This window comes from Ranitomeya variabilis, chromosome 5, assembly GCF_051348905.1.
Source record: "Ranitomeya variabilis isolate aRanVar5 chromosome 5, aRanVar5.hap1, whole genome shotgun sequence".
Taxonomy (NCBI): domain Eukaryota; kingdom Metazoa; phylum Chordata; class Amphibia; order Anura; family Dendrobatidae; genus Ranitomeya; species Ranitomeya variabilis.
In genome coordinates, this window is record NC_135236.1 from 57,305,398 (window position 1) to 57,377,486 (window position 72,089).

Consider the following 72,089-nt stretch of genomic DNA (forward strand, 5'->3'; position numbering starts at 1 on the left):
TTATAAGAAAGAAAATTTTGAGTTTTTTTTTTTCCCTCTCTCATTTTTTTTTTTTTTTCTTTTCCCCTTTACCTCAGAGTGGCTTAAGCTTGCTGCAGACATGAATGTCCAGACCTTGATTACAAGTGTGGACCAGCTTGCTGCTCGTGTGCAGGGTATACAAGATTATGTTACCAGAAATCCTAGGTCTGAACCCAAGATTCCGATTCCTGAACTGTTTTCAGGAGACCGATTTAAGTTTAGGAATTTCAGGAATAATTGTAAATTATTTTTGTCCCTGAAACCTTGTTCGTCTGGAGACTCTGCTCAACAAGTTAAAATTGTTATTTCATTCTTACGGGGTGACCCTCAAGATTGGGCTTTTTCGTTGGCGCCAGGAGATCCGGCATTGGCTGATATTGATGCGTTTTTTCTGGCGCTCGGTTTACTTTATGAGGAACCCAATCTTGAGATTCAGGCAGAGAAAGCCTTGCTGGCTATGTCTCAGGGCCAGGACGAGGCTGAGGTGTATTGCCAAAAATTTCGGAAATGGTCCGTGCTGACACATTGGAACGAGTGTGCACTGGCCGCTAATTTTAGAAATGGCCTTTCTGAGGCCATTAAGAATGTTATGGTGGGTTTTCCCATTCCCACAGGTCTGAATGATACCATGTCCCTGGCTATTCAAATTGACCGGCGGTTGCGGGAGCGCAAAACCGCAAATTCCCTCATGTTGTTGTCTGAACAGACACCTGATGTGATGCAATGTGATAGAAAAACCGCAAATTCCCTCATGGTGTTGTCTGAACGGACACCTGATTTGATGCAATGTGATAGAATCCTGACTAGAAATGAGAGGAAAATTCATAGACGCCGGAATGGCTTGTGCTACTACTGTGGTGATTCTACACATGTTATCTCAGCATGCTCTAAACGTATATCTAAGGTTGTTAGTCCTGTCACCGTTGGTAATTTGCATCCTAAGTTTATTCTGTCTGTAACTTTGATTTGTTCACTGTCATCTTATCCTGTCATGGCGTTTGTAGATTCAGGTGCTGCCCTGAGTCTTATGGATCTCTCATTTGCTAAGCGCTGTGGTTTTATTCTTGAACCATTAGAAAATCCTATCCCTCTTAGGGGTATTGATGCTACGCCATTAGCAGAAAATAAACCGCAGTATTGGACACAGGTTACCATGTGCATGACTCCTGAACACCGCGAGGTGATACGTTTTCTCGTTCTACATAAAATGCATGATTTGGTTGTTTTGGGGCTGCCATGGTTACAGACCCATAATCCAGTCCTTGACTGGACGGCTATGTCAGTGTCTAGTTGGGGCTGTCGTGGTATTCATGAGGATTCCCTGCCTGTGTCTATTGCTTCTTCTACGCCTTCGGAAGTTCCGGAGTATTTGTCTGATTATCAGGATGTCTTTAGCGAGTCCAGGTCCAGTGCATTGCCTCCTCATAGGGAATGTGACTGTGCAATAGATTTGATTCCAGGCAGTAAATTTCCTAAGGGAAGACTGTTTAATCTGTCGATACCTGAACATACCGCTATGCGTTCATATATCAAGGAGTCTCTGGAGAAAGGACACATCCGTCCGTCTTCTTCCCCTCTTGGTGCGGGATTCTTTTTTGTGGCTAAAAAGGACGGATCTTTGAGGCCTTGTATTGACTATCGGCTTTTAAATAAGATCACTGTCAAATTTCAGTATCCTTTGCCGCTGTTGTCTGACTTGTTTGCCCGGATTAAAGGTGCCAAGTGGTTTACCAAGATAGACCTTCGTGGTGCGTACAACCTTGTGCGCATTAAGCAAGGGGATGAATGGAAAACCGCATTCAATACGCCCGAAGGTCATTTTGAGTACTTGGTGATGCCTTTTGGGCTCTCTAATGCCCCTTCAGTTTTTCAGTCCTTTACGCATGACATTTTCCGGAACTATCTGGATAAATTTCTGATCGTTTATCTGGATGATATTCTGGTTTTTTCTGATAATTGGGACTCGCATGTGGAGCAGGTCAGGATGGTCTTTAAAATTTTGCGTGAAAATTCTTTGTTTGTCAAGGGCTCAAAGTGTCTTTTTGGTGTACAGAAGGTTCCCTTTTTGGGGTTCATTTTTTCCCCTTCTGCTGTGGAGATGGACCCAGTCAAGGTCCGAGCTATTCTTGATTGGACTCAGCCCTCGTCAGTTAAGAGTCTTCAGAAGTTCTTGGGTTTCGCTAACTTCTACCGTCGTTTTATCGCTAACTTTTCTAGCATTGTGAAACCTTTGACGGATATGACCAAGAAGGGCTCCGATGTGGTTAATTGGGCTCCTGCTGCCGTGGAGGCTTTCCAGGAGTTGAAACGTCGGTTTACTTCGGCGCCTGTTTTGTGCCAGCCTGATGTCTCGCTTCCCTTTCAAGTTGAGGTGGATGCTTCAGAGATTGGAGCAGGGGCCGTTTTGTCGCAGAGAGGCCCTGGTTGCTCTGTTATGAGACCTTGCGCCTTTTTCTCTAGGAAGTTTTCGCCTGCGGAGCGAAATTATGATGTGGGCAATCGGGAGTTGTTGGCCATGAAATGGGCATTTGAGGAGTGGCGTCATTGGCTCGAGGGTGCTAAGCATCGTGTGGTGGTCTTGACTGATCACAAAAATCTGATGTATCTCGAGTCTGCTAAACGCCTGAATCCTAGACAGGCCCGCTGGTCATTGTTTTTCTCCCGTTTTGACTTTGTTGTCTCGTATTTACCAGGTTCAAAGAATGTGAAGGCCGATGCTCTTTCCAGGAGCTTTGTGCCTGATGCTCCTGGAGTCACTGAACCTGTTGGTATTCTTAAGGATGGTATTATCTTGTCAGCTATTTCTCCTGATCTGCGACGTGTGTTGCAGAGATTTCAGGCTGATAGGCCTGATTCTTGTCCACCTGACAGACTGTTTGTGCCTGATAAGTGGACCAGCAGAGTCATTTCCGAGGTTCATTCCTCGGTGTTGGCAGGTCACCCAGGAATTTTTGGCACCAGAGATCTGGTGGCCAGATCCTTTTGGTGGCCTTCCTTGTCTAGGGATGTGCGGTCATTTGTACAGTCCTGTGGGACTTGTGCTCGAGCTAAGCCTTGCTGTTCTCGTGCCAGCGGGTTGCTCTTGCCCTTGCCTGTCCCTAAGAGACCTTGGACACATATCTCCATGGATTTCATTTCTGATCTTCCGGTGTCTCAGGGCATGTCTGTTATCTGGGTGATATGTGATCGCTTCTCCAAGATGCTCCATTTGGTTCCTTTGCCTAAACTGCCTTCCTCTTCCGATCTGGTTCCTGTGTTTTTCCAGAACGTGGTTCGTTTGCACGGCATCCCTGAGAATATTGTGTCAGACAGAGGATCCCAGTTCGTTTCCAGATTCTGGCGATCCTTTTGTAGTAGGATGGGCATTGACTTGTCGTTTTCGTCTGCTTTCCATCCTCAGACTAATGGACAGACGGAGCGAACTAATCAGACTTTGGAGGCTTATTTGAGGTGTTTTGTCTCTGCTGATCAGGACGATTGGGTGACCTTCTTGCCGTTAGCTGAGTTTGCCCTTAATAATCGGGCTAGTTCCGCCACCTTGGTTTCGCCGTTTTTCTGCAACTCTGGTTTCCACCCTCGTTTTTCTTCGGGTCATGTGGAACCTTCTGACTGCCCTGGGGTGGATTCTGTGGTGGATAGGTTGCAGCGGATCTGGAATCTTGTGGTGGACAACTTGAAGTTGTCACAGGAGAGGGCTCAGCGCTTTGCCAACCGCCGCCGCGGTGTGGGTCCCCGACTACGTGTTGGGGATTTGGTGTGGCTTTCTTCCCGCTTTGTTCCTATGAAGGTTTCCTCTCCCAAATTTAAACCTCGATTTATTGGTCCTTACAAGATATTGGAAATTCTTAATCCTGTATCCTTTCGCCTGGATCTACCTGTGTCGTTTGCTATCCACAACGTGTTTCATAGGTCCTTGTTGCGGCGGTACGTTGTGCCTGTGGTTCCTTCTGCTGAGCCTCCTGCTCCGGTGTTGGTTGAGGGCGAGTTGGAGTACGTGGTGGAGAAGATCTTGGATTCTCGTCTCTCCAGGCGGAGGCTTCAGTACCTGGTCAAGTGGAAGGGCTATGGTCAGGAAGATAATTCCTGGGTGGTCGCCTCTGATGTTCATGCGGCCGATTTAGTTCGTGCCTTTCATGCCGCTCATCCTGATCGCCCTGGTGGTCGTGGTGAGGGTTCGGTGACCCCTCACTAAGGGGGGGGTACTGTTGTGATTTTGCTTTTTGCTCCCTCTAGTGGTCATTAGTGATTTGACTCTGGAGCGTCTGTCTTTTCCTGTATCCTCACCTGGGCCGTTAGTTCAGGGGCGTTGCTATATAAGCTCCCTGGACCTTCAGTTCAATGCCTGGCATCGTTGAAATCAGAGCTAATCTGCTGTGCTCTTGTCCTCTGATCCTGGTTCCTGTTTTTCAAGCTAAGTCTGCTCCTTTGCTTTTTGCTTTTGTTTTGTTTGGTATTTTTGTCCAGCTTGTTCCTATCTGTATCCTGACCTTTGCTGGAAGCTCTAGGGGGCTGGTGTTCACCCCCCGGACCGTTAGACGGTTCGGGGGTTCTTGAATCTCCAGCGTGGATTTTTATAGGGTTTTTGTTGACCAGATAAGTTATCTTGCTATATTCTGCTATTAGTAAGCTGGCCTCTCTTTGCTGAACCTGGTTCATTTCTGTGTTTGTCATTTCCTCTTACCTCACCGTTATTATTTGTGGGGGGCTTGTATCTTGCTTTGGGGTCCCTTTCTCTGGAGGCAAGAGAGGTCTTTGTTTTCTTCTCCTAGGGGTAGTTAGATTCTCCGGCTGGCGCGTGTCATCTAGCGATCACCGTAGGCATGATCCCCGGCTACTTCTAGTGTTGGCGTTAGGAGTAGCTATTTGGTCAACCCAGTTACCACAGCCCTATGAGCTGGATTTTTGTATCTTGCAGACTTACACGTTCCTCTGAGACCCTGTCCACTGGGGTCATAACAGTAGTCGTAGCAAATGACTGTATGGTTCCCACACCCTGGCACCCCACAGATGAAATGGAATGTCTCTCTTGCTGTCTGTACAGTGTGTGCTGCAAAACACTTACGGTCACTGCCAGGTTCTTTTCAGGTGCTGTCACTCCGGCTTCACAAAATGGTTCAGAGTCACAAGTCTTTTCAAACAACTGAACTTTACTGGACAGCAGTACTTTCATCAGATTGGCAGCACAATTTACACAGAGCCACATATCTTGCACTTTCCCTGCCTTCCGGGCAGACTCTATTCTTTCTGTAATTTCTCTCTCTCTTTTCCTCGCTTTCACTGCCATACCTCTGGTTAAACTCTGTTCTGTCTGTGCCTTCATTTTCCCTGCCATCTGGGCAACATCTTTAGACAGTCAGTGTCCCATCTTTGCTTTCCACGTCACCAGCTCCCTGTCAGCTCCTCGTCTGGCTACAGTGGGGAGAGGTTTCGGGATCACTGTCTCAGCTGCTCCCGCTCTGGTCATAGACCCCAGATCCTGCTTGGGGATGATCTTGTCGAGCTGGTGCCCTTCGGCACTGTTCTCCGCCTGGGGCCCCTTACTGCAATAACAACTTTATCCCCATACTTTATCTCCATACTTTGCTCCACTACTGCTCACACAACCTACTCTTGGGCAGGCTGCCTGGGCTTCTGCCTCAAATCAGGAAGTATCCTGATTATACTTCCCTGCTCTATGCTGTCCCTCCCATTTACTTAACCCCTGTGCTGCCTATCTCCTACTCTATTCTATGCTGTCCTCTATCACTAATGTGCCCCCCCTCTATACTACCCCACTGTTGTCCTATACTACCTAAGATCTTAATCTAGCCCTAATCCTACAAACAGTACATAACGTCACAGTATATAAACATTGCATATCACATCAATGACAATAAGGTGCCGCATGTAACCTTGCGAACAGCGTCCCCGAGTGAGAAGGCACGTGAGGGTCCCCACCTCCTCCTTACAGGTGTTCGAGAGGGAAAATTGCAAATATGCAGCTTAGTGCCCATACATTATGCCCAGTCTGTGTTTCTGGAGACACGCAACCCATAAATTGTTAAATGGGTTCTTCTCGCCACACCATTGACATACAGTTAGGTCCATATATATTTGGACAGAGACAACATTTTTCTAATTTTGGTTATAGACATTACCACAATGAATTTTAAACAAAACAATTCAGATGCAGTTGAAGTTCAGACTTTCAGCTTTCATTTGAGGGTATCCACATTAAAATTGGATGAAGGGTTTAGGAGTTTCAGCTCCTTAACATGTGCCAATCTGTTTATAAAGGGACCAAAAGTAATTGGACAATTGACTCCAAGGCTATTTCATGGACAGGTGTGGACAATCCCTTCATTATGTCATTCTCAATTAAGCAGATAAAAGGCCTGGAGTTGATTTGAGGTGTGGTGCTTGCATTTGGAAGGTTTTGCTGTGAAGTAAACATGTGGTCAAAGGAGCTCTCCATGCAGGTGAAACAAGCCATCCTTAAGCTGCGAAAACAGAAAAAACCAATCCGAGAAATTGCTACAATATTAGGAGTGGCAAAATCTACAGTTTGGTACATCCTGAGAAAGAAAGAAAGCACTGGTGAACTCATCAATGCAAAAAGACCTGGGCGCCCACGGAAGACAACAGTGGTGGATGATCGCAGAATAATCTCCATGGTGAAGAGAAACCCCTTCACAACAGCCAACCAAGTGACCAACACTCTCCAGGAGGTCGGCGTATCAATATCCAAATCTACCATAAAGAGAAGACTGCATGAAAGTAAATACAGAGGGTTCACTGCACGGTGCAAGCCACTCATAAGCATCAAGAATAAAAAGGCTAGACTGGACTTTGCTAAAAAACATCTAAAAAAGCCAGCACAGTTCTGGAAGAACATTCTATGGAGAGATGAAACCAAGATCAACCTCTACCAGAATGATGGAAAGAGAAAAGTATGGCGGAGGCGTGGTACAGCTCATGATCCAAAGCATACCACCTCATCTGTAAAACATGGTGGAGGCAGTGTGATGGCTTGGGCATGCATGGCTGCCAGTGGCACTGGGTCACTAGTGTTTATGGATGATGTGACACAGGACAGAAGCAGCCGAATGAATTCTGAGGTATTCAGAGCCGCCATACTGTGTGCTCAGATCCAGCCAAATGCAGCAAAACTGATTGGTCGTCGTTTCATACTACAGATGGACAATGACCCAAAACATAAAGCCAAAGCAACCCAGGAGTTTATTAAAGCAAAGAAGTGGAATATTCTTGAATGGCCAAGTCAGTCACCTGATCTCAACCCAATTGAGCATGCATTTCACTTGTTAAAGACTAAACTTCAGACAGAAAGGTCCACAAACAAACAGCAACTGAAAACCACCGCAGTGAAGGCCTGGCAGAGCATCAAAAAGGAGGAAACACAGAGTCTGGTGATGTCCATGAGTTCAAGACTTCCGGCAGTCATTGCCAACAAAGGGTTTTCAACCAAGCACTAAAAATAAACATTTTATTTGAAATTATTGAATCTGTCCAATTACTTTTGGTCCCTTTAAAAACAGGGTGGCACATGTTAAGAAGCTGAAACTCCAAAACCCTTCATCCAATTTTAATGTGGATACCCTCAAATGAAAGCTGAAAGTCTGAACTTCAACTGCATCTGAATTGTTTTGTTTAAAATTCATTGTGGTAATGTCTATAACCAAAATTAGAAAAATTATGTCTCTGTCCAAATATATATGGACCTAACTGTATATGTGAATGCTAACTGAGGTTTCAGAAGGTATTAGTTTCTAGTTGCCATGTTGCTTTTCCAGAACATTTGCGCAACCAGCTTCAGTATTTCACGGTCCCTATACGGACCACAATGCTGCCGACCCAAACTTGCAGCCTTATATTTGTCTACGCTTCTGCAAAACACACCTTACGGTTGTAAACACTTTCTGAAGGCTGATAAATGATCCTGCAATTCAACTCTTGATGACATATACCTGTACAATTTGGAAACCATTCCAGGGAAGACCTAATAAAGCTGCTTGAAAGAAAAGTTATCAGAGTGAAAGGGGGATATTTTGAGTAATCTGAGGTTTAATGAATATTCTATTTTTTTCATATTCATTTCATTACTCCTTGTTTCCATGTGTGTCCCCTCATGGTTTTGCTGTCTTCTGTCTGAATCTACAATGTGCATATTCCAATGAGAGCAAGAAAACCATTGCATGAACAGGTGTGTCCAAACTTTTGAGCGGTACTGTATATCACCGGTAAGTTAATTACACCAGGATGAGCTCTATTATTACCGGTAGATTACATCAGGATGAGCACTATATTACCGGTAGGTTACACTAGGATGGACACTATGGTGACACCAGGATGAGGACTATATCATCGAGAAATTACAACAGGGTGAGGACTATATCATCAGGAGGTTATACCAGGAAGAGGACTATATCACGATAGACTACACCAGGATGAGCGCTATATCACTTGTAGGTTACACCAGGATGAACAACACTATATGACTGGTTACACCAGGACGAACACTGTATCATCGGTACATATCACCAGGATGAGGACTATATCATCATGAGGTTATACCAGGAAGAGGACTATATCATGATAGACTACACCAGGATGAGCGCTATATCACTTGTAGGCTACACCAGGATGAACAACACTATATGACTGGTTACACCAGGACGAACACTATATCATCGGTACATATCACCAGGATGAGGACGATATCATAAGGAGGTTACACCAGGATGAGGAATATATCACCGATAGATTACACCAGGATGAGCGCTATATCACCTGTAGGTTAGTTACACCAGGATGAACAACACTATATGACTGGTAGGTTACACCACGACAAAAACACTATATCATCGGTACATATCACAAGGATGAGGACTATATCACTGGAAAGTTACACGAGGATGAGCACTAATTTAACCATTAGGTGACATCACAATGACCACTACATCACGATTAGGTTACACCACAATGACCACTACAGCATTGGTAGGTTAAACGAGGATGAGCACTATATCATCGGTAGATTACAACAGGATGATCACTATATCATTGGTAGATTACAACAGGATGAGGACTATATCACTGGTATGTCACACCTGGATAAGGACTATATCATCGGTAGATTATACCAGGATGAGCGTTATATCACCGGTACATTACTCCAGGATGAGAACTACATCACTGGTAAGTTTCACCTGGATGAGGACTATATCATCGGTAGATTACATGAGGATCAGGTCTATATCACCGATAGATTATACCAGGATGAGCGTTATATCACTGGTACATTACACCAGGATGAGGAATATATCATCGGTAGATTATATATATCACCGGTTATATCACCGGTACATTACCCCAGGATGAGAACTATATCACTGGTATGTCACACCTGGATGAGGACTAAATCATCGGTAGATTATACCAGGATGAGCGTTATATCACCGGTACATTACTCCAGGATGAGAACTATATCACTGGTAGGTTTCACCTAGATGAGGACTATATCACCGGTAGATTACATGAGGGTGAGGACTATATCACCGATAGATTATACCAGGATGAGCGTTATATCACTGGTACATTACACCAGGATGAGGACTATATCATCGGTAGATTATATATATCACCGGTTATATCACCGGTACATTACCCCAGGATGAGAACTATATCACTGGTATGTCACACCTGGATGAGGACTAAATCATCAGTAGATTATACCAGGATGAGCGTTATATCACCGGTACATTACTCCAGGATGAGAACTATATCACTGGTAGGTTTCACCTAGATGAGGACTATATCATCGGTAGATTACATGAGGATGAGGACTATATCACCGATAGATTATACCAGGATGAGCGTTATATCACTGGTACATTACACCAGGATGAGGACTATATCATCGGTAGATTATATATATCACCGGTTATATCACCGGTACATTACACCAGGATGAGGACTATATCAAGTAATTCAGCTTAAGTGAGGGTATATACCGTAGATACAGAGCTAGGACAATAAACAAATTTGTTTGCCCTTGGTAAAAAACAAAACACAAACAAAACATTAGCTACAACTCTGAGTGTACCTGGCAGAGCAAGTTCTCAGGGTATTAACAGGGGCACAAGCAGCCAAAATACTATCTCCTGGGTAACCAAACTAAATTTTGTGCTCAGGGATGGGTAGCACCAGTATACAGTGTCTAAAAAAAGCATAGGAATGATATAAGTAGTGTAATATTTTATGATTTGGAAAAGCTTAAATACCCAGAAAGAGGTGGAAATTGGTGGAGAAAATTGCTATTGAGAGATACGTATTGGATTCGGGTGTGGAAAATAGCTGGAAACGTGTTAGTGTTTGTACCGTGTGTTGCGTTGGAATTTGAATGAATTTGGAGTAAAGATGTCCTCCTGATCGTTCTTCATGAAGGGAGTGGATGTGCCCTGAGCTTTTCGTGGCAGCATCAACTGTACAGAATATCTCGTTGAACCTCTTGTGAGATCTGGTTAGTGTGCACCAGGCGGTGCTCGTGCTGACTGTCACTGGATGGGCCGTCTCACGGTAGGAAATGTTTATGAATTTTTCTGTCGTTACTCAGGAAGGAAGCATGGAAACTACTAAAAAGCCCAGCTGCCCGGCCAGTAACTCCACTAGAAATGGGACCAGCGATGCCGAACCTTTACCTGATAGTGCTGCCGGTCTTTGGGGTCTTTATCACCCCAGGTAAGCAGAGCTCGTAGTAATACATCCTGGGCTTGGTACTAATGGCTGCCCATCATAAAAGACTACTAATACTGAAACACAGCAATAGCGTATCGTGATACATCATAGATACAAGTGGTGAATTCTGAAATCTAGGACCACCACTGAGAGATGAAACCCTTTCGGTAGATAATCCGAGACTAAATTCTGGGAATGGATTTGGGTTTGAATTCTGCAGGGGGAGTGAGGACACTGTGGTTAGGACTAATTTTACACTACTAGTATACAAAACCAATAATACCACCATATAGTGACTCAGTGCCTGCTAAAATAGTGCCACATTCGGTGCCACCAATAGTTCCACCCTCAAAATAAAAGTGCCGCACACATACTGCCCTTAAAATAATAACATCACACTTATTGCATTCTTCTTAAAGTATGTAGTGCTGCATGTAGTGCTGAAAAAAAAATACAAACCCAGGTTGCCCAAGACAGAGTAACAATCCAAAAATTGTATCACGCATAAAGCGCACTACAAAATAAGAGTGCCACACACAATGGTGCAGAACGAGAGCTGCATTCAAGGCCTTCCAAATAAGTGTCCCCACATAATTGCTCCCATAATAATAGCGCCATGCTAAGTGCCTCCAAAATAATAATACTATAATAGAATGCCAAGATATGGCCAAAAACAATTTCCCCAAAATAAAGACACACATAAAGTCCTCTACAAAATAATACTACCACCCATAGTGCAATAAACTAGTCATAGCCATACTAAAGGCCTCCAAAACATTAATGCCGCACTCAGTGCCGGTGAAATAATAGTGCCACTATAAATGTGATTAAAAATTGTACTGCACTCAGGGCTTCCAAAATATTAGTGCTGCGATTATTGCACCAAAATAATAATGCCCCAAAATAGTACCGTACTCAAAGCTCCTGAAATAATAGTGCCACACACATAATCCTTCCCATAATGACACTGCTTCTCTAAATGCCTAGAAAATAATAATGGCGCATTCATTGCCAACCACATATTAGCACCGTAACTTTAAGCTTGTGGGCCACAATGCAAAATCTCCGCCAGGGCCCCCCAACTATTATTTATGTATCTTCTGTATACACTTCTCATATGAGCCAAAAATACTGCCCCTGCTCCCGCCACTGCAACCCATGTACCCACATTCAGTATCATCCCAAGAAATAGTGCCACACTCAGTCTCACCAAAATATTAGGGTTGCATTCAGTGTCATCAAAGAAATAGTGCCGCACTCAGTGCCCCCAATATATTATTGCCACACAATAGAACAACCCCAAATTATAGAGCAACATTCGGTGCCCACAAAATATTCTTGGCAATACGTCCATTTAACTCTGTTACTCTGATTATATGTCCGAGCTGCTCTACCTCTGCAGGCTGGTGCACATTGTTGCAGTCTCAAATGGATCTTTGTGGTCCCCTACATGTCCTAAGGGATCCTTAGTGGCCCCCCCCTAGAGATATGGACCACCACAGGTGGAGTATCATTAGTGAGGGTGAATGTTGATGTTTCCTCGAAGTCAATCCCATCCTTCCACTTCTCGCACTATGCATCAAGTGCGGGGCCATAGGAAGTATGGTGCAACTCTTTTGACTTGTGGGCCATGTGGTCACCTAGGGTTGGAAACGTGCCGTAACATTGATGCCATGTCTATCTCCAAAATTGTTATGGATCTTACTAGTTGATGTCTCTTCTACGACTTCAGGACAAGCTGTGGAGCCGTGTGAGCTGAGAACTCTTAGTTCTGAGATGTTCGTCCCACTAGGAGAATGGATTGTCCTCAACTGCACCTTCACCTGTCCTAATAAACCCAACTGGGAAACCAGGTTACAGAAGAGAAATCATCAGTCGGAGCTAAACTGGACATCGGTTGAAGTTCTTGTTGATGACTGGGAGAAATCGAATCTGGTTTGTTTACAGTCATTAGTTGACGGAAGCGAAAAATATGACGTGACGGTGGTCATGGCTTATGGTAAGAGGCTCCAGTGGTCAAAGTTCATGAAAAGTCCAAATATTATGGCTATTTACATTTTGAAATTCTCCAAACCTATATAAACTGTTGGTTTATGATATGATGGTGGTTTATGATGTGATGGCGGGCTCTAATGTGATGGTGGTTTATGATACGATGGCGGTTTATGATTAAGGATGAGTGAATTTGTTCGGAAAACGATGGCCAAACATAAATTTGGCACGAATATGGCACATTCGGATTCATGATCGGAAACACGAGCAACATTTTATAAAATCGGTAAAAATCTGTAACATTTGGTAAAAGTGCGGGAAAATATTTGCGTTGCCACAAAAGTATTTTCAGCACTTTAGCAACGATAATGGTGGTATATCATGAGCGTTTGGCATGTGTTTGATGAGGGGAGGGGTTTGCAGAGCTCAAAGGCATGGCTTTCTTGTAAACAGTATTTTTTTTTCCTAACTTTATGTGTGCACATTGCGGCTAGCCAATCAGGGCACAGGAAACACCCACAATGTCCTGACACAACAGCTTGTGTCATTGGTAGTGTTGAGCATTCCGATACCGCAAGTATCGGGTATCGGCCGATACTTGCGGGTATCGGAATTCCGATACCGAGATCCGATACTTTTGTGGTATCGGGTATCGGTATCGAAACAACATTAATGTGTAAAATACAACATTAATGTGTAAAATAAAGAATTAAAATAAAAATATTGCTATACTCACCTCTCCGACGCAGCCTGGACCTCACCGAGGGAACCGGCAGCGTTGTTTGCTTAAAATGCGCGCGTTTCCTGCCTCCCGCGACGTCACGGCTTCTGATTGGTCGCGTGCCGCCCATGTGGCCGCGACGCGACCAATCACAGCAAGCCGTGATGTAATTTTGAGGTCGTGGAAGCCTAATTCTAGGCATTCAGGATTTTAAAATTACATTCCGGCTTGTGATTGGTCGCGTCGCGGTCACATGGGCGACGCGACCAATCACAAGCCGTGACGTCACGGGAGGCAGGACACGCGCGCATTTTAAAATTACGTCACGGCTTGTGATTGGTTGCGTGCCGCCCATGTGGCCGCGACGCGACAAATCACAGCAAGCCGTGACGTAATTTCAGGTCCTGAATGCAGAAATAGGCATTCAGGACCTGAAATTACGTCACGGCTTGCTGTGATTGGTCGTGTCGCGGCCACATGGGCGGCACGCGACCAATCAGAAGCCGTGACGTCACGGAAGGAAGGAAACGCGCGCATTTTAAGCACAGAACGCTGCCGGTTCCCTCGGTGAGGTCCAGGCTGCGTCGGAGAGGTGAGTATAGCAATATTTTTTATTTTAATTCTTTATTTTACACATTAATATGGTTCCCAGGGCCTGAAGGAGAGTTTCCTCTCCTTCAGACCCTGGGAACAGTCAGGAATACCGTCCGATACATGAGTCCCATTGACTTGTATTGGTATCGGGTATCGGTATCGGATTAGATCCGATACTTTGCCGGTATCGGCCGATACTTTCCGATACCGATACTTTCAAGTATCGGATGGTATCGCTCAACACTAGTCATTGGCTGTTGAAATCACTTGTCTCTCTTCATATAAATGGTGCCATTTTGACACTGTAACAGCGCAGAGAGGCTGCTCCTGGTGCTGACACTGTTAACATCAAGATTTTAGCTAGATAGTTAGGCGGTTGTATATCAGTCAGATAGTGTAGCTAGCTAGTGTCTAGTGTGGCTGTTAAATTTACCTTCCAGCAGGTTTTTTTTGGCCACAGACAAAACCAGCAGGGCACATGTCCTACAAGTGTGTTGTGCACTGCTTCTTGCTTCTATTGTGCTCCATGCATGAGTATAGCATTCTAATTAATAATTTTTTACTAGCTAAATGTGAAACAGCCTGCTGTATCCCACCTTGTCATTTAGTGCTGTGGTGATATGAAACTGCAGACCTAAAGTACATTTTAAAAAAAAATTATATTTTTTTCTGTTGCTAAATGTGAAACAGCCCGTCATATCCCACATTGTCATTTTGTGACGGTGATATGAACCTGTCTGTAGACCTAATGCACATTGCAAAAATCCAATTTTTTTCTGTTGCTGAATGTAATATAGCCCGCTGTATCCCATATTGTCATTTTGTGACGGTGATATGAGCCTGTCTGCAGACCAAACTCGCATTACAAAAATACAATTTTTTTCTGTTGCTGAATGTGATATAGCCCACCGTATCCCATATTTTGATTTTGTGGCGGTGATATGAAGCTGAATGCAGACCTCAGGCACATTAAAATATTTATTTTTTTCTGTTGATAAACGTGATACAGCCTGCTATATCCAATGTTTTATTTAGTGGCGTTGAAATTGTTCTGTGTGCAGAGCTGTTGCACATTAAAATTAAGTAATTTTTTTTTTACAAACGTGATACAGCAGCTATGTTCACTAGTGATGAGCGAATATACTCGGTACTCGAGATTTCCCGAGCACACTCGTGGTGTGGGGGTTGCCTGGTTGCTAGGTAATCCCCACTTGTACTTATGCTGGCTAACAGAGGTAAATCAATCAGCTGCGGCACTGAAAACTAAATCTCCGAGCACTAACAAATACTGGGAGGACACCCGAGCGTGCTTGGGAAATCTCGAGTACCGAGTAGATTCGCTCATCACTAATTTTCACATAGCATAGCATTTTCTATTCTTACCCAAATTTTCCAAAAATGTGGTAAAAATGCAATTTGGACAATTTTGGCAAAAAAACAGATGGGGGTAGCTCATTGTGTGAATACAATCTTATAGTTATAGCTCAGGGCCCAACAAACGAATCCAGAGAGCTATCCTGAAAGCATGTCAGAATTGTGGGTTCATTTTTCACATTCAGCTTTTCAACCTAAACGTGGCACAATGACATGACAGCTTCAGACATATCAGGAAGCTAACAGATTTACTCCCATGTTCAAATAAAATTAATCTTTATTGAAACAAATATACATACTTTGAAAATGGTTGATCCCAATCTTGATTGAGAAGGTCCCTTCGAATGCTTTATCGAGAAACTATAACAATATATGAAGCCTATTTAAGTGTTTCGACTTTAAATGTGACCTCAAGGGTCACTGGAACGCATATATTTTAAGCCCAAGTCATTTTTATTTTTATCTGTTTCAGCCCTGCCCAGCAATGTGATAATAGACTTGGATCAGGATATGGAGGAGGGAAAATCCCACCACGTCATCTGCACGGTCTATGATGTGGCTCCTGTGAAGATTCTCCAAATCCAATTGCTCAGAGACAACACGGTCATCCAAAATAAAAGGTTCAAAGAATATGGTCAAAAGGGCATACAGACGGTGAACAACACATTTGATGTCACAGCATGTCGCTTGGACAATCTTCAGAACTTCTCCTGCCGAGCCACCTTAGATGCGGCAACAAACATCTCTATCAGTTCTTCCAGTGTGACTGTAAGGACATATGGTAGGTTCCACCACAATCAGAAATAAGGCTGGTTTCCCAACAAGTTTTGCTGCCTGTCCATGACTCCATCTGAATCACAGAACAGAAATTAGACGATCTTCCAACAGAGCTTTTGACTTCTGTCAAACTTTATTGTTGGACACTACACTGAAAAGAAGGAAACCATTGGAAAAGATGTCAAAATGTCCAAATTTTCATACTTTGGACTCCATCTCACTCTTAGAGGTCAATCTCTGCTCCTCAATGACATATCTGAATCCCATTTTTCAAGTATTCAGGCTGGAGTCTTTGATAGTCATTAACTGGCAGCCAAACGTGATGTGAACCTACCTCGGTGTCTGACTCCTCAAGGATCCTTGGCAATGAAGAAAACTTCAATTCTGCAGCTTAATGCAAAATGTTTTACTTTAGTCCCTTTGTCCCTTGGTCAACTCTCTTGACCAAGGGGAACATTCAAACTTTATGCAAACATTCGGTAGAAGCCATGGATGTACATACAATAACGCAAAGCACATGGCTTCTATTAGGCCCAAAGAACAAAACAATCCACCAAGTTTGAGAACTTAGATTAGACACTAAAAACGTATTAGTCAGTATATGCTTTAAATTTTATACTTTTGTTATAGGAAAGATATGTATCTTGGTACCGTGTTAGCCAGTAGATAAAAAAATATTTAGAATTGAGAGTCCTCAGTGGTCGATACCATCTTTTCAGTTAACCATTAAAAGGTATCAACCACTGAGGACTCTCAATTCTAAATACTTTTGTTATGTAATCCTTAGGTCCTCCAGATGTTCCTGTTGTCACCATTACTCCTCGACCAAATATCCAAGAAGGAGATTTCTTTAACATAACCTGCAAATCAGATGGGTCTCCTAAGCCCGAGTACGACTGGATCATCCCTACTGGTGCTGATGTGACCTACACTCAGAAGAAGTCACTAGTATCCGTTGCGAGGGCTGGTCAAGTTCACAATGGAGTCTACACTTGTGAGGCCAAGAATGTACATGGACTGGTCAATGGTTCCATGAGTCTACAGATTACAACAAAAGGTATCTGCTTTTATCAATCTGTCTGGATTACCATGGCCACATGGCCAAAACGAACTGACAAACTCAAGTGATGAAGGATTTCAGAATATAATATTTATTGAACATTTACAAATCCAACTTCTTCCTCAGTACACAACCATATGAGCACAGATATGTCCTCAGTAAGAAGTTATGGAGCGCCCCCACACCGCCGCAGGGCCTAGGGGTACCCGGAGCCGGGCCTCTGGGTCTCAGTCCTGGGGTTGTCACGGTGGCTAGACCCGGTCCGTGGCCCTGTCTGTCAGTGGGGGACGTCCGGTAGAATAAGTGATGATGATGATGCAGTAACGGTGGTGTAGCGGTGCAGTTGTGGGGGTGCAGGTCGCGGTAAATAACGAGGACACCAGGTTGCAGTCTCTTTACCTCTTTACTGGAGATCTCTCAGTCCGCAGTCCAGAATACGGTTCACCAGGCTGCGCAAGTCCGGTCGGTCCGATGGCACTTCCAGAGTTCTCCTCACAGGTGGAAATCAGTGCCCTCCTTCTTAGCGCTATGTGTTGTAGTCCTTCCCTGCTGTGCTCACGGAAAGTACCCCACAACTGTTGTGTCTGTTTCTTAAGTTCCCTCACAACTCGATTCACTGATGTTCTTCTCGTATTCCATCCCTCCCTGTTATTCAGGTTGGAACGGCACCCGTTTGTCAGGTAGGCCTGGAGTTCTTCCGGGACCCTAGAGACGCCCCTCTCCCGCAATTGCCCCCCAAGACTTCATAGGTGATATGTGGTAGACAGCCCGCCTTAAACTGACTGCCCTGCCGCTGTTTGGAGTATGGCTTGAAGCTGTATGCTATTCCACTCCCTCGGCGTTCCGGCCACCGGTAATGCGCCTCAGTAGGATGTTGCTCCGGTCCTACAGCATGACCCCTACTGGTATTCTCCTTTTTGCTTGATCTCGTTTCTCACTCAGCACAATCTATCTCGCTTCTAGTCCTTTCTTGGGCACCGCCGCTATGCTGAGCAGGCACGGTCCCGTTACGTTCTTTCTAATGCCAAGCCTCTGTCAGGATCCCACCCCTGACAGAGACCCTACTGTCTCTTCCTCCACAACACCCTCTGCCACAAGGTGTTGCTTCGTTCAATCCAGTCAGCTTTCTCCTCTAACTTCCTGCCTGACCCCCAGTTTTCCCACTATGGTGGGGAGTGGCCTAATGAATAGAACCCTTAGCTCCCCCCGGAGGCCCTGCTGTGAAACATATTGGTGTCTGTGATACCTGGTCAGATGAACTCCTTCAGTGCCATCGAACGCACCATGGCTCCCCATAGTGGCGGATCCACAGTACTGCAACGACCAGGACTCTGGGGCGCTGCAGTTAGATAACTTCGACACACATTGACTTTGTAGCCGTTCATTAAATATTAGATCCTGAACACCGTCATTGCTTGAGTTCCTCCGCGTGTGTCCGCCAGCAGCACAAGGAACCCTCCTCCATATCCGCGCAGCATCACCTTAGAGGTGGCTTTTCAAGTCTTGGGTAATTCTGCAGTATTTGTAGGATCTGGTTTTTAGAGTTGCTGGATGCCTCCAATGTAGAAACCTCCCCCAGTGATCTGCCTGTCATGTCATACAGAAATCAGCGAGGGTCATTGTCCTCTCCTCTACAGGATCAGCAATATATAGATCTATAGACACCGAATACTTTCCTCTCCCTCACAAATGGCACACACTCCTAAAACAGTAATCACAGAGATTTTTCCATTCTTTTCCTAGTTATACAACTTCCCAAGAACAGGCAATGTGGTGCCCGCCAACCACTGTATTGTCTTCCACTTCTCTACAGTAAATTAAGCAATGTGCCTCCTACCTCAGAATTGCCCTTTTATTTTCTCAGTGGTTCCATTAGCGCTTTCCTTTTCCCATTGATCACAGTAGGTTTTTTCTTCCTTCTTTCAATTTCCCGAATCCCCAGTGGTCACAGCAGTACTCTTCTTGTTTTTCTCAGTGGTCATACCAGTACTCCTCTTCATTTCCCCAGTGGTCACAGCAGTGCTCTGCTTCCTTTCCCCAGCACTCACAGCAGTACTCCTTTGTCTTTCCCCACTGGCCACATCAGTACTCATCTCTCTTTCCCCAGTGGTCACAGCAGTGCTCCTCTTCCTCCCCCCAGTTGTCACAGCAGTGCTCCTCTTCCTTTCCCCAGTGGTCACAGCAGTGCTCCTCTTCCTCCCCCCAGTGGTCACAGCAGTGCTCCTCTTCCTTTCCCCAGGGGTCACAGTAGTGCTCTTTTTCTTTTCCCCATGTGTCACAGCATTGCTCTTCTTCCTTTCCCCAGTGGTCACAGCAGTACTCCTCTTCTTTTCCCCAGTGATTACAGCAGTGCTCCTCTTCTTTTCCCTATGGGTCATGGCAGCACTCCTCTTCCATTCTCCAGGGGTCACAGAAGAGCTCTGCTTCCTTTCCTCAGTGGTCACAGCAGTGCTCCTTTCTCTTTCCCCAGTGGTCACAGCAGTGCTCCTCTTCATCCCGCCCAGTGGTCACAGCAGTACTCCTCTCTCTTTCCCCAGTGGTCAAAGCAGTGCTTCTCTTCCTCCTCCCAGTGGTCACAGTACTACTCCTCTCCCTTTCCCCAGTGGTCACAGCAGTGCTCCTCTTCCTTTTCCCTGTGGTCAAAGCAGTACTCTTCTCCCTTTCCCCAGCACTCACAACAGTACTCCTCTCCCTTTCCCCAGTGGTTACAGCAGTACTCCTTTTCTTTTAACCAGGGGTCACAGCACTGCTCCTCTTCTTTTTCTTAGTGGTCATAGCAGCACTCCCCTTCCTTTCCCTAGTGGTCACAGCAGTATTCCTTTGTCTTTCCCCAGTGGTCACAGCAGTACTACTCTTCCTTTCCCCAGTGGTCACAGCAGTACTCCTCTTCCTTTCCCCAGTGGTCACAGCAGTGCTCCTCTCTCTTTCCCCAGTGTTCACAGCAGTGCTCCTCTTCCTTTCCCCTGTGGTCACAGCAGTACTCCTCTTAATTTCCCCAGTGGTCACAGCAGTGCTCCTCTTCCTTTCCCCAGTGGTCACAGCAGTACTCCTCTTCCTTTCCCCAGTGGTCACAGCAGTACTCCTCTTCCTTTCCCCAGTGGTCACAGCAGTACTCCTCTCCCTTTCCCCAGTGGTCACAGCAGTGCTCCTCTTCCTTTTCCCTGTGGTCAAAGCAGTACTCTTCTCCCTTTCCCCAGCACTCACAACAGTACTCCTCTCCCTTTCCCCAGTGGTTACAGCAGTACTCCTTTTCTTTTAACCAGGGGTCACAGCACTGCTCCTCTTCTTTTTCTTAGTGGTCATAGCAGCACTCCTCTTCCTTTCCCTAGTGGTCACAGCAGTATTCCTTTGTCTTTCCCCAGTGGTCACAGCAGTACTACTCTTCCTTTCCCCAGTGGTCACAGCAGTGCTCCTCTTCCTTTCCCCAGTGGTCACAGCAGTGCTCCTCTTCCTTTCCCCAGTGGTCACCACAGTACTCCTCTCTCTTTCCTCAGTGGTCACAGCAGTACTCCTCTTCCTTTCCCCAGTGGTCACAGCAGTGCTCCTCTCTCTTTCCCCAGTGTTCACAGCAGTGCTCCTCTTCCTTTCCCCAGTGGTCACAGCAGTACTCCTCTTCCTTTCCCCAGTGGTCACAGCAGTGCTCCTCTTCCTTTCCCCAGTGGTCACAGCAGTACTCCTCTTCCTTTCCCCAGTGGTCACAGCAGTACTCCTCTTCCTTTCCCCAGTGGTCACAGCAGTACTCCTCTTCCTTTCCCCAGTGGTCACAGCAGTACTCCTCTTCCTTTCCCCAGTGGTCACAGCAGTGCTCCTTTCTCTTTCCCCAGTGGTCACAGCAGTGCTCCTCTCTCTTTCCCCAGTGGTCACATCAGTGCTCCTCTTGCTTTCCCCAGTGGTCACAGCAGTGCTCCTCTTCCTTTCCGCAGTGGTCACAGCAGTGCTCCGCTTCCTTTCCCCAGTGGTCACAGCAGTGCTCCGCTTCCTTTCCCCAGTGGTCATAGCAGTGCTCCTTTTCATTTACCCAGGGGTCACAGCGCTGCTCTTCTTCTTTCCCCCAAGGGTCACAGAACTGTTCTTCTTCCTTGCCCCAGTAGTCACAGCAGTGCTCCTCTTCCATTTCATATTACCTATTGAAGCATCTTTTACTTTACCCTTGAGCACAAGACCATTTTTCCATATTTTTTCCAGTGATAACAGTGCTGTTAATTTCCCCCTCTTTATCACAATGAGGGTCCCCCGTTGTCTGGTCATGTCTTTGTTTTCCACTCTTTTCTCAATAGTCACAGAAGTGTTCTCCCTTTTCTCCCAATAGTCACAGCAGAGCAATCATTATTGATTATTACCATTTCTGTGCTTTTTTTCCACATTTGATGCCTAATTTTTATATTTATGTCTATATTTTGTGTTTTGCAGGGCGACCCCACAGGCACGTAGGAGTCATAATATCCTCAGTGCTCGTCTTCCTCATCACTCCTTTCATCTTATGGAAGACAATAATCCGGCGGTCAGCCTCAAGAGATTCAGAATAGCAGTTTATGCTTTGGACAGCCTGGAAAGTGGGACTATAACTAAAGGGGTAAATCCCAATATCTCACAGGTGAGAGTTTGTTACATATGCACCCAGGATGGACAATACTTTGGGGCAAATTTTTTATTGTATTTGTTTTTTTTTTCCCAATTGAATTTTTTTGCACGAATGAACCACAGTCTCTCTTTGCGGTGAATTTATATAAGCCAGAACATTTTTGTGCAATTTTTGCGACATTTTATGAAATGTGTCCTAAAAAGTAACAAAAAAGGATAAAGAAAAAAATCATAGACGATTTAGGTCCTTGTGCAAAATTTATGAACACGTGCGCCATTTTTAAGAATTACACAGAATAAAGAGCAACAAATACCACAAGAAAAAAAGGAAAGTGACTTGGGGAAAAAAGCAAATGATAAATCGGAAGGCACTTGTACCCTAAGGACTTTAGCAGTCTAAAGTTGCCCCCTTTTTTTAATGACATTTTTTTTTTGTTGCAAAAATACGCCAACTTGAAAATTCCTCCCGAAGCACTACTCTAGGGATGGTGAGGAGGAATGGAGTGAGACGCGCCCTCCAAAAAATGTGACATTTGATAACAGTCACATTTCATGAATCCATCTAAAACATCTGAAAAAGAAAAATTGTTGAGGAAGAATAAAGAAAAAAAAACCTTAAAGAAAACTTAAAAAGTGGCGCAAAATGGATAGAGAATAAGGTGCAAATAAAAAAGCCACTAAAATGGGGAAGATTAATCCAGAAAAGTGGAGAAAAGCAATGATAAATGGGGGCCTAAATCTTTCCCCCACCTGGATTGGTACAATGTATCCGCCTGGGTTGCCGACTTCTCAGCTCACAGAGGATTTCCTAGGGGGGGTGTACTTGCAGCAAACTCTCCGCTTTAAGAAATATAAAGTCTGTCCAGAGGGGCGTACATATTAATCACAGGACCCCATAGCAAAAGATCTAATTGACCTCCCCCCAAAAAAAACACACCACTCAGCATAAGGACTCCCACAAAGAATGAGGACCCCCACAGTCCCCTACTCAGTATTGATGCCCCCTCAGCTCCTCACAGTATTATTGCCCCAACTACTCAATATAATGGGCAACATCAGCCATCCACTCAGTATTATGGCCCCACCAGACCCCCCCCACTCAGTATTATGTCCCCTAACAGACCCCCGACTCATTATTATGGCCCCCACCAGACCTCAACAGTATTATGACCCCGACCAGTCCCCCCACTCAGTATTATGGTCCCCTACCAGTCCCCCACTCAGTAAGTTGGCCCCCACCAGTCCCTCCACTCAGTATTGTGTCCCCTAACAGACCCCCACTCATTATTATGGCCCCCACCAGTCCCCCTACTCAGTAAACTTGCCCCCACTCAGTGTAATACCCCCATAATTACTGGAAAAGACAAAAACACTACTCACCTCGCCCCATTCTCCTGATGCGCTGCTCTGTGTAGTGCGAGTACTGAGATTTCAGCACAGCAGTCATGTCATGATGTAGAGATGTAATTGCGCCTGCAGTGCAGAGTCTCAGAATCACAGGCGCAGCCTGATTGGTGGATCAGGGAGCCACAGGATGAGGGATCCACCATCCTATTCTCCGGATATACATCCTGAGGATGCAAATGCTGCTGAAATCGTGATGATAGGAGAGTTGAGGGGGCCGGGTACCGAGCAGTTCCAGTCCTCCCCCATGGGCTGCCGCTATGGACGGTACAACCCCATCTGTCCAGGTTTTCTTTGTCTCCTGGCATTAACACTACGATTTCCCCCAACCACAAACCACCAGGGCAGCGGCTGCGCATCCCGTTTCCTAAAGGCTGGATTCACATTTCCAACTTTTATGGATGTGGGGTCTTCTTGGAAGAAAGCAGCCATGTGTTTTTCTTTATATTGAGCAATCCCTTTAAGATTCAAAATAATTTTGTCTCTTTATTCCGGCGATCGTAACGTTTCCATTTTTTTTAAGAAGCCCCTTTTTTTGGTGGGAGTAGCCGTAGTTTTCTTTGGGTTGTCATTTTGGGGTAAATAAGAGGTGCGAAAGTCATTTTTTAGGTATCTATATACAGGAAAAAAATATTTTTTTTTCTATACGGTGTGTATAATATTTGGTGTTTTGTTATCGCTATGTAATAAAATGGATTAAATGTGAAAAGATTACATTTGGAGGTTTTTTATGTTTTATATTTTTTAAAGTCACAACAGAATTTTTATTAATTACTTACAATTATTCATGAAACTTGTTTTAAGGTCGGTGACGATATTCCCTGAGCCGACCAATCAGATAAGGCCATGGGAGATTTTTTTTTTTTTTGAGGCGGTCAAAAGCAACAAGTTTTCTAGTGGAATCTGCTGCAGAAAACGCTTATTCTTTGGGGAGTTTTTCATACCCTGAAAAGTTCTAGAAGTTTTTTTCTTTACTGAAGTGTTTTTCCAACCTTTGTTTGGACGAGAGAGAGGGATGCTGCGGGGGTACTCTGCTTCCTTTGGCAGCCCTTACTATGACCATTTTACAGCCCAAAAGTTCAGGCCCTCATTGACTTCTATGGGTTTTGGGTCCAAGTTCTGGTACCAGAATCAAACTCCAAGGTTTGGTCGAACGCCACCATCCACGAGTCCGCTCATTCCTATTCAAAACTTAAAAGAGAATATGTCAACAGGTTTTTGCTATGTAATCTGAGAGCAACAAAATGAAGAGGCAGAGACCCTAATTCCATTGATGTATCACTTAGTTTGATAAAAATCCCTATTTTCTCTGCTGTAGATGTAACAGTTCTTTGAACATTCAGCCTTGTATAACCCCGCCCACACCCCTGATTGGTAACTTCCTGTGTACAAGCTGCCAATCAGCGGATGGGGTAGGGTTACACAGGTTAGCTGGACTGCCCGGCACTTGACACCTAGCCTTGCAGCGATAATCTCCTGACATTAAATCACTGATTGTATTGAAACTAAAGCAGGCTACTAAGAAAGTGACACATTGCTGGAATAAGGGTTTCTGCCCTGTTGCTTTCAGGTTACATAGGAAAAACACTTTGGATAAATTTCCTTTAATAGGCACTGGAATGGGGGGACACACAAGGTTATTAAATCTAAGGCCTCATTCAGACATCACTTTTTCCAAGTACAAGGACGATCGTTTTTTGTCGCCTATGACACTCTATGAAGTTGTTCGCATGTCCGTGATTTTTTGCGGACCGGGCGGTCTGTGCAAAATGCAGAGTCATGTCCGATATTGATCCAAGTGTCAGATCAAGCTTGGCAATGAAAGTCCACGGGTCCGTGAGAAAAAAATAATAATAAAAAAAATCGGGCAGCACTCGTATCCCATCCGTGTGCGGTCTGTATTTCACTGTCTGATAGACCGGCAAAAAAAAGTAAATAAATAAAAGAATTGATGAAACTGATCAAAGTCTGATGAAATTTGGTCCGTTTATCCCATGCGTAAAACAAAAGATGACTCAATGAGACCTTAGCGGGGAGTTTATTGCAGCATACCACGCACAGTACGTATATTTTTGTTTTGCGTTGTTGAACTGTATTTTTCTGCTGTGAGTTCTTTAAAAAAAAATTAAAAAAGTAAAGAAAATTAAACACCTGAAACACGATTCTTTGTCAGTTTTTATTTTAAAAAATATATTTTAATGGTTTGAATAAAATGTTGAACTTTGAAAATAAATTTGTTTCATGCAGTTTTTATGGATGTTTTCATCTCTTTATATTTTTTTTAACTGAAAAAAAAGGCATTTTAGACGTTTCCGTTTATTGCTTTACGCCATTTACCGTATCAAATAATTTTCTATTCTGATCTATTGGATATTATTTCCTTATTTTTGAATAGTGAAAAGTAGCGGTGATTCAATTATAAGTTTTACTTTAATTTTTTTTTTTTATTTTTTTTTTTAGTCCCCATAGGGGACTTGAACCTGCAATGGTTTGATTGCTTTTACTATATAATCAGCCCGTAATACAAATATAATCTTTAAGCCTAGACTGTGGCTGGTCTTTACCAGAGTACCAATGCCATGGCATCGAGCGATTGTCTCATGGGGGGAGCTGGAACAAACTGCCCACTGGAATTCCTCCACAGATTGACAGCAGCATTTCAAGAATAACCATTGTTTTTTTTCATAAATCAATGCTACATGTGAATATAAGAAACTCTGTAATAGATTTTCTCCTCCTGGACTGTTTTCAGTCTCAAAATTCTCAACTTACGGATAAAATCTGTCTCCAGTGACTACAGACTTTTCTGTTGGAGATAGAAGTAACAGTTGGTGCTCATAAAGTTCTGTGGAGAACTGTGACTGTTTCAGAACTTGCAGCGGAATGTCCGAGTTCCTCTAGCTCCTCCCTCCTCTGGCTGTGTGGCCTCTAGCTCCTCCCTCCTCTGGCTATGTCAGCTTCTAGCTCCTCCCTCCTCTGGCTGTGTGGCCTCTAGCTCCTCCCTCCTCTGGCTGTGTTGGCCTCTAGCTCCTCCCTCTTCTGGCTGTGTCAGCCTCTAACTCCTCCCTCCTCTGACTGTGTCGGCCTCTAGCTCCTCCCTCCTCTGGCTGTGTGGCCTCTAGCTCCTCCCTCCTCTGGCTGTGTCGGCCTGTAGCTCCTCCCTCCTCGGGCTGTGTGGCCTCTAGCTCCTCCCTCCTCTGGCTGTGTGGCCGCTAGCTCCTGCCTCCTCTGGCTGTGTCGGCCTCTAGCTCCTCCCTCCTCTGACTGTGTCGGCCTCTAGCTCCTCCCTCCTCTGGCTGTGTGGCCTCTAGCTCCTGCCTCCTCTGGCTGTGTTGGCCTCTAGCTCCTCCCTCCTCTGGCTGTATCGGCCTCTAGCTCCTTCCTCCTCTGGCTGTGTCGGTCTCTAGCTCCTCCCTCCTCTGGCTGTGTCGGCCTCTAGCTCCTCCCTCCTCTGGCTGTGTTGCCTCTAGCTCCTCCCTCCTCTGGCTGTGTCAGCCTCTAGCTCCTCCCTCCTCTGGTTGTGTTGCCTCTAGCTTCTCCCTCCTCTGGCTGTGTGGCCTCTAGCTCCTCTCTCCTCTGGCTGTGTCGGCCTCTAGATTCTCCCTCCTCTGGCTGTGTCAGCCTCTAGCTTCTCCCTCCTCTGGCTGTGTGGCCTCTAGCTCCTCTCTCCTCTGGCTGTGTCGGCCTCTAGCTCCTCCCTTCTCTGGCTGTGTGGCCTCTAGATTCTCCCTCCTCTGGCTGTGTCGGCCTCTAGCTCCTCCCTCCTCTGGCTGTGTGGCCTCTAGCTTCTCCCTCCTCTGGCTGTGTGGCCTCTAGCTTCTCCCTCCTCTGGCTGTGTGGCCTCTAGCTTCTCCCTCCTCTGGCTGTGTGGCCTCTAGCTCCTCCCTCCTCTGGCTGTGTGGCCTCTAGCTTCTCCCTTCTCTGGCTGTGGCCTCTAGCTCCTCCCTCTTCTGGCTGTGTGGCCTCTAGCTCCTCCCTCCTCTGGCTGTGTGGCCTCTAGCTCCTCCCTCCTCTGGCTGTGTGGCCTCTAGCTCCTCCCTCTTCTGGCTGTGTGGCCTCTAGCTCCTCCCTCCTCTGGCTGTGTGGCCTATAGCTCCTCCCTCCTCTGGCTGTGTGGCCTCTAGATTCTCCCTCCTCTGGCTGTGTCAGCCTCTAGCTCCTCCCTCCTCTGGCCGTGTGGCCTCTAGCTCCTCCCTCCTCTGGCCGTGTGGCCTCTAGCTTCTCCCTCCTCTGGCTGTGTGGCCTCTAGCTCCTCCCTCCTCTGGCTGTGTGGCCTCTAGCTCCTCCCTCTTCTGGCTGTGTGGCCTCTAGCTCCTCCCTCCTCTGGCTGTGTGGCCTATAGCTCCTCCCTCCTCTGGCTGTGTGGCCTCTAGCTCCTCCCTCCTCTGGCTGTGTGGCCTCTAGCTCCTCCCTCCTCTGACTGTGTGGCCTCTAGCTCCTCCCTCTTCTGGCTGTGTCAGCCTCTAGCTCCTCCCTCTCCATAGAATTTTAAAAGCACCAGCTCTCATCTCCTATCTCAGTAATGGGGAATTTGGTCTTCACTGAAAACTGATTTTAACCCTGAATTTAGAATGATCTATCCAGAAGGAGAAAGAAGCAGATTTCTATGGTAAGATATATTACAATGTTTCTTATATTTATGTATATTATTGATAAATGAAAAAAATTAAGACACACTCTTTTAACAAAACATCAGGGATCGGAGCTAATGAGCCCACTCCGTACACTTGGATTCTCCCTTAGGACTTATTACATCATGGTGCTACAGTTGTCCAGGTACGAAAAAAAAAATGTCATAATCTTTGTAAGTAAACAGAAAAGGGCTCCTCATTTTATCTCAAAGTGAAAAGGTTTTACAATGAGCGTCTCTCGCTCTGGAGGACCCGTCTGGTGTTACACAGACATCCAATGATTTGAATGGACATGGTGTAATACCTCATATCTCCTGCGGTTGTGCTGTGGGAAAACTGAACAGTTATTAGCAGGTTTGCCCACCGATCACTGCTGATCGCAGAAGGTACAGACAAGAGGATGACATTTTGATTGGAAGAATAGTAAAAGAGGAGATCCCATTTTAGGACCCGTCACTAGTAATGAGAGAGTATACCCGTTGCTCGGGTGGGAGTATTTCGGCGTGCTCGAAGATTTATTTTTTGTTGACTCAGCTGCATGATTTGGGGCTGCTAGACAGCTTGAATACATGTGGGGATTCCCTAGCAACCAGGCAACCCCCACATGTACTCAGCCTGTCTAGCAGCCGTATATCATATAGCTGAGTCAACAAAAAATAAATCTCCGAGCAGTCAAAAATACCCGGAGACCACCCGAGCAACGGGTATATTCGCTCATCACTACCCGTCACACATACAAAGCAGATGTCAGCTTTCAGGTCTTAAATTTCTCAGAAAATGTGACTTGTCTCCCGGCCATTTTTTTTTATTTTATACACAGTGTTCCAAATTATTATGCAAATGATATTTTTCTCGGATTTTCCTAAATGGTCGGTGCAAATGACAGTCAGTCTAATAAAAGTCATCACCAGTTAGATTATACATCGAATTTTATTGATGAAACCTCCCAATGATAACAGTATAATCTCCAAAATGAATAAAAACTCACAATGCACTGTTCCAAATTATTAGGCACAGTAGAATTTCTAAACATTTGATATGTTTTAAAGAACTGGAAATGCTCATTTGTGGAATTTGCAGCATTAGGAGGTCACATTCACTGTACAAAAAAGCTATTTAACGCCAAAACCTCCTAACAGGCCAAGTTACATGTTAACCCTTCTTTGTTATCACCTTCACAATTCCTGCATCCATTGAACTTGTGAGTTTTTGGAGAGTTTCTGCTTGTATTTCTTTGCATGAAGTCAGAATAGCCTCCCAGAGCTGCTGTTTGGATGTGAACTGCCTCCCACCCTCATAGATCTTTTGCTTGATGATACTCCAAAGGTTCTCTATAGGGTTGAGGTCAGGGGAAGATGGTGGCCACACCATGAGTTTATCTCCTTTTATGCCCATAGCAGCCAATGACTCAGAGGTATTCTTTGCAGCATGAGATGGGGCATTGTCAGCATGAAGATGATTTTGCTCCTGAAGGCACCGTTTCTGCTTTTTATACCATGGAGGAAAGTTGTCAGTCAGAAACTCTATATACTTTGCAGAGGTCATTTTCACACCTTCAGGAACCTTAAAGGGTCCTACCAGCTGTTTCCCCATGATTCCAGCCCAAAACATGACTCCTCCACCTCCTTGCTGACGTTGCAGCCTTGTTGGGACATGGTGGCCATCCACCAACCATCCACTACTCCATCCATCTGGACCATCCAGGGCTGCTCAACACTTATCAGTAAATAAGACTGTTGGGAAATTAGTCTTCATTTAATTAGAATCACCTGGAAAACTAATTATCACATGTGTTTAAGATTGATGTCAGTGATCTATTGAGCCCTGAGACACAATACCATTCATGAGTTTATTTGAAAAACAAAACAATTAAATCTTTATGACACTTAAATCCGATTTGCATAATAATTTGGGACACGGTATAAAGGCTCATAGATGACATTGAGATGCGTTGTGCACATCCTCTGTTTGGAAGCATAAAACATATTCTTCAGCCATGTGCTATAATGTAGGTATAGAGATAAAGGGACCCCCTAACTGATAAGACCACCTCTCCCGTGCAGACAAGGTGAGGAGAGGCGCTGACTACCCGCTATATGGACATAATAAACTAATGGAGAAAGGGATTTTTTTAAAACTTTTATTGAAAGATTATTATGTACAAAAGCTGGAGGCGTTCAGGGGAAGTCGCTGTAGGGTAAAGTGAAGGGGTACAGGGCCGAGTAGCGGACGTCCTGCCACAGTAACTTTTCCTCTAGGAAATCCACGGCTCTGACAGTCAGCAGGACGGTATCGTGCTTCAGCATGCTGTAGACATTTATACCTGGGAGCAGACAAAGAGGAAAGGGTTAATGGCAAAAAACGCGTCCGACCAGTCCTGACAGAAAAGGGCGACTGATTATAAATGTATGGACCTTCACAAAAACATTACCACCGATTCATACGGGCAACGCAGGCCAATCGACAATGGTCCATCAAGTTCACCCCGTCTCCACCAGTCCTGTGTTGTCTATCACTAATGTATTGGGATAGTGGGATTTTAACTCTTTTTATACACCCTAAAATCTTGTTTGCTTTTGCGGCTGCTTGACATTGAATACTGCTGCTCGGCTTACTTGTAACCAGAATACCCAAGTCCTTCTCCTGTTCTGTAGTCCTGAGTATACTCCCATCTACTATATAATTGTCTAAGGGTCACGTCCGTCTGTCTGTCTGTCTGTCTGTCTGTCACGGAAATCCCAAGTCGCTGATCGGACATTTTGCCGCGACCAATCAGCGACGGGAACAGTCCGGCGGCAAAATGGCCGCTCCACACTCCCCTCCACTCAGCGCTCACACAGGGTTAATGGCTGCGTTACACAGAATTATGCCGCGGTGTAACGCAGTCCGTTAACGCTGCTATTAACCCAGTGTGACCAACTTCTTACTATTGATGCTGCCTATGCAGCATCAATAGTAAAAAGATCTAATGTTAAAAATAATAATAAAAAAAAAAATCATTATATACTCACCCTTCGTCGACCCCCGGATCCAGCCAAGGCCTTTTCCGCTCCTCGCAACGCTCCAGTGACCGGTCCATGCATTGCGGTCTCGTGAGATGATGACTAAGCGGTCTTGCGAGACCGCTACGACATCATCTCGCGAGACCGCAATGCACTATTGGGACCGGAGCATCGCGAGGAGCATCGGTAAACACCTGGGCTGGATCCGGGGGGCCAACGGAGGGTGAGTATAACACTACTTTTTATTTAAATTCTTTTTTTTAACAGGGATATGGTGCCCACATTGCTATACACTATGTGGGCTGTGTTATATACTACGTGGGCTGTGTTATATACTCCGTGGCTGTGCAATATATTACGTGTCTGGGCAATTTACTACGTGGGCTGTGCTATATACTCCGTGGCTGGGCAATATACTACGTGGCTGTTATACACTACGTGGGCTGTGCTATATACTACGTGGCCTGTGCTATATACTACGTGGCCTGTGTTATATACTAGGTGGCCTGTGCTATATACTAGGTGGCCTGTGCTATATACTAGGTGGCCTGTGCTATATACTAGGTGGCCTGTGCTATATACTAGGTGGCCTGTGCTATATACTACGTGGCCTGTGCTATATACTACGTGGCCTGTGCTATATACTACGTGGCCTGTGCTATATACTACGTGGCCTGTGCTATATACTACGTGGCCTGTGCTATATACTACGTGGCCTGTGCTATATACTACGTGGCCTGTGCTATATACTACGTGGCCTGTGCTATATACTACGTGGCCTGTGCTATATACTACGGGGGCTGTGTTATATACTACGGGGGCTGTGTTATATGCTATGTGGGCTGTGTTATACGCTACTTGGCTGTGCTATATTTCTCTGCTGTATCTGTGCATCATGAATCGTGGTATGTGTTATAGAGGGGCGCCCACTGAGACTTTCGCCCGGGGCCCTCAAAAACCTGGAGCCGGCCCTGGCTTCACTGATTGGTCACGCCCGGCCGCGAACAATCAGCGACAGGCGCAGTCCGCCCGCAAATTGGCGCGGAATTTGAACCACGCTTCGCTAATTGGTCACAGCCGGCCGAATCCTGTGTATAAATTGCATTATTCTGAAAACTTCATAAATAAACTACACACATCTTCTAGAGTACCCGATGCGTTAGAATCGGGCCACCATCTAGTTTAATGTATATGCAGCTATAGGATTACTCCGTTTTAGTTGCATTACTATACATTTTTCTACATTAAACCTCATTTGCCAAGTGTTTGCCCATTCAGTCATCTTATCCAGATCATTTTGCAATATTGTAATGTCAAGGTCAGATTTTAGTATCCTACATAGTTTGGTGTCATCAGCAAAGACTGACACTTTACTCTCAATCCCATTCACTAGGTCATTAATAAAGGGGTTAATATGAATTCGGCCTAACACAGATCCTCGTGGACCTCACTGCTCCTTACGCAAATCCTCGTGGACCCCACTGCTCCCCATGCACATCATCAAGGTCCCCACTGCTCCCTACACACATCCTCAAGGTCCCCACCTCTCCCCAGGCACGTCCTCATGGTCCCCACGCACATCCTCATGGTCCATACTGCTCCCCACACATGTATATCCTCATTGTCCTCACTGCTCCCCACGTATGTACAACCTCGTGGTCCCCACTGCTCCCCACGCACATCCTCGTGGTCCCCATTGCTCCCCACGCACATCCTAATGGTCCCCACTGCTCCCTACACAGAGCCTCGAGGTCCCCCACTGCTCCCCACGCACATCCTCATGGTCCCCACTGCTCCCCCACGTACATCCTCATGGTCCCCACTGCTCCCCCACGCACATCCTCATGGTCCCCACTGCTCCCCCACGCACATCCTCATGGTCCCCACTGCTCCCCCACGCACATCTTCGTGGTCCCCACTGCTCCCCCAGAGCCTTGTGGTCCCCACTGCTCCCCCACGCACATCCTCGTGGTCTCCACTGGTCCCCACTGCTCCCCACACAGAGCCTCGTGGTCCCCCTGCTGACTTTAGAGAATACACCATTTACACCATTCTTTTACCCTGTGCCTGCAGTGTTCCCTGGTCCCTCAGTTTGGGTATAATATGCTCGGTCCATGCACCAGGTCATTGTTACCCAATGTATAAATTATATCTCCCTATAACATGTGAAGGAGTTTTATCCTCAAAATCTTAAAGGAAAAAAAAATAACTCAAGAGCCATAAAATAAATAATAAAATAAATAATGCATGAAACCGTTACCGATGGCTGGAATTAGATTTATCTTCTTGGAATCAATTGTGGCACTGAGAATGTTTTCAGACATGTCTTCATTGCTGTAAAAAACACATCACATCAGTAATAATATCATCATCGCATCTATCTATATAATCGTCTAAGGGGTACTTCCGTCTGTCTGTCTGTAACGGAAATCCCGTGTCGCTGATTGATTGGTCGCGGCCTGAGACAGGCTTAGTCCGGCTGCGAATTGGCCCCTCCCTACTCTCCTCCAGTCAGTGCCAGTGTCTCGCCCCATCCCGGACCAACTTTTTACTATTGATGCTGGCTATGCAGCATCAATAGTAAAAAGATATAATGTTAAAAATAATTTAAAAAAATAAATAAAAATTGTGCTATTCTCACCTTTCGCCGTCCACCGATGCGCGCGATGCTGCCGCCAGCTTCCGTTCCCAGTGATGCATTGCGAAATTACCCAGGTGACTTAGCGGAGACTGCTAAGTCATCTGGGTAATTTCGCAATGCATCACTGGGAACGGAAGCTGGCGGCAGCATCGCGTGCATCGGGACAGCTTCGTTGGACGCCGGAGGGCGAGTATATAACTATTTTTATTTTATTTTTTTAACAGGGATATGGTGCCCACACTGCTATATATTACGTGGGCTGTGCTATATATTACGTGGGCTGTGCTATATACTGCCTGGCTGCTATAGACTGCGTGGTGCGCTGTGCTATAGACTGCGTGGTGCGCTGTGCTATAGACTGCGTGGTGCGCTGTGCTATAGACTGCGTGGGCTGTGTCACATACTGCGTGGGCTGTGTCACATACTGCGTGGGCTGTGTCACATACTGCGTGGGCTGTGTCACATACTGCGTGGGCTGTGTCACATACTGCGTGGGCTGTGTCACATACTGCGTGGGCTGTGTCACATACTGCGTGGGCTGTGTTATATACTGCCTGGCTGCTATATACTACGTGGGCTGTGTTATATACTGCAAGGGTTGTGATATATACTATGTGGGCTGTGCTATATATTGCCTGGCTGCTATATACATGGGCTGTGTTATATACTGCGTGGGCTGTGCTATATACTATGTGACTGCTATATACTACGTGGCTGTGCTAAGCGCGACGTACATACATACATATTCTAGAATACCCGTTGTGTTAGAATCGGGCCACCATCTAGTTATTAGATATATGCCCAATACTTCGGAGAAATGCTTAAGAAAAAAAAAATATATCGAAATACTTTCCATAATATCCCTTTATGAAGCTGAAATGGTCACTGTTGGTTTGAATAACCGACAGCGAATATAAGAAACTTTGTAATATATCTGATCAGAGAAATCGGCTTCTTTCTCCACTAATGAGCCACTTCTCCTTTCCCTTCACTCCCGAAAAAGTGCAAAAATCTATCTTGGTCAAAACAAAACGGACTGCAAACTCACTGAGGGGACAGATCATAGGTACCGAAAGAAGGAGGAGCAGAAGGAGAGTCAGGATCATGTTGAAGCTTTCTAGTAAGTGTTTTATTTTACCTCAGTGCTGGATTCACAGCTACACTGCTCAGTACTTCTGTATAATGTCCTCCATGTGCTATGTAGGGACAGAATCCCTTACATCGGTGTGTACTATCTACGGGACACATCACACCTGCTAGTCTCCACCAGAGCCCTGATATCCTTGGTCCTGTCTTGGATGGCCACTCAGCCAACTACTGACCCTATGGACTGAGAGGGCAATTCCACAATTCCTGGGGGCTGTATAAAAGTATTTGTTTCTCATTCTCATTATAAAAGGCAACCCCTTTAATTATCATTAAAGGGATTTTCAAGCTCCTCTCACGTCTCGTAGGGTGGTGACGTCACTTCTACGGACGTGTGCCGACTGGTACTTACGCATCAACGATCAGCACGGACTCCCCCCAATGTCGCCGATTAATGAGATCTAAGAGGTACTGAGGGTCCGGGGACGGGATCTCAGTGGAGTCAATTATGTGAAGATCGTTCTGTGGGGTGAAAGGATAAATAATCAACGAATGAACTGCAGGAATGGATTAAAAAAAAGCTTCTTTACAAACATGAAACTGCTCAGCACTTCTAACAATTCAGATCTGGAGCAAACATTCTAACGTCAATCACAAGGAGGCAATATTTTACTTTTCTGCCCAATAGAAGCCCATTATCTGTACATGATAAAGGTGAAAACGCTTCTGCAATAAGTTACTTCTATGCTGAGAAACGACCACTTCAAGATGCAGGCTCAAGGCCTGAGGCTGCACTACTGAGCCCTCCCGATGACCCCAGAAATATAGTGAAGTCTGCTGACATCTAGTGGAGAAAGGCTGCACTACGGACAGAAACCACAAGGAAAAAGAAAAAGTGCTTAGGGAGATGGTAGCCAAGATGCAGCTCACACACACCTTACACAACACACGATGGCAAAGATGTAGGTGTGACTTTGACTAAAAGCCAAGCAGGTTTGGACTACTGGCAACAGTCACGTGGTGGTAGCACGACCACACTGAGGCAACATGGCGATCTCCATCTCACGTGATTAATGTCTCTGTGTTGCTCTGGCCCTTTAAGGACAATTTTTAGCTTTTGCGATTTTTAAAATAATATTTTCTCCCCTTCTTACAAGAGCCAAAATGGTGTGTATGGTTAAGTAAAAATAGCCCGGAAACACGGTCCGTCTGGTCCAGAACGATCACGTTGATAACAACTTTGTTTTTTTTTCATAATTTAAAATTTCAAAATTCTGAACTTTGTAAAAATAAAAATATATATATAGATATGTATATTTGGTTTGTGTAGCTATTTTCCAAAACCCATAACTTTTATATTTTTTTTTTACACTTGCTTAGTCCCCTCTAGTCCCAGAAGTTGTGTGACGGCTGGTCCTGTGATGGATGCACAGCTGCACTGCTCGCTGCAGTGGTTATCAGAGCTGTGTGTCCACTGATCCTGTAATGGATGCACAGCTGCACTGCTCATCAGAGCTGTATATCCGATGATCCTGTGATGGATGCACAGCTGCACTGCAGCAGTATCAGAGCAGTGTGTCCGTCACAGGCCCAGAACTGATTGGTAGTCCATGTAGGTTCCTACATCACGACAACAGGCACAGATTTTGAAAACTGTGAGAAATTATAGCATAAAGCTTATTAGCAATTCCCCTAGATAGAATGCACACAGCGGCGTTATTCCACCTTCCCTCCAGCAGAAATGCACACTTATGACGTCCTGCACCTGGGTGAGCTTCGTGGTTAATGCAGTCTTCAGTCCCAGAACACGGAGCTTCATGGGTAACATGTAATAATAGCTTGTGGGGCCTCGGGGACCGTGAGCTACTCCACCTATAAAGAGACAGAGAGCACAGGACAATGACTTCTCATTCACTGACAGCAAGCTGAGGACAGAGGAGCCCAGGAGACCGACCTCCTCTCCACAGCGGGGACCTGATGCTTCCCTGCCGCGCTCGCCCGGTCCCTTTCTGTGGCCAGGGTTTCCTTCCTCCTCCTCTCACCTCGGCTCGAGTTTTCGTCTTGGCATAACTCTGAAAAAAAAAAATCATCAGTGTAAAATATGGGTCTCTGATAGAGGCGATGCCCGCCCTGCGGACCACCCTGCCACAACACGACTTAGTAAGATGTAAAAAAAGTATTTCTGTCCAAATCCTCCTGCTTCTTACATGATGAAGAGCAGACGAGAGCTGAGAATCGTACACGGGTGCAGGAGGCATGTGGTGGGCATGCATGTGGTGGGCATGCATGTGGTGGGCATGCTTGTGGTGGGCATGCTTGTGGTGGGCATGCTTGTGGTGGGCATGCTTGTGGTGGGCATGCTTGTGGTGGGGCCACGTGGTAGCATTCTATATACAGGGAGGAAGTGACTGCACTGTATATGGGGGAAATGGCTCTGTGTAACAGCGGACGGCACGTGGCTCCGGTCTGGAGGACTGCGATACTCACAATTCTTTTGAAGTTGCGCTGCCATGTTACCACTTGGTGGAGGACATCGATCCTAGATGGAGAGACAGAAGACAGAGCCGTCACTGTGACTGGCAGCAGCGCGGCGACACACCAGACATTATGGGGGAGTCACTATGTACCAGGCTGTGATTGTGGACGCCCCCGGCAGAGCTGAGAAGACCCTACGGCCTCCTGCCATGTATGCCAGCCACCACTAGGGGGCAATGTCTGGTATCTCCTGACCCCGGCCGGATACGCAGGGATGTGGCGTACAGGACCCTCACCTGGGGGGGACATCAAACACGTCGGGGTGCAGCTGCACCAGGCCCGTGGGCTCATCCTCCTGCTCACTCAGGGACTCCAGCCAGACGGTCCGCGCAGACAAATGGGGGGGCACCGGGACCTTACATACCCGCTGCACAGGCCGAGAGAGGTCCACCGGGGGGCGCTGGACTGGGGGATAAAGAAACAGAAATGGCTGAGAGACCGCTGTAAATGGGGGCCTTATACTGTAACCATGGCATCCAATAATCCCCCCGCACACCTCTCACTTACACTTCACAGGTCCGTCCTTCAATCCCGGGGGCAGGATGAGGTTGGGAGGAACGATGGGCTCAGAGGAGAAAGACGAGAGAAGCTGCGGAGAAGGAACACCGGTATAAGAAGTCGTTATGACACCATTCTATGAAGCGTCGCCCAGCAGCTGCTGAAAATGGCTCCTCTATAACGCACTGCTGCAAGACTACAACTCCCAGCATGCCTGCGGGCTGTCAGCTCATGCGGGAGGTTATAGTTTCACAACAGCTGGAAAAAAAACAGGCTGGAGACCATTAACCGAGATCATTAGTCTGTAATGTGCTCTAAACTGATGTGAAACTACAAATCCCAGCATGTCCAGATAGACTTATGGTCCCAGAGCATGCTGGGAGATGTAGTCTCACAACATCTTGAATAGAATGGTATCGTCCTGCCATAGGCATTCTATTTCACAGGACTGTACCATTACAAAAAACAGGTAAAATCACGGATGCACTAAATGGTGACTATCACTCACCCGTATCCCGGGCCCCTTCCTCCCGCAGACCAGCAGGAGACCCCGCAGCATCATCCCGGGCTCAGCTACTCTCACATAAAAGCAGGAAGGTCAATTCTGCGGCATGACAAACTGACTTCCGGCGCACACTACATGACGCGACGCCGAAGTCGCTACTGCCAGTACTGGGGACGACGCTGCCCACAGTCTGACGTCAATGCGTTCATGCGCATGCGCCGACCAAAACGTTTATGGAGGGAGTGTGTACACCAGAGAGCGCTCTAATAAAACAGGTGAAACGTGTAGAGCAGATATATGTCTGTGTGCAGGAGATTATACAGATGTTATAATGCTTTCCATCACATTATTAAAGGAGTATGTCACAGACATCATAAACATGCCATAAATATCATTCCCTAAACTGCCCCTTTAACTCAGATTTTTATTTTATTATTATTATTAGTAGTAGTATATTAGTATATTATATTATATAAACCGGAGCGTCAGTGAATGACTACACATTGCGACTCAATAATGCATAACTAATAAGGAGAAACAAGAGTCAAATGAACTAAATAGAAAAATTAGTAACATCAAGTTATATTTATTGAAAATTTATAGAACAATAAAAACATCATATATATTAATATCACAAAAAGTGAGATAGTGACTGTATTAAAGTGCGCCTAAAGTTCCAGGTACATAGGACAAAGCAGTAATATCCAAATGATTCCGATAGCAGCAGTTTATACCACATGTGTGGCAGCAATCAATTTATGTGTGTGCTCACATGTGTGAAACAGTGGTAACATAACCTCCACTATATCGCACACCTTACATTGCCATGCCGCATTAATCGTATCACTACCAAAAACAAAGACATATTGTTATATAGGGATAAGTTACCCATAGAAGTCTGTGATGGTATGTCCTAGTCCCGGAACGTGCCCCGACGCGCGTTTCGCGTTGGTATGTGCCCGCTTCCCCCTGAGGAAGCGGGCACATACCAACGCGAAACGCGCGTCGGGGCACGTTCCGGGACTAGGACATACCATCACAGACTTCTATGGGTAACTTATCCCTATATAACAATATGTCTTTGTTTTTGGTAGTGATACGATTAATGCGGCATGGCAATGTAAGGTGTGCGATATAGTGGAGGTTATGTTACCACTGTTTCACACATGTGAGCACACACATAAATTGATTGCTGCCACACATGTGGTATAAACTGCTGCTATCGGAATCATTTGGATATTACTGCTTTGTCCTATGTACCTGGAACTTTAGGCGCACTTTAATACAGTCACTATCTCACTTTTTGTGATATTAATATATATGATGTTTTTATTGTTCTATAAATTTTCAATAAATATAACTTGATGTTACTAATTTTTCTATTTAGTTCATTTGACTCTTGTTTCTCCTTATTAGTTTAGTATATTATATTAGTAGTAGTAGTATGAATATATTATCATTATTATATTATTATTTTAATATTTTATTTTTATTAGTAGTAGTATTATATTAAGTATATTATCATATTAATATATAATTGTTGCTTTTATTATTATTATTATTATTATTAATAATAATAATATTTAAATATTTCCCTTTGTCTTATTTTTAATAGTATTCTAGTTTCTCTTTCATTTATTCTGTAATTCTTTTGGGAGGTTTTTGTTTTTTTGGGATTCGTTTTTATGGCGTTCATTTCTGCTGGTTGTTACCGTTGCAATTAAACTATTTTTTTTAAATATTTTACTGATTCTCCAATAAAATTCCTTAAAAATCCTGTTATAAAATATGAATATTTATTTTTGCATCACTTTTTATTTTTGTCTTTCAGTGCGAGGTTTTGTTTTTTGAGGAGCGAGTGTCATCGGTACCATGTTGGGGCACTTATGCCTTTTTGATCACTTATTTAGGCGATGAGATATTGAGAAAACAGAATTTATCCTTTTGTTATTTTGTCGTAAACGTGACGGTTCCAGTTCTGCAGTCTTTTTTGATGCAATAAGTCTTTTTTTAATGTGTATTTTATTTTTTTTAATCATTTTTAAACGCTTTCTTTTTTATAGCAGTACAGATATAATGAAATATATCAGCGTATAATACCTGTGGGATTAGTAGGTGTAGTAAGGCGCAGATCTTGGGACCATTGTGAGGCCCACACCTGCCATCGCGCCACATGCAAGTCAAATGATCACAGCCGATACCAAAAACTCATCATCCACCATCCATCAACCTGATGAAAAACTATGAAACTTTGTGATACGTCCCTCAGTCCAGAGCCTGGACCTGCCTGGATGTGCCGGACAGGTGGGAATGAGCGCGCTGAAAACAAGAAGGTCATGCACTTGGGCAGAAGAAATAAAATGTATAACTATGTACAAAATGATAAAACCGTCACTGGAAAAGACGGATGTACGGTTGGATGACAGACTCCACTTCAGTGATCAGCAGGGCTGTGGAGCTGGAGTCGGAATTGGAGTTGGTATAAAATGGACCAACTCCGACTCCTAACATATAGAATACATTAGGTACAGAGACTATAGGTCGTACTTTGTATATATACACTCGGATATTGTTACCACATGTGTATTGTGTGCCTTCATACATCCACACGTTTGTGCGTGTGCATATATTTGTATTTGTTACCCCGTTTCCCCGTTTACCTTTTGCTATTGATAAATTTGCCGCTTGTTTGGGCTAGCTATCGGCTTACCCATTTCCAAAATGGCCACGTATGGACTTCCGCTCATGCGCAGTTCAGATTTCTGTCTCCTTCACTTCCAGTCCGTTGTCTGGAGCCGGATTGCATGGGCCCGTGCTTTCCGGCACCGGTTAATGTGCTGTGTTGAGTGTAAGGTAGCTGGGAAATGGCTCAATTGTATTCATGGTAGCTATAAATAACATGCTCTGATGGGTCATGGCACGCCCCCTGAAGAAGGAACACTCCGAAACGCGCGTCGGGGTGGGTTGGAGCTGACAGGTCCCTGCATTACACCACCGGTATGTTATCCATCTGGACCACTGTTTCTGGATATTGGTGTGCACAAATATATGTATATGTAATTTCTACCCTTGTGTTCCTGATTCAATACACAAAATAATAATAATATATATTATTATTATATTTATATATATATATATATATATTAATATTTATAATTATTATTAATATTTATAATTATTATAATATATTATTAATAATAATATATAATAACAATAATATATTGTTACTAATATGGAACATGTAGGGATATGATCATTGGTGCCCCTATCCAGTTCTGGGTGATTCAGTGAATGTTATGGGGATGTTTGTCTGACTCCATGCGCTCCATGCAGTTTGTCGGCAATTTTTAACCCGTTATTGTCCAAATTCCTGTTGTCCATATATGTATACTTAATAAAGTTATTTAATATCATTCTTTGGACTTTTTTGCACCATCTTTTAGTGTTTTTTTTTACATTAGGTACAGTAGTACAAAGCAGGATGTGCTGTAAAGGTTTTCATAATTTGGGAAAGTTATGAAATGTCTGTTCTGTTTCTGATCTAAGGATCTCGGCTGTTAGCTGAGATGAATCTGTTCTACACTTTATGTACATGCTCAGTAGTGACCAGTGCTTTGGAGTCATAAATGAGATGAATCTGTGCTGCACTTTATGTTCATGCTCAGTAGTGACCAGTGCTGTGGAGTCGTAGATGAGATGAATCTGTTCTACACTTTATGTACATGCTCAGTAGTGACCAGTGCTATTGTTTTGGTGCACACTATTCGTAAATGATCGTTTATTGCCATTTACGCTGAGAGCTGTGCCATGTTTCTATATTCATGTGTGACCTTTTTTTGGTGATATCCCTCTAGCTGCGTTATTTATTCATTTAGGAAAGATATATTATTGTTATTGCCATATGCACCAGTACATATTTCTTTCACATTTTTTCATCTGTTTGCATACTTGCTTTCCATCACAATCATGTCCAGGGGGGGTGGTTCCTCATGTGGAACCCATGATCTATTTGGGTTTAGGTTTTAAGTGATTTTAATAGTGTGGTGTTTCTTGTTTTTTCTTGGTTGACAAATAAAATTTATATTATCATATTTAGTGGTGGTCCCTTATACATAGCTTGACGCTCTCCTTTCTTTGTATGTTTGCATGCTCAGTAGTGAGGCAAGGCTGTGGAGTCGTAAATGAGATGAATCTGTGCTGCACTTTATGTACATGCTCAGTAGTGAGGCACTGCTGTGGAGTTGTGGATGAGATGAGTCTGTGCTGCACTTTATGTACATGCTCAGTAGTGAGGCACTGCTGTGGAGTCGTAGATTAGATGAATCTGGGCTGCACTTTATGTACATGCTCAATAGTGAGGCAGTGCTGTGGAGTCGTAGATGAGATGAATCTGTGCTGCACTTTATGTACATGCTCAGTAGTGAGGCAGTGCTGTGGAGTCGTAGATGAGATAAATCTGTGCTGCACTTTATGTACATGCTCAGTAGTGACCAGTGCTGGGGAATCGTAGATGAGATGAATCTGTGCTGCACTTTAAGTACATGCTCAGTAGTGAGGCAGTGCTGTGGAGTCATAGATGAGATGAATCTGTGCTGCACTTTATGTCCATGCTCAGTAGTGACCAGTGCTGTGGGGTCGTAGAGGAGATGAATCTGTGCTGCACTTTCTGTACATGCTCAATAGTGAGGCAGTGCTGTGGAGTCGTAGATGAGATGAATATGTGCTGCACTTTATGTACATGCTCAGTAGTGAGGCACTGCTGTGGAGTCGTAGATGAGATGAATATGTGCTGCACTTTATGTACATGCTCAGTAGTGAGGCACTGCTATGGAGTCGTAGATGAGATGAATCTGTGCTGCACTTTATGTTCATGCTCAGTAGTGACCAGTGCTGTGGAGTCATAGATGAGATGAATCTGTGCTGCACTTTATGTACATGCTCAGTAGTGAGGCAGTGCTGTGGAGTCATAGATGAGATGAATCTGTGCTGCACTTTATGTACATGCTCAGTAGTGAGGCAAGGCTGTGGAGTCGTAAATGAGATGAATCTGTGCTGCACTTTATGTACATGCTCAGTAGTGAGGCACTGCTGTGGAGTCGTAGATGAGAGGAATCTGTGCTGCACTTTATGTACATGCTCAGTAGTGAGGCACTGCTGTGGAGTCGTAGATGAGATGAATCTGTGCTGCACTTTATGTACATGCTCAGTAGTGACCAGTGCTGTGGGGTCGTAGAGGAGATGAATCTGTGCTGCACTTTCTGTACATGCTCAATAGTGAGGCAGTGCTGTGGAGTCGTAGATGAGATGAATATGTGCTGCACTTTATGTACATGCTCAGTAGTGAGGCACTGCTGTGGAGTCGTAGATGAGATGAATATGTGCTGCACTTTATGTACATGCTCAGTAGTGAGGCACTGCTATGGAGTCGTAGATGAGATGAATCTGTGCTGCACTTTATGTTCATGCTCAGTAGTGACCAGTGCTGTGGAGTCATAGATGAGATGAATCTGTGCTGCACTTTATGTACATGCTCAGTAGTGAGGCAGTGCTGTGGAGTCATAGATGAGATGAATCTGTGCTGCACTTTATGTACATGCTCAGTAGTGAGGCAAGGCTGTGGAGTCGTAAATGAGATGAATCTGTGCTGCACTTTATGTACATGCTCAGTAGTGAGGCACTGCTGTGGAGTCGTAGATGAGAGGAATCTGTGCTGCACTTTATGTACATGCTCAGTAGTGAGGCACTGCTGTGGAGTCGTAGATGAGATGAATCTGTGCTGCACTTTATGTACATGCTCAGTAGTGACCAGTGCTGTGGAGTCGTAGATTAGATGAATCTGTGCTGCACTTTCTGTACATGCTCAGTAGTGAGGCAGTGCTGTGGAGTCGTAGATGAGATGAATCTGTGCTGCACTTTATGTACATGCTAAGTAGTGACCAGTGCTGGAGAATCGTAGATGAGATGAGTCTGTGCTGCACTTTATGTACATGCTCAGTAGTGAGGCAGTGCTGTGGAGTCATAGATGAGATGAATCTGTGCTGCACTTTATGTCCATGCTCAGTAGTGACCAGTGCTGTGGGGTCGTAGAGGAGATTAATCTTTGCTGCACTTTCTGTACATGCTCAATAGTGAGGCAGTGCTGTGGAGTCGTAGATTACATGAATCTGGGCTGCACTTTATGTACATGCTCAGTAGTGACCAGTGCTGGGGAATCGTAGATGAGATGAGTCTGTGCTGCACTTTATGTACATACTCAGTAGTGAGGCACTGCTGTGGAGTCGTAGATGAGATGAATATGTGCTGCACTTTATGTACATGCTCAGTAGTGAGGCAGTGCTGTGGAGTCGTAGATTAGATGAATCTGGGCTGTACTTTATGTACATGCTCAGTAGTGACCAGTGCTGGGGAATCGTAGATGAGATGAGACTGTGCTGCACTTTATGCACATGCTCAGTAGTGAGGCACTGCTGTGGAGTCGTAGATGAGATTAATCTGTGCTGCACTTTATGTTCCTGCTCAGTAGTGACCAGTGCTGTGGAGTCATAGATGAGATGAATCTGTGCTGCACTTTATGTACATGCTCAGTAGTGAGGCAGTGCTGCGCAGTCATAGATGAGATGAATCTGTGCTGCACTTTATGTACATGCTCAGTAGTGAGGCATTGCTGTGGAGTCGTAGATGAGATGAGTCTGTGCTGCACTTTATGTATATGCTCAGTAGTGAGGTAGTGCTGTGGAGTCGTAGATTAGATGAATCTGTGCTGCACTTTATGTACAGGCTCAGTAGTGACCAGTGCTGTGGAGTCATAGATGAGATGAGTCTGTGCTGCACTTTATGTACATGCTCAGTAGTGAGGCAGTGCTGTGGAGTCGTAGATTAGATGAATCTGTGCTGCACTTTATGTACATGCTCAGTAGTGACCAGTGCTGGGGAATCGTAGATGAGATGAGTCTGTGCTGCACTTTATGTACATGCTCAGTAGTGAGGCAGTGCTGTGGAGTCGTAGATTAGATGAATCTGGGCTGCACTTTATGTACATGATCAGTAGTGACTAGTGCTGTGGAGTCGTAGATTAGATGAATCTGTGCTGCACTTTATGTACATGCTCAGTAGTGACCAGTGCTGTGGAGTCGTAGATTAGATGAATCTGTGCTGCACTTTATGTACATGCTCAGTAGTGACCAGTGCTGTGGAGTCGTAGATTAGATGAATGTGTGCTGCACTTTATGTACATGCTCAGTAGTGACCATTGCTGTGGAGTTGTATATGAGATGAATCTGTGCTGCACTTTATGTACAAACTTGGGAAAATCACAAAAATAAATCGGTTTTACATCCTGCTGTACCTGAATTTTTTCACCAGAAACACTGCAAAAACTGATAGGTGCTTTTTTTTTTCATTATTCATCGCTTTCTATGGGTGAAAAACACTGCAAAAACACTGAAAGATTTGACAAGCAGCAGTATTCCAATTCAGTCAGGAAAAAAATCAAGCATGTGCCTGAGCTTTCTGAAATCTCATAGCTTTTAGAGCTACTGTAAACAGCAGTACAAAAAACGCAACATGTGAACATAGCCTAAAATTGTCGAGGAGGACATTAACTTCTTGTCGCGTTCTTGAAGGTTTTCTCTTTAGAAGAGCTTTCACTAAGTATACTGATTTGTTCAGGTCAGAGCTAATTTTAACTGTGTTTATAACCAGAAATAGCTTTTCCTCATTTTTAGGATGGACTCAACCACTGTCCCTTCTCTATATAAACAGATAGGGGAAGACGGGCTGTGTTATCAGCACTCAGAGCCCTTAGCTATTTCAGTGATCAGAGCCTTGCGCTGACGTTATCAGATAGCACACTAGATATTTGCCACGTATCTCGTGTCTCTTGGCATTAGACCCTCATAAACTCTTATAGGCACAAAATCTCTGATAACCGTATTATGTCTCTGAACCGAGGAGGCCCACCATAGACATAAGACTAATGTCGACAGAACCCACCAATATGGATGGGTTTTGCCGAGAGGGGAGATAAGGATCTGGCGTGTTCAATTTCAGGCTGTGGATCTTGGATTTTGTTCTTCCTAAAATAAGCTGCCACCAGAGGAGTCTGACAGCGGCAATCTCAAAGAGAACACAGAAGCGCTCACCAAAGCAAGCACTCCTGTGCATGGGAAAGATGGCCGAGATAGCTTCCAGCCGAAACATCAGCCGACAGTCATCCGTAGTGCATGAGGGACATTAAACTGCAAGTTTTGCAGATTTTCCTGGGTATAAAATATGACTGCTTTCCTCGAATTACGATGTGACACCTATGTATGGGTCATGTCTGGTATTGAACTTCAGCTCCTTTTAAGTGAACAATGTATAAAAAGTAAGTTGTCAGCAATGCTAATAGACCATGTTGTGCTTAGTGCAGGATCCTTGGGGGGTGGTGCTGGACACAGGAATTCTCTCTTTGCTCAATAATCTTGTCTGCTCAGAAGTGATTCCACAGTCGGACATTGTGCTGGCCACTCTTTCACTCTCTTTCACTCTCTTATACATATAACTGGATTTTGTAACAGGTTGTTTCTTTAGAATGGTCAGTGACTGTATGAATATTATCAAGTAATGGATAAAGGCAAAGAATCACAAAACAAGGAGAGAAAAAAATTCTAAGAAGGTTGAGGATAGCTTCAGAGTGGGAATTCAAGAGTTAATGCAAAAGAGTGGTTAAGTAAGAGTCGAATCACAGAACGCTAAAATATTGCGGACGATGGTATCAAATAGAATACGATAGGGGGCTCAATGGAAACGCAGACAAGAAAACATAAAGGAGATCTATCACTAGCCGACCCTCCTGAGCCGTCTATATGGGCATGCAGGTCGTAGGAAACTGAATAAAATGATACTTTCATATCTACAATCCGATTGTGACGACAGTAGGTGTGGTGGACCAACTGAGCCACTGGCTGGGCTTACCTTGGAGGGGAGTAACTACAGTAAGTGACGCCAGAGGACAAAGACAGAGACATGGTCAGACAGCCTGAGGATGGGGTGGGCAGCACAGGTTCAATATACAAAGCCGGGGTCAGGAGCGGAGAGATCAGACTAGACGAGAAAACAAGCCAAATCAGTAACAGGAGAGTCGAAGCAGTAATGCACCTTGACAGGAAACTAGTGACCAACTGCAGCTAGGACCTAAGCTCAGGCAGGATGTGGAGGAAGAGCTGCCTAACATATCCACTGCTGGCAGGGGATAGGCCATGGAAGCAAAACTCTGCAGAACACAGTGGTTATAAATTCCTGCAGAGTCTGGTCGCAACTCCCTATAGCCGGGTGGAGACTTTCCAGCAAAAGGAGGATGTAGCAATGTTGGACGTGTTGCATGAGGCAGCTCAGCGAGACGGTTTGACACTGGGAGGAGCAGAGCCGTGCACACAGTGAGTAGGATGGTGCCTACAAACCATGCTTTAATGGTATGACAGCACCCCATCCTCTTATTATGTGGCACCCCAGGAGTCCGGGTACCACAGTGGTGCTGCCTTTCTCTCAGGGAGGGTAATGCCATGCCTGGAGTCAGGAGGGATCCCTTTGACAGGTAAGCTTACATGCAACACATTCTGACTCCAGGCCAGAAGGGGGAGCTCTAAACCCAGTTTAAGGGGAACTTCCCTATATACATCCTGGTCTGGAGGAGGAGTCAGTCAGTAGACAGTTCGTAGCAGACAGTGAACGAGCACAGAGACTGGGCCCCTCTAAGTAGAGCGCAGAAACCGGGCACTGGGAGCCCGAGGCTGTGGGGAACTGGAAGTCCCACAGCAGAACCGGAGGGCAGGAAGCTAAAAGTGACTAGCGCACATAATACCTGAGGTACAGCAGCATTCCAGAACCCGCAGTCACCATGTACAGAGACCCCAAGGGAACGACTCAAGCTGCCTACCATGCAGGTACTGTCTCAGGACAGGAGAGAGAGGACTTTGTCAGCAAGCCACAGGCAGCAAGGACCACGCAAACCAGCGCATAATGAAAGCTCCTGAACTGACCAGTCAAGGGGATTCACACTTGTTTTCGGGCTGCCTGGACTCCATCCACACCTGTTGCCAGTACCCTGGACTAAGGCTGACTACAACTTCAGTAAACCAGGTAAAGACTGCAACCCTGTGTCCTCCATTTATTTGCTGGCATTCACCATCCCTGCCAATCACACCAGGAGCCCTGGGGACCCCGCTTCACCTGTGGGAAGCGTCACCATCTTTGCTGCAGTAACATCGCCCTAGAGGACCCCTTTAAGCAGCGTCGGTCCCCTCTGACCGAGAACCACAGGTGGCATCACAAATACAAACATTATTAAACCCTTTAAAGAACTTTCCCTTTTAGTTGAGTGCCCAGGGCCATGGACCGGTTCGCTGCTACCGTGACCACCCCTTTAATTGTGACTGGACCCGGTACAGAGTACCCCATGGCCCTGGCGGGTGACTCAACTTTGGCATCACCAACAGGATTTCCTGCCCCGGCATCGCCCGGTATTGTGTGCCATAGACTGCATTGGATTTGTATGTGAGCCGCCATTGCCGCGCAGTGTGGAGCAGAAGGAGGTGTGCCTTAATGGGCGGAGCCTGCAAAAAGAGCGCGAAGAGGAAGCGAGTGGCGTGCTGACAGGAGGGCCACAAGTGAGGACGCCTGAAGCCCCGGAAGGAGGACCAGGAGAAGTACCTGACCACGCGCAGGAGGAACCGCTGCAGACTCCGGAAAAGAGACGTCAAGCTTCTGCAAGGTTAGCACGGTGGAAGGGACATGTCTGACCTGGGAGGAGAACTGGCGGCGGTCTCAGCCACAGGCCCCATGATGCCCCGAGGCCCCGCGGTGGACGCAGCCGTAGGCCCCATGATGCTACCAGGCCCCGCAGTGCCCGCAGCTCCTGTAAACCGGCCGGACCCCGCCGCAGTAACAGCTCCTATAATGCCGCTATCCATGCCCTATATACCAGGAGCGGCCTGGCTGCCACAATATTCAGGGGAGTCCCATACGCTGAGTGACTTTAAAGAAAGGCTATGCAGCTTATTTGAAATATATCCCCTGACAGAACATCAAAAGGTCAACATTCTAACTGGTCAACTAATTGGCGCAGCCAAAAGAGAAGTGAAATCATGGCCGGATATGGAAAAAGGAACTGTTAAGCAGATATTTGCCAAACTTAAAGGGACACTGTCACCTGAGTTTGGAGGGAACAATTTTCAGCCATAGAGGCGGGGTTTTCGGGTGTTTGATTCACCCTTTCCTTACCCGCTGGCTGCAATATTGGACTGAAGTTCATTCTCTGTCCTCCATAGTACACGCCTGCGGCATTTAATATGCATTTCCGGCAATTGCAGCGGAAATCTGCCCATTGATGACCCCCGTCATGTGATCGCGGGTCACCAACGGGTTAGCATTACAACCAGTGGTCTCCTGGAGAACTCTATGGTTGTCACTGCTGGATTGCTATGAGCACCACCCAGTGGTCGGCGCTCATAGCAAGTGAGGTATTCTGCTACATGCAGGCGATCTGATCATCGTATTATGGCAGCTTCTAGTCTCCCATGCAGACTATTAACATATAGTACGGTGAGAATAGGGAATATAAAAGGGGCAGTATTAAAAGTATCACAAATAAAAGTGCAAAGCTGATGCACTCACCAAACTGAGGTTGAAGGAACAGCGTACTGGCCCTGGGGGAGTGTCCCAAACCAAGGTCCTAGTTACTCGGTCTGCTGCACGGCTCCTGGTCAACGGGGCGATCCTCGGTCGTCCGCAGGTGAAAATTAAAAAGAAACAGAAATCCAGTCTGGTGCCGGCGCTCCCGAAAATTGTAACGTGATAGATCAGCTTATTTAACTTTTTTTTTTTTATTTAAAAAGATTTTTGTTCTGAAATGTACCAAGTAAAAACAACGCGTTTCGGCTTAAAATAACCCTTCATCAGGTAAAATATACATCCATACTGAAACAATAACCATGTCTTTATAAATCCTTTTTACAAATGGAAAGGGAGGGGTGTTTGTTACTAGCACCAATCCTTCACTTAATTTGCATACTATTCTTTTTTTTTTGTTTCAATATTTTTATTTGGAAAATAAAAATTTCACAATAATCTCCCAACGTGGGAGTATTGAAAATACAAAATTTACATAAGTATCAACACTAACATTGTAATGTATGGGAGAAGTATTAATGTTGATTAATGAAAGACAAGACAAAAACAAGACAGAAACAAAAGGGGATAAGTTCAAGACCGAATACAGTATAAAACCACTCTGCAATTTTACAATGATATTCTCACATATCAACAAGTATCGATCGGTTATCAATATTATCCTGTTCAGAATCCCCACTCCTTCGAAGAGAAAAATAAAAAGCAACATCTCAGGGAGACAGGGTGAGAGCCAACTTCATTTGACCATCTGGATATAGTTCGAGCCATGGCGACCAGGTTTGAAAAAAGGAATTCCAGCTATCTGTTCTCGTCGCTTGAATGCGCTCATATATCATGATAGTGTTCATTCTATCTTTGACAAGAGATATTGAAAGTGTAGGAGACCTCCATTTTGACGCTATGTGTATTTTGGTTGCCATTCCCAATAACACCACCAGTCTGTGTAATTTTTTAGATAACCCCTGCGGCTTAAATCCCAGAAGGAGGGTCAGTGGGTTCATTAATGTCTTTTTTCCAATCATCCTATCCAGTAGAAGCTTTACCTCCCGCCACAGATCAGTAACCACCGGGCAGGACCACCATATGTGACTCATGTCTCCTGGTGCGTCACAACCTCTAAAGCATTTGTCAGAGACCTGTGAATATATGGTATGCAACCTCGTAGGGACCAGGTATGTTCTATGTAAGACTCTAAGGGAAGACTCAACCAAAGACACCTGATGGGAGCCTCTTGACAAGGCATCGCAACAGCTCTGCCACTCCTTCAGCGAGACATCAAATCCTAGGTCCTCCTCCCATTGTCGCATAAATTTAAGCTTTTCCTCCTCTTGTATACTAGTAAAGGAAGAGTACAAAAAATAAACAATCCCCCCACCCAGTGGATCATCTATACATTTCTGTTCAAATCCTGAGATCTTAATAGGTCTCCCACCCGGTATATTCTTTCTGACAAAATCAAAGATTTGGTTAATACGGAATATTTCTCGTGTTGGCGGATCATACTTTTGAATAAACTCTTGTTTAGACAGGACTATGTTAAACGGGGAACAGAGATGTTTTATTGTAGTTATTCCTCTGAGTATCCACCAGGAAAATGGTTGTGGGTCAAGACCCGGAGGGAAGGCTGGATTGCAAAATAGTGAGTTTAGTGGCGTATTCTTGGTTTGCAGTTCATTCTTGAACCTCTCCTTCCTCCAAAGGAGTAAAGACTGAGCTGCAAAAGGCGAAATATTAGTGATATGTTTAGGGAGCTTAGCTTCTGACCACAGCAGGCCCATCAGAGAGTAGGGTTTCAATTGAAAAGATTCCAGTTGTACCCATCTAGGTTTATCAACTGTTGAACATATTCTAGTTAGATGGGCAATTTGGGCAGCTTTAAAATAATTTATAAAGTTAGGTAAGGAGAATCCTCCCCTCTTCCGATGAATAAACATGATCTGTTGCTTGATCCTAGGTTTTTTCCCCTGCCAGATAAATTTGGACACCATAGAGTGTATATCTCGTAATATTCTCGAGGGAACTTGAATGGGGAGGGAGCGGAACAGGTATAGAAACCTCGGGAGAGAGACCATTTTTATGGCATTTATTCTGCCTAGCCATGAAAGTGTCAGTGACGACCATTTAGCCAGGTCTCGTTGAAAATTCCTTATAAGAGGGGTGTAGTTCCATTTATACAGGGTGGACCTGTCAGACGTCAAGTTAATCCCCAAATAGGTTAAAAAGTGTTCTTTTTTTTCAAACCCAAACTGCGACACTAAATATGCTTGGTCTTTTTCAGATATGTTCAGGAAGAGGGCCTCTGATTTGTCTATGTTTATTTTAAGCCCCGATACCGACTCAAAATCACGAAGCAATGAGAATAAATTTGGAAGGGTGGTGTGAGGGTTAGAAAGGGTTAGGAGCAGATCGTCAGCAAATAAACTGACTTTGTACTGATCACCCAGATCTGCAGGCCCTAAGATGTTAGGGTTTTTCCTTATGGCCTCAGCGAGAGGCTCCATTACTAAGGCAAACAGAGCCGGCGAAAGAGGACAGCCCTGTCTAGTTCCTCTCATTATATTTATCGGGGTGGGCTTCAGCGACGGGAGCTTAAGATACGCAGTTGGCTGATCATAAAGTAGAGTTAGGCAATTGACTAGCTTGCGGGGAAGACCGAACAGAGATAATACCTCAAAGAGGTATGGCCATGACACAGAGTCAAAAGCCTTTTCGATGTCCAAGGCTAAAAGCATAGTAGGCCGCTGACAATTGGTTGCTGAGTGTATAATATTTAGATTACGTCTTATATTATCAGGCCCCTGTCTCCGTGGTATAAAGCCTACTTGGTCTCTATGTACCAGTGAAGGGAGTACTTTGTTTATTCTATCTGTAATTATAGATGTGAATATTTTTAAATCAACATTAAGTAACGAGATTGGTCTGTAATTTTTAGTTAATAGGTGATCTTTTTTGGGCTTGGGAATAACTGCTACATGCGCTATATAGAATTCTGGGGGCATTTGAACACCGTTTAATAGTGCATTACAGAACTTTGTAATGTGTGGTGTGAGGGTTTCTTTGAATTTTTTATAGTATGGTGCTGTAAGGCCGTCAGGTCCAGGGGCTTTATCAGTCTTTAGTTTTTGGATTGTTAACTCCACATCCTCGTCTGTTATCTCGGCTTGTAACGATTGGGAGGAGGAATCGTTAAGCTTGGGGAGTGTCAGACGCTGCAGGAAAGTTTGCAGAGAATGCGGGGGAGGGGGCTTAGGTGAAGAGTATAAATTTTGATAAAAATTATGGAACTCAGTATAAATATCTTCAGGATGAGCAGAGACATTTCCGTCGCTCTTTTTAATCGAGTGGATAGTGTTTAAGGTTTCTTTTTGTCGTAATTGTCGCGCTAATAATTTGCTTGGTTTGTTTGCCATTCTATAAAAAGAGGCTCTCGTCCAAGCTAAGGCCCGTTCCGTTCTATGAGTGAGGACAGTATTTAATTTGCATACTATTCTTAATTGGTTTAACTCTTTAGCACAGGTGGATTTATTAAGACATGGTTATTGTTTCAGTATAGATGTGTATTTTACCTGATGAAAGCTTTTTTTTAAAGCCGAAACGTGTTTTTACTTGGTACATTTCAGAATAAAAATCTTTTTAAATTTAAAAAAAAAAAAAATTTAAATAAGCCAATCTATCACATGTTACAATTTTCGGGACCGCCGGCACCAGACTGGATTTCTGAGAATATTAACACATGCCAAAAGTGAAAAAAAAGGTTTTTAAAAATATAAAAAAATAAAAAAATATAAAAGTTCAAATCACCCTCCTTTCGCCCCATTCAAAATAAAACAATACAAAAAATGAAACATACACATATTTGACATCGCAGCGTTCGCCAGATCTATCAATAAAAAAAAAGGATTAACCTGATCGCTAAATGGCGTTGCAATAAAAAAAAGTAAAAACCCCAGAATTAAGTTTTTTTGGTCGACGCAACATTGCATTAAAATGCAATAACGAGAGATCCAAAGATCTTATCTGTACCAAAATGATATCATTAAAAATGGCAGCTCGGCGCGCAAAAAATAAGCCCTCACCCGACCTGAGATCACAAAAATGGAGACGCTACGGGTATCGGAAAATGGCTCAAATTTTTTTTTTTTTTACAAAGTTTTTAATTTTTTTTTCACTACTTAGATAAAAAAGAACCTAGACATGTTTGGTGTCTATGAACTCGTAATGACCTGGAGAATCATAATGGCAGGTCAGTTTTAGCATTTATTGAACCTAGTAAAAAAGGACAAGATATGTTAAAGCCAATGGTGTCGTTCAAAAGTACAACTTGTCCTGCAAAAAACAAGCCCTAGCATGGCGATATTGATGAAAAAGTAAAAAAGTTATGGCTCTGGGAAGATGGGAAGCAAAAACTGAAAACGCAAAACCAAAAATACCTCCAGTCAAGAAGGGGTTAAAAAGCCGCAGCCATTCTTGGGACGGAACTGGAAGCTGCAGCTTAGCTGCTCCACCAGAATCTGGAGTCTTAGGCCAGGGTCACACTTGCGAGGGTGATGTGAGAAGTTTGTGCAAGTCCTTCATGCAGTATGATGGCACCACATATTCCTCTGTACAGTATTATGGGCACCACATAGTCTTCCATACAGTAATATGGGCACCACATAGTCCTCCATACAGTATGATGGGTACCACATAGTCCTCCATACAGTATTTTGGGCAATACATTGTCCTCTATACATTATTATGGATACCACATAGTTCTCAATACAGTATTATGGGCACCACATAGTGTTCCATACAGTAATATGGGCACCACATAGTCCTCCATACAGTATGATGGGTACCGCATAGTTTTCCATACAGTATTATGGGCACCACATAGTCCTCCATACATTATGACGGGCACCACATACTGTAGTCCTCCATACAGTATTTTGAGCAATACATTGTCCTCTATACATTATTATGGACACCACATAGTTCTCCATACAGTATTCTGGGCACTACATAGTCTTCCATACAGTATAATGGGCCCCATACAGTGCTCCATACATTATAATGGGTCCCATATAGTGCTCCATACAGTATAAAAGGCTCCCATTTAGTGCTCTATACGGTATAATGGGCACCACATAATGTTCTGTACAGTATAATGGGCACCACATAGTGCTTCATACAATATAATGGGCCAAATATATTGCCCCATACAGTATAATGGCCCCATATACTGCTCCATGTGGCCCCTTAATTAGCTCCCACCCCTGCTCTCTTTTGTATAGCGCTATGTTGTGTATAGTGCTGTACATAAGGGAAAAATTTGTGTTTCCTGTCATTTTCAATCTACAGATGTGCACCAGAGCACCTGTGTGTTACTCACATTACCTATCACATGATCTATCAAAGGGGATCATATAACATGTCACATTGGATCCCTGGGGGGTCAGCACCTTCTAAACTGCCCGGGGCCCTGGCTACTCTTAATCCGCCCAAGGTATACCTTTAATTTGGCTATGCTTCAAGGAGGTGCTTGAAAATGGTACAATATATACCAGACAAGGTCTAAATCCAACTAAAAGGTGCCCATAACTATTGGGCAATCAGTGTATACTGAAATACACCTATTAAGAAAGTTTCCAAAAAGATGCCTTTACACACGTCCTTTAAAAAGTCTAAAAAGTTGTCAAGTAAGGAAAATACTGACCAAAGAGGTTAAAGATCTCAATCAGTGATATGACTGGTGTCCACAGGAAGTTGCTATATTGCCTTCATAAACTAGATTTCTATATAGGAGCCAATAAAGCCCAGAGAGCACGTATAAAACACAATATGTAGTGTTAATAAGCCTGACGCCATATGTTTAGGCAGCTGCCGTAAAAAACAGCATCTGAATACATTTTGGCACCGGTTTGAACAGCTGCGAGATCAAGGTGTTATATGAGAACCATGGATGAAGACAAAAAAAAATTATGTCAACGTAAACAGGCGAGTTCGAGGGCAGTTGAATATATACAAATGTAGTGTTTTTGTGTTGGGGGAGCAGATCCGATGACCAACCGTTCCCACCCAAATGTCACGTTTCAGACTTGTTCCGAGTCCAGTTCAGTAGATGCCACGTCTGATAAGGTGATGCAGAGGACATTCCGCACATTGCGTAACATCCAACCAGCTGTTGTCACACAACCCTCACAACTGATCCTAGGGCCCATGAATGTATCTCACATAGAATCTATTGTGAGGACGCCAAGAGGAGGCCCCGACTGATTTATCTAATCTTTAATTGTCATATAATTGCTCAAAGATATTTTCTGCAAACAAAATGGCCTCTGTGGTCGGCATCTGAGAAAATCATACATCTGGTTTGCTAATTACGGAGGGAACGGGAGTAAAGTTGATAGCTTCAAAGTCTTCAACGCGTCTGCAATCGTTTAGAATGAAATATTGTTCCCTACTCAGGAAGCATCTGCTCAACACATGAAGAGATGGGGGTAGGGGTGTAAGGTAAGGGACGTATAGGCACTGTGTGGCCAATTCCCCATATACAGCCTGTGATTTATATCATGTGATTTATGGTACAATATTGCACATATTGTCCATCTTAAGCCGGACACGCTCTTTCTCATCTTTGGAGATGCAAGCTTGCCGCATGACAGATTTTGAAAAAAACAAGTTATCAGATAAACAATGCACCGTGGTCCTTTCCAAACACCATAATTAAAGAATTAAAAAGTAATTTCCAGAGATAATTTTTTTTTTCAGAGCTTCCAAGCTTTGCAGGACAAGTTGGCAAGAGGTAAAATGAGGCCACGTGTTGTCCTCTGAGGGGGTTATATAAGGTCTTCATGATCACTGGGACTTCTCTTGTTTGTTCACCTTTATAGATAGAGATTACAATGTGAGGAACACTAAGTGACCGACAACTGCCGATTGGTAAACCTTTACCGATCGGTGGTTAATAGTCTGTACAAACAGACCGCATTAAACGATGGACTGTAATAGATTTTTCAGTGCGTATAGGCTTCCATGGTTCTCTGCAGTGCGAATCCTGCTTACACAGGATGATGCACTGCCGACAGCAATGATTTTTTTGGGCTGTGCAAAAGATCATTTCACCCATTGAACAAACTCCATCACTGAATGAGCGGCATCTTGATTGCTTATCTCTCCTGAAGACAAAAGTATTTGTTTTGGTGAACTCCAACAGCCCAATACTTTTTTACTCCAACATCTTTGCCCCCAAAGGGAAAGATTATACATCTTCATAAACACTATATAATCAATCAGTCATGTCAATATTGGCAGGTTGGGCCGATATTAATGTGTATGGCCAGCTTAACTTTAAAAATGTCTGAGAGGGTTCATTCATTTTCGGTCCGAGTGCTGTCTATGAAAAACAACTGACCTCATTCGGACCAATTTTATTCACTTGGGCTGCTCAGATGACAGGTTTTTTTTCACAAGGAAAGCATTTTCTATGTTTCGGTTGAAACTTGGCTATTCGGTTTATGATTTCGTCCGATTCGTCCGATTTTTTATATTTGCAAAAATGGATGACCTACTCGGATTAATCATGACTCAAGATGCAGCGACGACACCGGAAGTCAATGGGAGAATAGATTTGAGCAAATCATCAATGAAGTTCTTCAAATCAAGAAACATTTCACTGGCAATGAAAATATGGCTCGTGCATAGTCTAGTATTTTCTGCAGTAGCATATGGATGCCAAACCTGAATGATAAAGAAACAAGACAGAAGAAGAATTTACACCATCGAAACGTGGTACTGGAGAAGTATTTTATCAATATGATGGATAGCAACAAGAACAAACAAATACATTTTGGAACAAATCAAACCAGACGTGTCACTTGAAGCAAGGAGCATAAGCTACGACTTGCCTACTGTGGACACATCACATGAAGAGAGCAATCACTGGAGGAAGACATCATGGTCAGAAAAAGAGAAGGAACAAGATGAAGAGGAAGACCAGCAACCCGATGGCTTGATATTATCAAGATAGCAGCAGAGAATTCCCTGGTGGACTTATCTAGACTTGCACAAGATCACTCATTCCAACAGATCATTCATCCATCAAGTCACCATGGCTCGAGATCAAGCTAAAGGGCGGTTAAAAAAAAAAAAGATTGGCACATAGATGACAATACACATGAAAAGGCGTCCATTTTTTCTGCATGAAAATCAGACCAGTTTGCAAATGTATGTGTGAAAGGAAAAACAGAAGGCTGACACCTATTGATCCACTCGAAAGTAAGTCAGTAAGTTCCTAATGCAATGAGAAAAGGGGTCTTTTCCCGCAGATCTGAGTGTTTCTTACCTGAGCTTTCCTGCAGATAGAACTGGGCAGGAGCTTTTAGCATCAACAAGTTGTCTCCCAAGCACAGACAAGAAACAGGGCAGCCTAGTTGCCCCCCAAGCACAGAGAAGAAACAGGGCAGCCTAGTTGTCCCCCAAGCACAGACAAGAAACAGGGCAGCCTAGTTGTCTCCCATGCACAGACAAGAAACAGGGCAGCCTAGTTGTCCCCCAAGCACAGACAAGAAACAGGGCAGCCTAGTTGTCTCCAATGCACAGACAAGAAACAGGGCAGCCTAGTTGTCTCCCAGGCACAAACAAGAATCATGGCAGCCTAAGCTCCTTCTCTGTTTTTGCCAACACATTGCTGCACTAGCACTGCAGTAGGAGAAGGTGAGAATGGTAATAGATTTTTTCTGTGCTCCAATGAATAAAAGAACCCAAGACATTAACCTATACAGCAATTCTGCCCTTGGAGTTGATGGCCAAATCCACAGTTGATACAGCTATGCCACTGTGACAAGAGTAGTGTTAGAATAGGATGTGAGCACTACTGTAAAGGGTGCACAGGTAGGTTCCCACACCATGTGACGTAAATATAAAGAGAACCTGGCACTCAACTTAAGTATAGATAGACCAATTTTTATTCGTAGTACCAGTAAACGTTTCGGTCACAGGAGACCTTCTTCAGTTACGTACTGTCAGACTTGTAAGGAGACAATGGTGGTTGATCAACCAAGATACTGATCACATACTCTCATTATTTATGTTAGGACGTCCATCAAACCAGATGGAGATGAAATGTGCTTGGCCCACAGGAGATCATGGATGAGACGCGGAGTCACTCACTCTGCACATGATAGACTAGCGGAAGGTCTCCTGTGACCGAAATGTTTACTGGTACTACGAATAAATGTTGGTCTATCTATACTTAAGTTGAGTGCCAGGTTCTCTTTATATTTACTGTGACAGAGTAGACATAAGTACACATATAAGAGCAGTAAAAGTAAAAATAAAAAATAAAAATAGTTTTCTGAGAATCTCACAGAGCTCTGAATTTGCAGCTCCTCAAGCAGCCATGTCGGAAAATAGAAGAAGCGAACTTGAACTTGCCCAACAAAATTGTGAAACTGCACTTGGCATTTTTATATTTTAAATTTAGACATTTCGAAGAGTCAATACAAAGGTTAGTAAAATATCCCAGGGCTCCCACTCAGGAACCATATATTTTCTTACATTTTTTTCTAGCTTTTCTCATCTTGAATTTAAAATTAAAGAGAATTTATTTAGGTAAAGTAAAGAAGCAGAAGAAGAAAATGTCTTCACAAAGGGCCACCCCCCTCATTGGAGAGATGCACTACGATATGTAATTCCTCCTCATTGCTATCCACTATGCTATTGTTCTCGGTCAGTATAGGGAGCCAGTTGTAATTGTTATGACACTATTAATTAATGGTTAGATTTACCAAAAATAATTCCGTAGCGTTTAATATTTCCCAGGAGATTGATAGTCAATCCATGAGTTCTGGGTCAAATCCTTCAATTCTGAAGGAAAAAAATTAAGTAATGTTCTTTACTGTACCAAACCAACCACTCCCCATTCTTTTTTTTAACTTTTGGGTGGGAATGGCCTTTACAATCATCGCACTGTATTTTACCACTGCCGCTTTGAGACTCTTCCAAGCTTCCACTGTGAAAAATAGCTTTGTGTGCTTGGCCAAATTGGAATAAATTGACTGCTGCTGACGGTAGAGTCTGGGGCCCGGCTAAATCAACACAAGCTTGGACTGTCTGGTCACATCAGAAAGGATGTCAGTGATACATGACTGGTTTAAGATGGGGGGGTTGAGCAACTGGAGCAAGAGGACTAAGGAATAAAAGCAGAAAGTGCAAGAATGGGGGATGGAATACAACTATTGTAAGGCGATATCGAGAAGGAGGGAAGCAAAAGAGTGAGAATTAGCAGATGTAAATATAATTGAGACCAGAAACTGTGCAGATCCCACCAGGATGACTAGGAGCTGGTCTGCTGACAAACCTCAGGGGAATAGGAGGGGTGCGATGGCTTGGCATCTCTCCAAAACAATTTCCTCTGAGCTGTGTGACTGCCTTATTCAGGAGCTCCTGGCTGTTCATATATACGTGAAGAGTCTGAAAGAAAAAGTAGAGGAATTATCAGATTAATACATGTCAAAGAGAAAACATACACCCGGATACTTTACATGAAAGAGGGGGGACTACCAATTTCTCTAAATTCTATTATTCCATAGAAAAATTGAACTGGGGCTCATTGGACCCACCAAAACAAGTTATTGTGAGGACCCAACCTCCATCCTTATGCGGCGCCCCCACCGCCGCAGGGCCGAGGGATACCCGGTACCGGGCCTCTGAGTCTCTGCTCCGGGGTTGTCACGGCGGCTAGGCCCGGTCCGTGACCCTGCTGGTGGGGAGGCGACGTACAGTGAATGATAAATGTAGATGGTGGTGGTGGTGGTGAGGCTGTAGTGGTGCGGTGCAGTAAATAACGAGGACACCAGGTTGCAGTCTCTTTACCTCTTTACTGAAGATCTCTGAGTCCTCAGTCTGGAGTCCGGGTAACCAGGCTGCCCAAGTCCAGCCGGTCCAATGGCACCTTCGGAGTTCTCTTAACAGGTGGAAATCTGTGCCTTCCTTCTAGCGCTATGTGTTGCGGTCCTTCCCTGCTGTGCTTACGGAAAGTCCCCACAACTGTTGTGTCTGTTTCTTAAGTTCCCTCACAACTTGATTAGATGATGTTCTGCTAATCCTCCGTCCCTCCCTGATGTTACGGTTAGGACGGCACCCGTTTGACGGGTAGGCTCAGAGCTCTTCCGGGACCCTAGAGTCGCCCCTCTCCACAAGTTGCCCCCAAGACTGCATAGGTGATTTAGGTGAGACAGCCCGCCTGAGACTGACTGTCCTGCCGTAGGTTCGAAGTATTGCCTGAAGCTGTATGTAGAAATACTTCCTTCGGCGTTCCGGCCACCGGTTGTTTGCGCCTCAGTAGGATGTTGCCTCGGTCTTACAGCACGACCCCTACTGGTATTCTCCTTCTTGCTTTGATCTCGTTTCTCACTCAGCACAATCTATCTCGCTTCCAGTCCCTTCTTGGGCACCGCCGCTATACTGTGCAGGCACGTTCGCTCAAGTTGCCAAGCCCCTGTCAGGATCCCACCCCTGACAGGGACCCTACTGAATCTTCTCCCGCAACACCCTCTGCCACAAGGTGTTGCCTGGTTCCCATCCAGTCAGCTTTTCTGTCTAACTCCCTGCCTGACCCCCAGTTTTACCAGTGTGTGGAGAGTGGCCTAGTAAATAGAACCCTTAGCTCCCCCTGGAGGCCCGGCGGTGAAATGTATTGGTGTCTGTGATACCTGATCAGATGAACTCCTTCAGTGCCATCAGTTGTACCATAGCTCCCCTTAGTGGCGGAGCCACAGTACTGCAACGACCAGGACTCTGGGGCGCTGCACTTACAAATCATGTCCAAGTCTACTTGCACAGAGAGGACATATCATTCATAAGGTGCCTCCATCTGGTCCTGTTGTATTCGGATCGTTGTTGTACCAGAGCCTCTTGGGGACATGTTCAATGCTGAATCTTGGTTGGTATGCCATGCCATTCTTATAGAGCTGACAAACAAACTAAAATCTTACATGATACTTTCCAATTCTGGTGGAACATCAGAGAAACTCCAAGAAAGGGGAGACCTCCTAGAGTGCCAGAAAAAATAGGAAACATTTTCTGTGTGAGACAGAACCTATGCAGAGAAGAATACATATAACCACTATAAATGCCGGCTAACTGGTTTGTACAGATCTATGGTTGGCAAAAGCAGTGGAGACACTTATCTTGTCCTCTCTGCCAGTTCATGACAGGAATCCCGGCAGCACTCTCGTGACTCTGTACTTCTTGGTAATGGCTCTCCACTTAATTGTTCAATATAGGAACAAAGGCAATTTACCAAGTCACCAGATACTAAATGTGCAAAAAAAAACTTCCTTTATTACATCACGATAACAAAAATTACAAAGTGGTTTCTTATTCATTAAAAAAAAAGGTTAACCATGACCACTTCCAGTAAAGTAATATAAATGAGGAATAATGCGGAAAAGTTTCCTTTTGACAGCTCAGTTGGATGAATGTCTGTTTTCGAGGGCCGATGATAAGCTTACCAGTCGGGACAGACAGGCTGCTAGGACTCTATCTGCTGTCAACAAGTTTCTATTCTTAGGTTCTTTGTTTTTCCATGACTTGTAAAAGGAAGTAGTAGCTGATATACATGACCACATTATTTATCTCTATGAGTAGAACCTCTCTTAGTGGTGCCGTCATTTATGTGCAATACTGAATTCCATGGACACAGAAATTTTGTAAATCACTTATCTAACTGGACTTTTCTATTCCTCAGGTCTCCTAGAGTATATACCAAGCGTATTATGGCTGCCAGCCACCTCAACACGTTATCAGGTTGCCTATTAATCACCAAGACCTGCTCTAACATTACCTAGAAGTTATTACACATTTCCAGTGTCAACCAACGTGGCCAAATGGGATCAGCAGTGGTGGGTTACATGAACCCACTTTGCTAAAATATTCATCTCCTGAGTTTCAGATTTTTCCTATGGATTTGTTGAGGTTAGTGTGAAGAAACCAGATCGTATCATATTGCCTTGTGCAGGCGTGTACTCCCGAGGACAGAGAATGAACTTCAATCCAATATTGCGGCCAGCATGCAGCCAGCGGGTAAGGAAAGGGTGAATCAAACACCCGAAAACCCCGCCCATATGACCCAAAACTGGTCCCGCCAAATTCAGGTGACAGGTTCCCTTGAATTACCCAGACAGCTACGTTTTTGCAAACCATTAAGAACTGAATTTTCATCTGTATATTGGCTTGTGCATTTAAGTGTTTATGTCTGGTGGTTCAAGTGGACAGACTTGCAGACTGATACCATTTAACATACAGTGTAAGGGTACCGTCTCACAGTGGCACTTTGGTCGCTACGACGGCACGATCCGTGACGTTCCAGCGTCGCTTGATTATCGCTCCAGCGTCGTAGACTGCGGTCACACTTTGCAATGCACGGCGCTGGAGCAATAATTTCATGACGTATTTGCGATGTAGAAGCCGTTGGTTACTGTGCGCACATCGTATACAATATCGTGCACACCTTTGTCACACGATGCAATCATGCCGCCACAGCGGGACACTTGATGACAAAAGAAAGTTTCAAACGATCTGCTACGACGTACGATTCTCAGCGGGGTCCCTGATCGCAGTAGCGTGTCAGACACAGCGATATTGTATGGATATCGCTGGAACGTCACGGATCGTGCCGTCGTAGCGACCAAAGTGCCACTGTGAGACAGTACCCTAAAGGTACCTTCACACTAAACGACATCGCTAGAGATCCGTGACGTTGCAGCGTCCTGGCTAGCGATATCGTTTCGTTTGACATGCAGCAGCGATCAGGATCCTGCTGTGATGTCGCTGGTCGCTGAATAAAGTTCAGAACTTTATTTGGTCGTCCGATCGCTGTGTATCGTTGTGTTTGACAGCAAAAGCAACGATACCAGCGATATTTTACACTGGTAACCAGGGTAAACATCGGGTTACTAAGCGCAGGACCGCGCTTAGTAACCCAATGTTTACCCTGGTTACCAGCGTAAAATGTAAAAAAAACAAACAGCACATACTCACATTCGCGTCCCTCGCCGTCCGCTTCCCACACTGACTGACTGAGCGCCGCAAAGTGAAAGTGAAAGCACAGCACAGCGGTGACGTCACCGCTGTGCCCTTCTACTGCCGGCGCTCAGTCAGTCAGTGTGGGAAGCGGACGGCAGGGGACGCGAATGTAAGTATGTACTGTTTGTTTTTTTTACATTTTACGCTGGTAACCAGGGTAAACATCGGGTTACTAAGCGCGGCCCTGCGCTTAGCAACCCGATGTTTACCCTGGTTACCCGGGGACCTTGGCATTGTTGGTCGCTGGAGAGCGGTCTGTGTGACAGCTTTGTTTGTTGATGTGTGCTTATATGCTAATATACTTAATCCCATCACCATTGTTTACCTTTTCTTGATGTTGGACTGAAAATACCCAAGTATAGTCATGGCATACTGAGTGCTGCAATATCTTCATCTTGAAAATTGGCCAGCTCACTTGCCATTAAAAGGAAAAAATTGAAGACTATTCTCACTTGACTAACAAGACTTTGGATATAGGCTCACCTGGTGAAGTGGATTCTTTAACCTGTTGGTGAGCAGCATAGACTAAAGGCCATGGTGCAACAATGCAGGTCTTGATAGTTGACATGTGGATCCACAATGACCAAGACCTCAGGGTATGAAGGACGGCAGACAAAGAAAATGAAACAGGCAGCATAGATGAAGAAGATCCAGGTGTGCAGGTAGATGTGGGAACAGTAATCGTATAAGAAATTGGTATCTTCCAGCACGGCAATGGTGAATCACAGAAGTAACATAGAAGTCAATTCAGCCTGGTATCTTTCAGCAGGGCAATGATGAATCTTAGAAATAACAGAGAAGTAAATTCAGCCTGGTATCCTCAAGCAGAGCAATGGTTAATAACAGTAATAAGAAAAATGTAAATGCAGTCTGGTAGAGGTTAACAGCAGCAATGCATGAAAACGGGGATTTGTAGAGAGGAAAATGTTAACCTTGTGTTTACAATGAAGTATAGGAAATTGGGGACTTGTTTGAAGAGATGCATTACCTTGATTGCAGAGACTAGGTGTGAACAGTTGAGAAGCTGGTAACTTGCTGAGAGGTTGGTGTAGTCTACAGCTAGTTAGCTGGACTGAGCTTAGAAATACAGTGTAACTCTGTAGCAAGGAAGTCAGGATTAGTAGAGATGATAGACACCTGGCTGGTTGAGTGAAATAATTACAAAGTCTTGGCATGTTTGTGCCAAACAACACAGCCAGAGGAGGAGTCAAGCAGATCCCACTACTGCCACCAATTTGTCAAAGATAACAGCCAGGTGATAGGGGATGTCACGCAGATCCCACCCCTTTTACTACTTTGTCACAGATGACACCGAAGAGATCACACAGATCTCGCCGGAACCACTAGTTTCTTAGGGGAACACAACTTAGCTGCCTCCAATCATTAGGACAATTATGAAATTGAGTGACGAGGGATGGACGAGGTTGCAGCTGCTTCCACTAGGAGGCCGGTTATTGGGGAACTCGCAGTGAGGGTATGGTATATACATCTCCGATTCCAATGCATGGAATATATGTATATACCCTGGGACAGTCACTGCCACGTCTACAATAACAAAAAAAGGATCCACTACTAGATGCCACCACCAATCTTTTATACAGGCTGATTGGACAACCGTTATAGGTAGGGTATGGCTTCAGGGGTGCGGCTTATAGAGAAAGATAAACAGAGCTATTAAATTTTATATATTTAATCCAGAAAGATAGGCAGTGCTTATAAAAAATATATACATATAATCCCTTTAAAACTTCACTTTTAATTCTTTTTGCAATATAAAACCCAGACCCAGTAAAAAACTTGGTTAGATACCATATATAATATAGAAAAAAATCACCAATTTAATCACCTATTAAGGTCCAAAATAAAACCTACTGCTCATACCTGCCTTGCTGTGGAGGTTGGCACCCTAAGAAACGATTTTTGGAGCCCCCACTCAATGCAGGCTATCTCTCTCTTCCCTACAATATCCCTCTCAATACAGGTGGGAAAACAAAATAGTTAAGAGCAGTGGTGAAGAAAGAAAAATCAAATACAAATAGATAAATAAATCACCTTTTAGGCCTTAAAAGGCACCCCCAGATAAAATGATAGCGATACCAACACACTGTATAAACTTCATATATGATAACTCAAAATGTCAACCAATATTCCAGTCCACGAACGACTGTCATTGTCCCAGACCCATCATGGACAGATAGTCAATTCCATAGCAAAGCAAAGTCCATTCAGGGCCACACATCTGCCAAAGAGACTTTCTTGGTAGATAATAAGAATAATAACTTAACGTGCGTTGGTGTCGCCCCGACGCGTTTCCCCATTCTCACGGTTCATCAGGAGGAAGTCATGTGGATGTTCACGATGCCGGATGCTATATAAGTCTCTTTGGCAGATGTGTGGCCCTGAATGGACTTTGCTTTGCTATGGAATTGACTATCTGTCCATTATGGGTCTGGGACAATGGCAGTCATTCATGGACTGGAATATTGGTACAGCAAGGCAGGTATGAGCAGTAGGATTTATTTAGGACCTTAATAGGTGATTAAATTGGTGATATTTTTTCTATATTATATATGGTATCTAACCAAGGTTTTTACTGGGTGTGGGTTTTATATTGCAAAAAGAATTAAAAGGGAAGTTTTAAAGGGATTATATGTAAGTACTTAGATTTATTAATTCCTACTCTATTTTGTTTTGTTTGGATGTCCTTATAAAAAATATATAAAGATATCAAATGGGAGCAAAAAAATACGGTATATACAATTCAATTACATAAAATAAAAAGGAATAGCAAAATAAAATTACTAAACCTGATGTCACGTGATGGCTCAGAGCTTAGAGGAGGGAGGTACTCCTTTGGGGAAAAAAATGGACAGAACCACTGCATGCTGGACCTTCCAGGACTGACACATGACCAAACTCAATTTCTGCTCTTTATTAGATCAAAGTTACACCCATATACCTCCCCTTGGTGAGCTCATGTGGGGGCTGGTTGTGGGATGTGCTAGGTCCATCTGAATATTATGAGATCCCCCCAATATTCATAGTTGGATACCTGAGGCAGAGTGTCTAACTGCAATTGTCCAGTTTTTATTTGAAGACGGGAAGTACTTCTCTGCCTTTGCATAAATGAATCTCATCCTTGGTGTCTTTTCCCAGAAAATCTCACTGCTACAATTACCTGGTCACTGCAGGAGGCCACTGCTTCAATGGAGATGGGAGCGTTGTCTCTCTGTACGTCCCCTGTTTTAATTACTAACTCTCTTCCCAGCCACAATTAATCCCATATGTTCAATGTGAGGGTGATATGACCCCTTTCTGGAGATGTTATATAAAAATATATATTGTATTATTATTTGAAATATTGAAATATATTCACTAACTAACCAATAAAGTGCATTCTTGTATATATTGGGGAATAAGTTCCTTTTTTATCAGCCAATAAATTGACAATTTTTTTGACTATGTAATTCTCATTGGAACACTTTTTTGGTAGCTTGATGAACACATATTTGAATATTTGAAATAATAATAAAATATATATTTTTATATAACTGATCAACCTCTTTATATTTTGGGCGTGCATATAATGTTTTACTGCCAATGAAAGTGGTCATGTAGTCATGTGAGAAATGAGCAAGACCCGGCTATGGAGCAAAGACAGTAACACAGTAAAGTAAAGTAAAGTGGTAAAGGCGAGTAACACCTAGATTCATATACAGGGAAGAGTGGGCCATGTCTCAGGAACAGAGAGGTGGAAGGAACAAAGGAAAGTCAACACCGGATTCAGGAGATCAGTGTCATATATATTAGGGGGAAAATACGTATTTATGGCAAGTGACAGATCCTCTTTCAATTCGGTATCAATTTAGCTGGTGGTTGTTTTAAGGGGATTGATAGACTGTCCTAAACTTGTTTTCAATAGTTGGTGGAACAAGAGCTCCTGAGTAAGGTTTTCCAAAAGACAAACTTTGATGACCCCTTTTTCCCAAGAATTAGAGCCTTACCAATCAAACATGAATTTAATCTCCTAAGCAAAAGAGGTTAATGCTTGACTTAGCCAAGCATATAGACGACTGGGGGGGTGCCACAGTTGGAATCCCTCACTATTAGGATGAGCGGCCTGCCTTACACTGTGGAGGACTGAATGGCATCACGTAGTGATACTGTCTTGAGGGTGTCACGCTCCCCTGGAAGACCTGGAGTTAGACGATCATGTCGGGTAAAGAATTGCAGGTCTTCTTTAAAGATGGTATTATTTGTATCCCATAATAAATGGATTTAGTTTCCTATGGTGCTGAAGAGGTTAACTACCCTTTCTATGCTGGTCATGGAGCTCCATTTCAGCTGCCTATAACCTGGTCAATACCTCTTCCTATAAAGACTGGTCAGACCTTGTTGTCCCTACCGGTGAAAGATTAGTCTTCCTGTGCTGTGTGCTAAAGCCAAGTAGTTGGAGTAGAGTTGTAGAAATGTTCTGTGGTTTTCTGTAGTATGTGTGTTTATCTCCTTCCCTGTTCCCATTTAGTTTATTCCTCCCTGTCCCTATCCTCTGTCATGTTCTCAATGGCAAGAGAACATAGCATCAGCATATATAGGAACTAGCTCTTGGAAGATGGGAACTGAGCTGACCATGAACTAAACCTAACACACAACTAGCAGTGGCCGGGTAGCATGCCTACGTTGATTCTAGATGCCCAGCACCAGCCGGAGGACTAAATAATGCTAGCAGAGTGAAATATTAGTCCTAGCTCACCTCTAGAGAAATACCCCGAAAGGAGACAGAGGCCCCCCACATGTATTGGCGGTGAATCAAGATGAAATAACAAACGTAGTATGAAAATAGGTTTAGCAAATTTGAGGTCCACTTACTACATAGCAGAAGACAGAAAGGGCACTTTCATGGTCAGCTGAAAACCCTATCAAAACACCATCCAGAAATTACTTTAAAACTCTGGCATTAACTCATAACACCAGAGTGGCAATTCCTGTTCACAAGAGCTTTCCAGACACAGTAACGAAACTACAGCTGTGAACTGGAACAAAAATGCAAAAACAAACATGGACAAGAGTCCAACTTATCTAGTAGTTGTCTAGGAGCAGGAACAAGCACAGAGAGGCTTCTGATAACATTGGTGACCGGCAAGCAACTAACAGAGCAGCAAGGTTATATAGCGACTCCCACATCTTGATGGGAACAGGTGAACAGAGAAGATGAAAACACCAGTTCAATTCCACCAGTAGCCACCGGGGGAGCCCAGAATCCAAATTCACAACAGTACCCCCCCCTCAAGGAGGGGGCACCGAACCCTCACCAGAACCACCAGGGCGATCAGGATGGGCCCTATGAAAGGCACGAACCAGATCAGAGGCATGAACATCAGATGCATTAACCCAAGAATTATCCTCCTGGCCGTATCCCTTCCACTTGACCAGATACTGGAGTCTCCGTCTGGAAACACGAGAGTCTAAGATTTTCTCCACAACGTACTCCAACTCACCCTCAACCAACACCGGAGCAGGAGGCTCAACGGAAGGCACAACCGGTACCTCATACCTGCGCAACAATGACCGATGAAAAACGTTATGAATAGAAAAGGATGCAGGGAGGTCCAAACGGAAGGAAACAGGGTTAAGAATCTCCAATATCTTATACGGGCCGATGAACCGAGGCTTAAACTTAGGAGAAGAGACCCTCATAGGGACAAAACGAGAAGACAACCACACCAAATCCCCAACACAAAGCCGAGGACCAACACGACGGTGGCGGTTGGCAAAAAGCTGAGTCTTCTCCTGGGACAACCTCAAATTGTCCACCACCTGCCCCCAGATCTGATGCAATCTCTCCACCACAGCATCCACTCCAGGACAATCCGAAGATTCCACCTGACCAGAGGAAAATCGAGGATGAAACCCCGAATTACAGAAAAACGGGGACACCAAAGTGGCAGAGCTGGCCCGATTATTGAGAGCGAACTCTGCCAATGGCAAAAAAGCAACCCAATCATCCTGGTCAGCAGACACAAAACACCTCAGATATGTCTCCAGGGTCTGATTAGTCCGCTCGGTCTGGCCATTCGTCTGAGGATGGAAAGCGGACGAAAACGACAAATCTATGCCCATCCTAGCACAGAATGCCCGCCAAAATCTAGACACGAATTGGGTCCCTCTGTCAGAAATGATATTCTCAGGAATACCATGCAAACGAACAACATTTTGAAAAAACAGAGGAACCAACTCGGAAGAAGAAGGCAACTTGGGCAGAGGAACCAAATGGACCATCTTAGAGAAACGGTCACACACCACCCAGATGACAGACATCTTCTGAGAAACAGGCAGATCTGAAATAAAATCCATCGAGATGTGCGTCCAAGGCCTCTTAGGAATAGGCAAGGGCAACAATAATCCACTAGCCCGAGAGCAACAAGGCTTGGCCCGAGCACAAACGTCACAAGACTGCACAAAGCCTCGCACATCTCGTGACAGGGAAGGCCACCAGAAGGACCTTGCCACCAAATCCCTGGTACCAAAAATGCCAGGATGACCTGCCAACGCAGAAGAATGAACCTCAGAGATGACTCTACTGGTCCAATCATCAGGAACAAACAGTTTATCAGGTGGGCAACGATCCGGTCTATCTGCCTGAAACTCCTGCAAGGCCCGCCGCAGGTCTGGAGAAACGGCTGACAATACCACTCCATCCTTAAGGATACCTGTGGGCTCAGAGTTACCAGGCGAGTCAGGCTCAAAACTCCTAGAAAGGGCATCCGCCTTAACATTCTTAGAACCCGGTAGGTATGACACCACAAAATTAAACCGAGAGAAAAATAATGACCAGCGCGCCTGTCTAGGATTCAGGCGCCTGGCGGTCTCAAGATAAATCAAGTTTTTGTGGTCAGTCAATACCACCACCTGATGTCTGGCCCCCTCAAGCCAATGGCGCCACTCCTCAAAAGCCCACTTCATGGCCAAAAGCTCCCGATTCCCAACATCATAATTCCGCTCAGCGGGCGAAAATTTACGGGAAAAGAAGGCACAAGGCCTCATCACGGAGCAGTCAGAACTTTTCTGCGACAACACTGCCCCAGCTCCGATCTCAGAAGCGTCGACCTCAACCTGAAAAGGTAGAGCAACATCAGGCTGACGCAACACAGGGGCAGAGGAAAAACGGCGCTTAAGCTCCCGAAAGGCCTCCACAGCGTCAGGGGACCAATCAGCAACATCAGCACCCTTCTTAGTCAAATCGGTCAATGGCTTAGCAATATCCGAAAAACCAGCAATAAATCGACGATAAAAGTTAGCAAAGCCCAAAAATTTCTGAAGACTCTTAAGAGAAGAGGGCTGCGTCCAATCACAAATAGCTTGAACCTTGACAGGATCCATTTCAATGGAAGAGGGAGAAAAAATATATCCCAAAAAGGAAATCCTCTGTACCCCAAAAACACACTTAGAACCCTTCACACACAAAGAATTAGACCGCAAAACCTGGAAAACCCTCCTGACTTGCTGGACATGAGAGTCCCAGTCATCCGAAAAAATCAGAATATCATCCAGATACACAATCATAAATTTATCCAAATAATCGCGAAAAATATCATGCATAAAGGACTGGAAAACTGACGGAGCATTTGAAAGACCAAAAGGCATCACTAAATACTCAAAGTGGCCCTCGGGCGTATTAAATGCGGTTTTCCACTCATCCCCCTGCCTGATTCGCACCAAATTATACGCCCCACGAAGGTCAATCTTAGAGAACCACTTGGCCCCCTTTATGCGAGCAAACAAATCAGTCAGCAACGGCAATGGGTATTGATATTTTACAGTGATTTTATTCAAAAGCCGATAATCGATACATGGTCTCAAAGAGCCGTCTTTTTTTGACACAAAGAAAAAACCGGCTCCTAAGGGAGATGACGATGGACGAATATGTCCCTTTTCCAAGGACTCCTTTATATATTCTCGCATCGCAGCATGTTCAGGCACAGACAGATTAAATAAACGCCCCTTTGGGTATTTACTACCCGGGATTAAATCTATGGCACAATCGCACTCTCGGTGCGGAGGTAATGAACCAAGCTTGGATTCTTCAAAGACGTCACGATAGTCAGACAGGAACTCAGGAATTTCAGAGGGAATAGATGATGAAATGGAAACCACAGGTACATCCCCATGAGCCCCCTTACATCCCCAGCTCAACACAGA

At 44.5% G+C, this 72,089-nt stretch overlaps 2 protein-coding genes across 2 annotated transcripts; one reads left to right on the forward strand and one right to left on the reverse strand.

Annotated features, from left to right (window-relative positions):
• Positions 1 to 10,634: 10,634 nt before the first annotated feature.
• LOC143774450 (intercellular adhesion molecule 2-like) lies at positions 10,635 to 22,448 on the forward strand. Its single transcript, XM_077262058.1, has 5 exons — positions 10,635 to 10,758; positions 12,488 to 12,754; positions 15,909 to 16,217; positions 17,001 to 17,270; positions 21,684 to 22,448. Exons 1-5 carry the CDS (start codon positions 10,692 to 10,694, stop codon positions 21,797 to 21,799), a joined length of 1,029 nt encoding a protein of 342 aa, XP_077118173.1. The 5' UTR covers positions 10,635 to 10,691; the 3' UTR covers positions 21,800 to 22,448.
• A 7,577-nt stretch (positions 22,449 to 30,025) lies between these two features.
• MRPL4 (mitochondrial ribosomal protein L4) lies at positions 30,026 to 38,332 on the reverse strand. Its single transcript, XM_077262060.1, has 9 exons — positions 38,160 to 38,332; positions 37,661 to 37,742; positions 37,390 to 37,558; positions 37,106 to 37,157; positions 36,573 to 36,690; positions 36,384 to 36,490; positions 35,031 to 35,140; positions 33,152 to 33,225; positions 30,026 to 30,212 (listed from the first exon to the last, which is right to left on the reverse strand). Exons 1-9 carry the CDS (start codon positions 38,211 to 38,213, stop codon positions 30,067 to 30,069), a joined length of 912 nt encoding a protein of 303 aa, XP_077118175.1. The 5' UTR covers positions 38,214 to 38,332; the 3' UTR covers positions 30,026 to 30,066.
• Positions 38,333 to 72,089: the final 33,757 nt, after the last annotated feature.

What these genes read in the sequence shown, in the direction of transcription:
- LOC143774450 (XM_077262058.1), top strand. Translation starts at nt 10,692, where the DNA reads ATGGGACCAGCGATGCCGAACCTTTACCTGATAGTGCTGCCGGTCTTT. An exon ending in TGGGGTCTTTATCACCCCAG is followed by an intron (nt 10,759 to 12,487) that starts GTAAGCAGAGCT and finishes CTACGACTTCAG; the next exon opens with GACAAGCTGTGGAGCCGTGT. An exon ending in TGTGACTGTAAGGACATATG is followed by an intron (nt 16,218 to 17,000) that starts GTAGGTTCCACC and finishes TGTAATCCTTAG; the next exon opens with GTCCTCCAGATGTTCCTGTT.
- MRPL4 (XM_077262060.1), bottom strand. Translation starts at nt 38,213, where the DNA reads ATGATGCTGCGGGGTCTCCTGCTGGTCTGCGGGAGGAAGGGGCCCGGG. An exon ending in AGCGCAACTTCAAAAGAATT is followed by an intron (nt 36,691 to 37,105) that starts GTGAGTATCGCA and finishes TTTTTTTTTCAG; the next exon opens with AGTTATGCCAAGACGAAAAC. An exon ending in TAACCACGAAGCTCACCCAG is followed by an intron (nt 35,141 to 36,383) that starts GTGCAGGACGTC and finishes TTCACCCCACAG; the next exon opens with AACGATCTTCACATAATTGA.